We start from the raw sequence: 72089 nt of genomic DNA, 5'->3' as shown, positions 1-72089 counted from the left end.
CAGCAGCAATAACATCAGAAACAATAACAGCATCAGCAGCAATAACATCAGAAACAATAACAGCATCAGCAGCAATAACATCAGAAGCAATAACAGCAGCAGCAGAAATAACATCAGAAACAATAACAGCAGCAGCAGCAATAACATCAGAAACAATAACAGCAGCAGCAGCAATAACATCAGAAACAATAACAGCAGCAGCAATAACATCAGAAGCAATAACAGCAGCAGAAGAAATAACATCAGAAACAATAACAGCATCAGCAGCAATAACATCAGAAGCAATAACAGCAGCAGCAGCAATAACATCAGAAACAATAACAGCAGCAGCAGCAATAACATCAGAAGCAATAACAGCAGCAGCAGAAATAACATCAGAAACAATAACAGCAGCAGCAGCAATAACATCAGAAGCAATAACAGCAGCAGCAGAAATAACATCAGAAACAATAACAGCAGCAGCAGCAATAACATCAGAAACAATAACAGCAGCAGCAGAAATAACATCAGAAACAATAACAGCAGCAGCAGAAATAACAGCAGAAACAATAACAGCAGCATCAGCAGCAATAACATCAGAAACAATAACAGCAGCAGCAGCAATAACATCAGAAGCAATAACAGCAGCAGCAGCAATAACATCAGAAACAATAACAGCAGCAGCAGCAATAACATCAGAAGCAATAACAGCAGCAGCAGCAATAACATCAGAAGCAATAATAGCAGCAGCAGCAATAACATCAGAAACAATAACAGCATCAGCAGCAATAACATCAGAAACAATAACAGCATCAGCAGCAATAACATCAGAAACAATAACAGCAGCAGCAGCAATAACATCAGAAACAATAACAGCATCAGCAGCAATAACATCAGAAACAATAACAGCATCAGCAGCAATAATATCAGAAGCAATAACAGCAGCAGCAGCAATAACATCAGAAACAATAACAGCAGCAGCAGCAATAACATCAGAAACAATAACAGCAGCAGCAGAAATAACAGCAGAAACAATAACAGCAGCATCAGCAGCAATAACATCAGAAACAATAACAGCAGCAGCAGCAATAACATCAGAAGCAATAACAGCAGCAGAAGAAATAACATCAGAAACAATAACAGCATCAGCAGCAATAACATCAGAAACAATAACAGCATCAGCAGCAATAACATCAGAAACAATAACAGCAGCAGCAGAAATAACATCAGAAACAATAACAGCAGCAGCAGAAATAACAGCATCAGCAGCAATAACATCAGAAACAATAATAGCAGCAGCAATAACAGCATCAGCAGCAATAATAGCAGCAGCAATAACAGCATCAGCAGCAATAATAGCAGCAGCAATAACAGCAGAAACAATAACAGCAGCAGCAGAAATAACAGCAGAAACAATAACATCAGAAGCAACAGCAGCAGCAGCAATAACATCAGCAGCAGAGGCAATAACAGAAGCAACAGAAGCAGCAGAAGCAATAGAAGCAGCAGCAATAACAGCATCAGCAGCAGCAGCGTAGCAGATCTGTTCCATCAAGACCAAACATATCAACATTGTCATATACATTACCATGCCAAACACTCAAGAGAGTTGTCATGACAGAACTGTATTTCAATGTAATCTCATTGCCCTCTAGGAAAAACAATTAGATATACATATTATATATACTCTTAAAAAAAGGTTCTTTATTGCCATCAATTATTCCATGAAGAACCTTTAACATCCACAGAACTTTTCCATTCTGCAAAAGCTTCTTTATAGAGGTTCTTTATAAAAAGGTTCTTTAGATTTTGAATGTTCTTCAAACTAAGAAAGAATGGTTCTATGAAGAACTTTCCACTAAAAGATTCTTCAGGGAACTAAAAACTGTTCTTCAATGGTAACACTGAAAAAAACAATGCTTTTTGAAACCTTTCTTTTTAGGAGTGTATTAACAAAATCTCATTTGTCATTTATTTTCCTCAGAGATGAGCAGCGACTGAATACATTAACAGTTAACGAGAACTGTCTGAGGACAGATTAAAGGATCTGATTGGCTGAATATGAGAGGTCAGTGTCTTCTCCAGCAACTACACACACACACACACACACGTGCATATGCAAAAACAGGAACTTTCTCTTATGCAAACATTATGTATTAATGCTCAAAGTTGCGTTACTAAAAAGAGTCTCCCTGCTCTAATGCAGTATATATGTTCCGTCTCTTGCCGTGTTTCCTGCATTTTTCATCAAAAGCTTGAGCAGCTGAAAGTCGTGTGAGTCTTTCCAGCGCAGAAATCTCGCAGTGAGTCCCTGCTGTCGCGCTTCTAAAGTTGCTTAGTAACTGAGGAAGTGAAGCTTTGTACGACTGCTCACTGTGAGCATATGCTGTGCACACACACACACACACACACACACACACACACACACACACACACACACACACACGGGGGAAAGTGTGTGTTGATAGTCTTAATTATCCAACTGATTGTAGTAATTAATGACTTGGACTGAGAGTGGAGACAGACATTAATAAAGACAATCAGACAATCAATCACATCATTATGTGTGTGTGCATATTGAGACGTGTCATAAATCAGTATTAAATTATATAGGAGCAGTTTCTCTGAAGTCTGTATATATGGGCTGTGTTCCAAAATCTAGTGAGCTGTCTACATAGACAGCTTAGATTTCTGAAGGATCATGTGACACTGAAGACTGGAGTAATGATGCTGAAAATTCAGCTTTGATCACAGGAATAAATTATATTTTACTATATTCACATAGAAAAAAATTTTTTGCATTGTAATAATATTTCACAATATTACTTTATCATAACCAGTAATAACATGAAATTCACACACCACACATATAAATAAAAACATCTGAATTTGAATGGTAGTTTATATATTACTTGTACTTAAGTATACAGTATATTAATTAATATATATTTTACTGTATATGTGAGTATGCACTATAACCATTATGATTATTTAATAGAACATAGAACTTGTTATGTGCATTATAATTCATAAAGAATGCCTTATACATTCTTTATAGAATGTTACCAGTTATTCCTGATGACATCATCTGACAACACTTGTCTAGGTTGGTTACCATGGCGATTAAGCAAAGAAACTTTTTAGTCCCTTCACCACAAACTTCCTGTCACGACTTTCGTCCCTAACTACAGTAACATCCACAACCACGCAGTCACGAATCAACCCTAAACCAACCTCTAAATGAAGTTTTCATACATGTTCTGTAATTGAGACTGCTGAAAATAGCTGATGTTTTCCTCCTCGTCTCATCGCACGAAAGAACAAGCAGGAGTTTTAGTCAGAGTTGAACAGATTTACTGCTCACATGAAGCTCCTGAAAGACTCCACTCCAGCGGATCGACTTTAGTTGCTAAACTACACGATGCAGCACACAAATATCAGAAGTCCATTTTTTAATCAGCTGCAACAGTTTTCTATTGATTTTTCGCTGTACATAATGAAATCTATTTATAATCAACATTTCCATCAACTCAGTCCACCATCTTTAATGGGTTTTTTTTTCACTGAGCATGTTGCAATGCATTCTTATCTGCAAAGGTTACATACGAGAGGTTATATATATATATATATATATATATATATATATATATATATATATATATTTTTTTTTTTAAATGATTAATTATATATATATATATATATATATATATATATATATATATATATATATATATATATATATATATATACACAAACCTGATTACAAAAAAGTTGAGACACTGTACAAATTGTGAATAAAAACAGAATGCAATGATGTGGAAGTTTCAAATTTCAATATTTTATTCAGAATACAACATAGATGACATATCAAATGATTAAACTGAGAAAATGTATCATTTTAAGGGAAAAATAAGTTGATTTTAAATTTCATAGCATCAACACATCTCAAAAAAGTTGGGACAAGGCCATGTTTACCACTGTGTGGCATCCCCTCTTCTTTTTATAACAGTCTGCAAACGTCTGGGGACTGAGGAGACAAGTTTAGGAATCTCAGTTTAGGAATCTCAGTTTAGTTTAGGAAGCTCAAGTTTAGGAATAGGAATGTTGTCCCATTCTTGTCTAATACAGGCTTCTAGTTGCTCAACTGTCTTAGGTCTTCTTTGTCGCATCTTCCTCTTTATGATGCACCAAATGTTTTCTATGGGTGAAAGATCTGGCTGCAGGCTGGCCATTTCAGTACCCAGATCCTTCTTCTACGCAGCCATGATGTTGTAATTGATGCAGTATGTGGTCTGGCATTGTCATGTTGGAAAATGCAAGGTCTTCCCTGAAAGAGACGATGTCTGGATGGGAGCATTTGTTGTTCTAGAACTTGGATATACCTTTCAGCATTGATGGTGCCTTTCCAGATGTGTAAGCTGCCCATGCCACACGCACTCATGCAACCCCATACCATCAGAGATGCAGGCTTCTGAACTGAGTGCTGATAACAACTTGGGTTGTCCTCGTCCTCTTTAGTCCGGATGACATGGCGTCCCAGTTTTCCAAAAAGAACTTCAAATTTTGATTCGTCTGACCACAGAACAGTTTTCCACTTTGCCACAGTTCATTTTAAATGAGCTTTGGCCCAGAGAAAACGCCTGCGCTTCTGGATCATGTGTAGATATGGCTTCTTTTTTGACCTATAGAGTTTTAGCCGGCAACAGCGAATGGCACGGTGGATTGTGTTCACCGACAATGTTTTCTGGAAGTCTTCCTGAGCCCATGTTGTGATCTCCATTACAGTAGCATTCCTGTATGTGATGCAGTGCCGTCTAAGGGCCGAAGATCACGGGCATCCAGTATGGTTTTCCGGCCTTGACCCTTACGCACAGAGATTGTTCCAGATTCTCTGAATCTTTGGATGATATTATGCATTGTAGATGATGATAACGACAAACTCTTTGCAATTTTTCTCTCAAAAACTCCTTTCTGATATTGCTCCACTATTTTTGGCCGCAGCATTGGGGGAATTGGTGATCCTCTGCCCATCTTGACTTCTGAGAGACACTGCCACTCTGAGAGGCTCTTTTTATACCCAATCATGTTGCCAATTGACCTAAATAAGTTGCAAATTGGTCCTCCAGCTGTTCCTTATATGTACATTTAACTTTTCCGGCCTCTTATTGCTACCTGTCCCAACTTTTTTGGAATGTGTAGCTCTCATGAAATATTTGGCATGACATTTCAAAATGTCTCACTTTCAAAATTTGATATGTTATCTATATTCTATTGTGAATAAAATATAAGGTTAAAATTGTTTTTTTGGAATCGGGTTTGTATATTTATTCATTTATTTATAATCTATATTTTATATGTATTATCTAATACAAATAACTATATATATATATATATATATATATATATATATATATATATATATATATATATATATATATATATATATATATATATACCATAATAATTATTTTATAATTCATAATCTAATAATTATGTTTTGTTATTAATAATTTAACATTCACATATAATTTATATATTTAATATAATACAAATAGCTATGCATAATATTCATATATATATATATATATATATATATATATAAAACATAATAATTTAATAATTAATAATTTAAAAATAATTTAATAATTTAATAGTATATGTACTATTTATATATAATTTATATCTATATATGTATATTTTAAATTATGTATATATAATATACAGCATATATAATTCACAAATTATATATTTATATAAAATTATATTTAATTTAAAATGTGTGTATATATATAATTTATATTTTAGATATTATTTTGTTATAAATATGTTTATATAATAATATAGTATATATAACATAATAATTATTTAATAATTAATAATTTAACAATTAAATGTGTATGTACTGTTTATGTATATCATTTATATTTTATATAGATTATTTAATATAAATAATTATACATAATTTGCACTATTAATAATTATATATTTGCATAAAATTACATTTTAATTTAAAATGTGTATATAATTCGTATTTTATTTCGTTTTATTTGATGTTTTTAATTTTTAGATATTATATATTATTTAAAATGTATGTATGCATGTATGTATTATAATATATAATAATAATAATATATTATTATCAAGTATTATATACTTGAATTTCATTTTATTATTTGTTTGTAAAGACAGTGGAGGGCATGTAAGACATCCTGTGAAATGCTGTAGTCGAGTACAGATATGATGTTTGGAGAAATGAATGTGAATGGAAGTGATTTCACTATTGCAGCAGTGTAATAAAAATAGTGTGCTTATGTTGCCTAGGCAGGCAGCTCTCTAGGGATTGTAATAAAGCCGCTGTCTTTGACTTCTCGTCTATATGAAAGTGTGTCGCGCTCCGTCTCCCTCGCTGTGAGGAATTAACAGGAACTGCTCTCTGTTCCATAAGATTGTGATCAGTACGGTTCATTTTGTCCTTTCATCTTCTGAGAGAGGAGATCTTGTCGGGCAGATGTCGAGCCACGGCTCTGATAAGGGAAAGTGTGTGTGATACGAGCGAGCTGGTTTGCATTAGAGCTCAGACAGATGTGAGCGAGCACACGGACAGGAACATCCCGCTGGAGTTTGTGTTTACTGGAGGAATTGAAGAGACAGAATCACGGCACATATGTAGGTGAAGTAAATGTCAGGGAAAACAAGAGCCGTGTGTGTGTGTGTGTGTGTGTGTGTGTCCGAATGTCCCTGTAAAAATAGTAAATCCTACTTTGTCATTCCAAGAGGGAAAAACAGTTTCATATGGAGACTTTGTGGATCAGCTTTTATCTGTCGGTCCTTCAGAGTTAAAGAAGGTCATGACCCTGAGACCACTGCTGCTGTGTGCGTCACTCTCACATCCTCAGACACACACACACACACACACACACATGTGCCAATGGGCTTTTAGCACCTTTCTTAGAATACATGTGTGTTCATACACTCACACACACATCGCATGAGGCACAGAAATAGACAGAGAGACGGAGATGTCATCTTGATTTAATTTGTAACATTTGTAGATGTTTTCTTCACTTTTAAATCAAATAAAAATATATTTAGTCTATATAAACATATATTTACATACACGACAAGTCACAAACTCATCGGTCAAGCTAAAGGTGTTTACATGCAGAGTGAAATAAGGATAATGGCTAAAATCAGGTCAGGATTAATTAGAGAACGTGTTTCCCTGACCTTACACACCGTCAGTATCAGAGACACATGTGAACGGTTAATGCTCACATACACGCCTTCACATGATTAGATTTAATAACACGACAACGTGTGAGTTCAACGAAACACCTTCAGCTGGATCTTTTACCAGAACCATTACTGCAGTGCTGCTTTGCACATGAACACCTTTCACAGCGTTCTGACAGGATTGTTCAGTGTGCAGAACGTGAGCATCTACATCTACATCAAAACATGACCATTTTAAAATTTAATGTATACACTTTTTTCTTGCTTTGATGTTCTATATGTTGTTCGTGACCACCTAACAACAGAACACCGTAACAATCACCTAGCAACACCCAGAACACCTTAGCAACCACCTAAACACCTCGGCAATCACCTAGCAACATCAGAACTCCTTAGCAACCTCCTAACAACATAAAGAACACCGTAACAAGCACCTAACAACACCAAGAACACCTTAGTAACCATCTAGCAAACACCCAGAACACCTAAGCAACTACCTTAACACCTCATCAACCACCTAGCAATGTCAGAACCCCTTTGCAAGCACATAACAACATACAGAACACCGTAAGAAACTACCTAGCAACTCCCAGAACACCTTAGCAACCATTTAGTAAACACCCAGAACACCTTAGCAACCACCTAAACACCACAGCAACCACCTAACAACATACAGAACACCTTAACCAACAAGCAACACCTTAGCAACCATTTAGCAACATCAGAACCCCTCAGCAACCACCCAGTATCATACAGAACAACCACCTAGCAACTCCTTAGTAACCATTTAGTAAACACCCAGAACACCTTAGCAACCACCTAAACACCTTAATAACCCCCTAGCAACTATCTAGCAAACACTTAGAACACCTTAACAACCACATAAACACCTCAGCATTCACCTAACAACATCAGAACCCCTTAGCATCCACCTAACATCATACAGAACACCTTACCAACCACCTAGCAACACCCAGAACACCTTAGTAAACACCTAAACACCTCAGCAACAACCTAACAATGTAAGAACCCCTTAGTGATCACCTAATAACATACAAAACACCTTAACAACCACCTAGTAACATCCAGAACACCTTAGCAACCATCTAACAAACACCCTGTACACCTTAGCAACTACATAAACACATCAGCAACCACCTACATTGCAACACCCAAAACACCTTAGCAACAACATAAACACCTTGGCAACCACCTAGCAACATAAGGACCCCTTAGCAACCACCTACCATCATACAGAACACCTTAACAACCACCTAGCAACTCCCAGAACACCTTAGTAACCATTTAGTAAACAGCCAGAAAACCTTAGCAACCACCTAAATACCTTAATAACCACCTAGCAATGTAAGAACCCCTTAGTGATCACCTAATAACATACAGAACACCTTAACACCTAACACCCAAAACACCTTAGCAACATAAAAAAAAACACCTTGGCAATCCCCTAGCAACATCAGGACCCCTTAGCAACTACCTAACAACACACAGAACACCTTAACAACCACTTAAACACTTCAGCATCCACCTAACAACATCAGAACCCCTTAGCAACCACCTAATACCATACAGAACACCTTAATAACCACATTGCAACACCCAAAACACCTTAGTAAACACCTAAACACCTCAGAAACCACCTAATACTGTAAGAAACCCTTAGTGACCACCTAACAACATACAGAACACCTTAACAACCAGCTAGTAACACCCAGAATACCTTAGCAACCATCTAGTAAACACCCGGAACACCTTAGTAAGTACCTAAACACTGCAGCAACCACCTAGCAACATCAGAACCCCTTAGCAACCACCTAATAACATACAGCACACCTTAACAACCTCCTAGCAACACCTTAGCAACCATATAACAAACACCCAGAACACCTTAGCAACAACCAAGCAATATCCTGATGTTGTTTAGGCTCCTTCAGTGACATTTTTTCATCTGTTTTATTGTCCACCAGGTGAAAATGGTGCATCTGATGGTGTGTCAGTAAACACCTCTTCAATCATTTTATGTCTGGGTTAGAGATATGAGTTCTAGTAAGAGTGATGTTTGCAAACGAACAAATGCCACATGATTTGTCAGTTTTAATTGGTTGCCTGGAAATAATCATCATGGAATGATATTATGTTTGGAATTTATACTCATGAATATTAAATTCTCGGCTCAGTAATCCCAATTTTGGCTCATTAGCGTGTCGGTTTCTCACTGTGTGAAACAACGATGTCTAATATCTGCTCAAATAAATCAAGAGAAGGGAGGGAGGGTGTTTATTGTGTCTAATTTGTATTCTCATCTCATATGTGTGTCATGCTTCTGAACACACACTCACAATATTCCTATAAGACTTAGTAGCCAGCGTTCAAGCGTCGTCACACACAATGAGAAACTGCATTTCAGTAGCTCACTGAACACCCTCACTAATGCGTCCGCTGCAGCCGCACAGGAGACATACACGCATGCTAAAGAGGAGAGAACAGGGAACAAGAGAAGTGAAATGGAGGGGAATCCATCTTTTTTAAAGTCTAATGTGAGATGAAAGTGTGTGACCGTCCGCGGTCTCGCTCTTTAAAGTGCTTTTCCACGTCCAGCGGCAGCAACACATGCATTTTGATGGATGGCCTCGTTCAAGGTTCAAATTCTGTGAATAAAGACTATAAGAAGAAGGCTGGAACGGGACTAACACTCCTTCAACCCGGCCTCTTCTCTTTTATTCTGTCTGTTCTCCTCTGCCTGTTAGATCAGGTGGACGTGTGAGACTGACCTGAGTTCTGTATCTCATGGTCTGATTGTTTCGGTTCTTGAAGGGTGTGAATCGCCTATCAAGCGATGTGATGCTTTTGCTTGTTTCCCAAATCGTCTTTTTTTTTTAAATAGATGATACAAATATTACATTGGCATGTGCAAAATGTATTAATATAATACATTGTATATATATTATATAATGAATGTGTGTGTGTATGTAGGTAGACCGCTTGCAGTGGTTTGTTTCTGGGTGTCAGACTGTATCAAGCCTCTCAGCTCGAGGCCGTTGACCCCGTTGAGCCCAGTGACCTACTAACTGACTTACATTTCTCTGTAGCATGACTGTAGCTGTTTTCACATACTGTAGCTTTTCCAGGAACAAGGGTTTTGTTCCAACAACTTGCTGTGCGACTAAATGTTATTGCTGTCACATAGTGTTGTACACGCAGCCTCACAACCAAACACCCTTTCCAAGAATGTCCTCTTTATATAAATTTATGTTAGCAACCACCAATCAAACCTCCAGGGCCAGTTGCATGAACTAGTATTACCAGTTAGCAGGTAGTTAGGAGGAATCAGTCTTACTTTTCAGTATCAAATTAGACCAATCTATGCTTTTACAGCATGTTATGAACCGTCTTAAAGAAAAAAAGTGGATGACTAACTTGAAAGGCTAGTCTTAGCAGATCATTCATTAATCACATCCATCTAACTTTGTATCTGCACACAAATAGTAAATCATGACACACACTCTTTTATTTTAATATTTCCCACATTTGTATTGGACCAGAAGAAGGAGAGAGAGACAGAGATAGAGGACTTTCATAGAAACCTTACAGCTATAATGCATTAGAAATATCTGCTCACTGCATTAAAAATACAGCCCTGTCAGCATGTAGCTTTACATTAACACAGAAAAGCCATCCATCGCCCTGCCTTTTTATCTAAAACAGCCTAATGTTTCAGTCTAATGGGGAACTGGCAAAGAGTCACATGCATAAATAAAGAACGAGAGATAAACACAGAGAGAATGTTTTTATTGCTCACAGGTTTCTCATTCGAAGCTTGGATGAGTTTTCTCCAAAACCTCCTCAGGAGAAATAAAAAGGCTGAAATTATTCTCCATTTTATTGTCATTGTTGTCTAGGAAACATATCTGAGATATTGAAGAGATCTCGTTAGAGATCTATGGCGAGAGAGATATCAATGTATAAAATATTACAGGACAAAAATCCTTACTTCAGAACGCGTCATGCTAATTTCTATGTGCTTTATCTAATTAGTCGTTACAGAACATTAAACATCTGAGCCTGAAGGATTTATGAATTTCTTCACTGTATTACAGGATTTAGAATCTAAATAATGACACACACACTGTCTCTCACACACACACACACAGCGCGTCACGGCGATGTAATTAGTAGCATTTGCAGAATGAGCTGATTATGTTAAACGGTGTTTAATGCTTTGGATGGAATGATTGCGTCTCCAGTAATTATGGTCAAACGGTTTATTACTGAACATTACTGTCTCTCTCTCTCACACACACAAACACACTGTGAAACTGAGGAGAGCAAACAGTTCATCAGGGGATAAAAACACTAAACAGAATTTAGATGTATTAATATATATATATATATATATATATATATATATATATATATATATATATATATATATATATAATACGCATAAAAAAAAAAATGAACAGGTTTGCATTTTGACATTTTTAAATAAACAGTTTTTGTGCTTACATTCATTCTCTCTCTGGCACTTCGAATAAAACAGGCTGTTTGTGTTGCTGCACTTTGAATCCAGTATGCAAATGAGCTCTGTTATGATTGGCTAACTGCTGTGTACAAGTACAGAATGCAACAGTTCGGTTCCGTAAGCAAAAACTTATTCATTTTCTCCATAAGGAAAATTATTTTTAACAATAACTTCTTAATGATAAAATCTTTAAAGACAGCTTTGCTATGAGCTACGAGGTTGTTAATCAATAGTATTTGCTTCAGTTGAAGCCGTCAGTCCACATTATTTCAGCTTATTTTTAAAATAATTGTGTTTAATAACATAATTCAGGGTGAAAAACTACATTGCCCATGATGCTGTACAGAAATTCCACCAATCAGAGAGGCAAAAAAGCGACACGCTCCAAAAGTAGCTCTTTAGCTCCGCCCACTCCCATGACGTAATTGAGTCAAAATACTGAAATGTTTGTGTATATATGCATATTTTGCAATAAACTTAAAATATATTGTTTCTATACACATAATTAACATTTCTAAATGAGTAGTTTTATATTTCTCCTTTGTTTTTAACTCGATTATGCTGTTCTCAATGTTTCACTGGATTGGGCTCAAAATCCCCCACAGATCATTTATTATAGCTTGTCAAATTTGAGCAAAAACACGCCGTTTTTGTGTGTGTCCCTTTAAATGCAAATGAGCTGCTGCTCCAGAAGAGGGCGGAGCTTTAACAGCTCAACAACAACAAAGCAGGAGAATCTCACGCAGCCAAAAAGATGAAAATATGCTCAAAATACTGAAATGTTTGCGTATATGTGCATATTTTGCAATAAACTTAAAATATACTGTTTCTAATCAACATTTCTAAATGAGTAGTATTATATTTCTCCATCATTTTTAACTCGATTAAGCTGCTCTCAATGCTTCATGGGATTGTAGTTCTTTCCCTCACTAAAGATGTTAAGTTCACAGTCTTGTATTTTTGTCTGATTTTCAAAAAATGTTTTGCTTCCAATCAAAGATTGTAGTTTTGTGATTGACATTGGAGCTGATTGGTTTGGTTCATGGCTTATAATGCTTTAACAAAGACTATTTTAAAATCCCTATGGGAGAAATAAATGAAAAAAAAATCTGTCTATCTACCATTTAAAGATTAGAAGCAGAACAATACAATGTATTTATGATGCGATGCAATCTGAAACCCTGGTGCGACTCTAGTCTTGTGTGTTTGATAACGTTGGGTGTATTTTGTCAAGTGCTCCTCCAGATCTCTCGTGCTCAGTGTGTAAAGAGCAGTGAACACTCTGTAGGGACCCTGTGTATCTGAACGCAACTTCTTTTCTCTCTGTTCTTCCCTCCATCCGTACAAAGAGAGAGAGAGAGAAGGAGGCGGGGCAGTTCGAGGCTTTCTGCAGTAGGACGCTCTCTGAATAAAGAACAGATCTCTCTCTCACACACCGACGTGTATCCTATTGTAGCGCAGTGTGTGTGTGTGTGTGTGTTGGTCTGAGCGCAGAGACTCCGTCTGCATTCAGAGGGACTCTTTATCTGTCTTCTTAATTCAGTTAGAGTACAGCGCACAAACTCGTTACACACTCTGCTTTAATTAACTGAAGCAGATAAGAGACTGAGCGCGCGAGCATTGTTCCACAGTTTTGTTCTGTCATCTCTCCGAAGTTTGTGTGATAAAGATCATTCATCCACTGATTCTTCGGCACAACAAAAGATGAGAAAAGCCTCACGCAGACACAAACACACACAGACAGATCAAAGCGCTGATGCTTTCTGATGCTGCAGGGTTTTGAAGGAAATCCACTGTCACAGGATTCCCTCTACTTCCTCATCATATTTCCTTTAATCTTATTGTACAGTATGTCAAATTATCCCCTTTTTTTGTTACATTTGATGAATAATGGGGATTTATATGGGGAAAATGGGGACATTTTTATGGGGAAATGGGATTTATATTTTCGGACAGTTTCAGCTGTAAAACCATGCATTACAGTGATTTTACCATAGTTAAAAAAATGTGGTCAATTAAATTACAGTTAAATGTGGTCAATTAAATTACAGTAAAATGTGGTAAAATGTGGTCAATTAAATTACAGTAAAATTAAATTAAAATAAAAAAATAACATTAAAAATTCAATTCAATTCAATTACAGTAAAATATAGTCTTTAATTACTTTTTGCTTTAATAAAACTACTACCGTAGGAAAGAGATAAAAACAACACTATTTTGATCATTTTATTGTTTTTAAAATGTCCAATATATCGACACCTGTGAATATCACAACTTTTGAATTCTATATTAATGTATATACTATACTATATTGTTATAAATAATATAGCATAGCATATTACTATATTATTATTAATAATAATATATGATTATATTTTTAATATATAGTGTATTATTAATATAGAGTTTTATTAACTATTTATTACACACTGGTGTTTTTTAATCATTTTGCTTTCGCTGCCATTTTATCAGTGTTATTTTAGTATTGTTTATATAATATTATATTTTTATTAATATTTTGAATTGGATTTCATTTTAGTTGATTTTTTTTAGCAATTTTGTTATGTGCTTTTATTATTTTCATAATTTTTCATAACTTTATAGATAAAAGATGTTGCCTTGGCAACTAACTGAAATTATTTTATTTTATTTCAGATTTATTTCAATTAACAAAAATATTTTGAATAGTTTTAGCTTTAGATTTAGTTAATGAAAACAACACTGCGTTATAAGTCACGAGAGGTCATAAGTCACAGAGGTTTGTTTAATTAATAATTAGAAATTTAACAAAATATGTCTCTAATAAGCTGCAAATCATCCATAATGAATCTACCTGGAGATGAAAGAGATATAATAATCTATTCCATATCACCAGGAGCCAAAAACAGATACATTAACACATACATCGTCTGTGTTATTCGAGAGGTGTTGGTTGAAAACTGCGAGAGATGAAGAGAAGAGTTATGTGAGAATTAGTGTGTGTTGATTTCTGTCAAAAGGCTTTTTGTTGTTCCTCTTCCTGGAACAGTGTTCTATAGTAAGTTCATTACTGTAAATGAAACTTGATTGTTTGTTTTCTTAACTTGAATCAAACCCAAAAGAAACATTCCTTTAATGACAGCTGTATTATAGTGTATGGGTGGTATAAACTGGTTGATATTCAGCAAGCATACAGCGTCTGAGGACGGTTCTGACTGATGAGTTGTGATTTGTGCGGTGGATTTCATCAGGAAAAGGCCTGAACTCTTTTGACACTGAAGCTCTTTGTTATGGTGTTTAAACTTCTGCAATGGCATCATCTCTGTTATAAAACCTAGTGAATGTAGAGCTCTAATATTTATAAAAATACACAGCATGCACAAATAGAAGGTTAAAATATAGCTGCGAGCACCAGTTATCGGGGTTCAAGCGCTTTTAAGTCCTTTAAGCAAATGCATAAAAAGGTATTATGTTTTATTTTGCAAGCAAATAACCACTTAGACCATTTACAGCCAATACAGGCAATTTACCATTGGAAATACATGGTTTTTAAAGCTTATTAACAGTTATCGGGGTTGAGCCAAAATCCTAGGACTAGTTTGCCAAAGTTGATTTTTGAAATCTCTAATATTTAACGAATGATTTGGTGGACAGCGGTGGTCCTAGAAGCAAAGTTGCTCGGAATGAGGAGTTTTACCATGTGGTACGAATGTCGTGGACGTGTGCGTAACACACGACCCTTTTACGTATGTGAAAAATGCAAAGGCGCCCCTGGTGGCCAATTTCTTTTGAATTTATCACAGGACTGTAGGGCCGTGAGTCAAACAGGCCCAGTGAGTTTCGTTCCAATCGTTTTGTCGATAAAATTTCTCAAATGTCGACACAATATTTTTCTGTTTATTTTTAGCGCATAAATTCTATGTCGATACTTCAAATGTCAAAAAACTGGTTTGGAAACACGTTTTGTCGAGAAAAAGGGCTTTAACGCAAATAAATTTGGTGTCACATGACAGAATTGGCCTATAGCATGCAGCGTCCGCGTTCGTGGTGTTGCTCCCGTTAAAGCACCGTTTCTCTGAACTGTTTTCATGATCAGCTGCTAACGTGCATGACAAATGAAAATCAACATGACACTTGTAAATAAAATAATTTTAAAAGTGCAATTTATTAATAGGCTATAGACTTTTATCTCAAATAAATTAGGAAAATAAAGTGGTTGGACAAATAGAAGCTCTAACGTGACAATAAGCCTCAGTTTAGCTAATGCGGGCAATTAAAAAAAAGTTAAATACGCAAATAAAATGTTGAGGCTGCATCTGTCTCTAATAAAAAAATCTAAGCGATTTTTTTTTTTTTTCTTTGAATGATCTGCTTTGGATGCGTTCTCGGACGCATCAAACCGCGACTGGCTTGACTGCATGTTCAAGGCGTTAAAGATTGTTGCAATATGCAAAGACTTAATATTTCACTGTACCAGTCTTTTTATGGAGCCTACATGTTTTTTGCATACCGGACAAATGAACTGCTCTGTGTCCAAACCTTTTCTTCTTTAAATAAAGTCCTGTCAGACGAGCTGCTCGACTTCACCGTCATCTTCTTATATTTCATATTTAATAACATTATATGTGAAAATAAGCAGTAGCCTACTGGCGAATTTCATTCAGTCTCATTACTCTGTATATTTTACAAATATTTTAGATGCAAAATATAGCTACGAATTTGCGATATACACAAAATTCTGTATGGAAATGGCTCAAGAGCAGATTTTTTTAGTGATATAAGAAAACATTTGCAACTAGACATGCCGATATTCGGTAATGCGATATATCACAATAATGAATATGCACGATATTGTTATCATGGGCACTTCAAAATACCGTAAATAATCATTTATTACCCATTATTAACATTTTTATAATGCATTTAAGAATACATTCCCCATAAACCGTATAAAATGCACAACACCGCTGTATTCTGCGTCAAAGGGACACGCACTTAGATGTAAACAAGCCCAACATTCATGAGAAACACATGGCGGAACGAGTGAAGGAGACGAGCTGAATGAAAGTGCACGTTCACTCTCTGACAGCAGAGGGCGCTGATGGAACAGCAGCAATGCAGCGGTTACCCCGGAAACCCCGCAAACAAAGCAACACAAATAATTTTGTGTATTGTATTATTTTATTTTTAACATTCAGAGTTCTTTTTGTTATTACAAAAAGAGTTCTTAAACCTGTTATACTATGACAACACTTTTTTTTTTGCAACTTATTTCAATATCATGATAATACCGTATAACGTGCTAAAAGCTTCAACAATTAATCACAACATGAAAATTTGATACCATCACATGCCTATTTGCGACAATAGTTTTTTTTTTTTTTTTTGGATGACGTCATCACGCACACCATTTTATTGTTAAAAGGCCAATTGGATAGCCTTACAAATATTTTAGATGCAATTCTGTATGGAAATTGCTCAAGAGCAGATTTTTTTAGTGATATAAGAAAATATTTGCAACTAGACGTGCCGATATTCAGTAATGCGATATATCACAATAATGAATATGCATGATATTGTTATCGTGGGCACTTAAAAATACCGTAAATAATAATTTATTACCCATTATTATGCATGATGACGTCATCCAAAAAAAAAAGTATTGTCACAAATAGGTCATTTTCATGTTGCGATTATTTTGTTTAAGCTTTTAGCACGTTATAAGGTATTATCACGATATTGAACTCAAGATGGCAAATTTCGCAAATTTTTTTTGCGCATATTTGCTTTGTCGATAACAAAACATCACAAAAACTGGATGGAAGCTTAGCTATAGACAGTTGTGGCACCTCAGACGGAGACAATGCATGCCAATTTTCAAGTATAGACATTTTCAAGTTTTTTCCCTGTTATAGCGCCACCATGTGCCCAGTTTCCGCATCCTTTTTCACGCGACCACAGAATGAGCTCATATAGGTGTGCTGAGTTTGGTGAAAATTTCTCATTCTGTTCATGTGTTATAGCCATTTTAGTAAAAGCATCTCTGCCCACTTTGAAAGTTTTGGTGAATTGTGAATCAACTTTTTTTGATAATTATTGACAAGCAGACTCTGGAGAATCTCGCTGCACTGGTTTGGTTTCGATCGGGTCAAAAGCTTAGGACTAGTTCACAAAACTATGTTTTTCAGATAATCCAAAATACCTGAAAATTCTGCCACAACGACCAGTGAATCCGAATAATTTTCGTACTTTTCACCACTGTAGCGCCCCCGTCAGGCCAAACTTTGCTGACGCTTCAAGTCTCTACGACTAACAGTTTGGTCTGCCCAAAGTATTCATCTTTGTACATGTATAATTTTTCATGTCATCCAGGATGGATATCTTCACAGAGCTCGTCGCAATGCATTCTGGGATTGCCTTCTGCATTGGAGAAATATGATGCTGCTTTAACATCTGCTGATAAGAATGCATCTTAGAAGGCAGCATGGCGTCACCGTCTACCTTTCGGAACAGCCTTTGCATTTTAATTGCACCTACAAAAGATGTCTAGGTAGGCAACTCACTGTGTGCAAGTGTGTGTAATGGATAGAAAGGGAAGCTGGACACACTTTAGCAGAACAGAGACGGACCTTCAAGGTCACTGCACCAACACACACTGTTGTGCTCTTCTGCTTTCTCTCTCCAACACACACACACACACACACACACACACACACACAGGCGGATAGCTATAGGTTTCCCCCCTCTTTAACCAAAGTCCTGTCAGACTTTTTTAAGCTAATTATGCTTTAACCAAACGCATTGTGTCCAGTCATAAAGATTTTGTTAATTACGAGCCAGTTTAAATGATGGACTGATGAATTATCTAATTAAGGCTGCAGAGCGACAGTGTATGGGTTAAAGTACCTAGTCAGCATTTTTCCCGCCATCTGGCAGGAACACAGGTGAGATCTGATTAAATAAAGCTAATGTGATAACCACACACACACACACACACACACACACACACACACACACACACAATGAGCGTTTAGGTCTTATTATTCATGTTAATCTAATCGAGTTTGGTTACTGTTGAGGGAATTTCTAAACACACTCACTGTCTGACATGTATTTATCGCCCATCAGGACGTCATAAACCATACAAATCCACTCAATGGTCTCAATCAATAACACACACACACACACACACACACACACACACACACACACGTGTCTGAGTGCCTTCAAATGAGGTCCGAGCTCTCACCTTCCCGCCGTTTGTCAGATTTATCTCGCGGGAGATGCGACTCCATAAACGCGGGAAAGAATTACGCCCCACCGCTGCGGTAAAGGACTGATATTTATCCGCGTGCGTGTGTGTGCGCGCGCGCGCGCTGCTGGTGAGCTTAGTTATCAAACCTCACATTAATATGACACCGCACCTCAGCCTGATCATAAATCACACGGAGAAAATGATCTTGATATAGCATTGATAGGAAGATAAAGTGAATGTGCACGCGCAGCTCTTGGGTCTGCAGTGCATGCAGTATGTTTTCTTTAATCGCTGTTTATAATGCAACAAAAGAGTAGGGTTAGGTCAGAAACATGCAAACTGTTGCGCTAATAAACCTCAGTGCTCAAGGGGGCGATAGAGATTCCTTCAAACGTCTGTCATCAATCCAGATGTGCTGTCCAGATGTGTGTGTGTATATAAATAGTACAATATTAATATTTTTAATAATATAATAACATGTCATTATTACTTGATTTCCAGGTCATTATTAATTTATTTTTATATTATTTTTATAATATAATCTCATATGCCATAATTACATGGTTTCCAAGTAATTATTAATTTATTTTTATATTATTATTATTATTTTTTTATAATCTCTAATTTCCTGATGGCTTCATTTCCAAGTAATGAATAATATATTATTTATTTTTTATAATATAATATTATATTTCATAATTACTTGGTTTTCAAATAATTATTAAAATATTTTCAAATTATTTTTATGTAATCTCTAATTTTACTTAATTTCCAAGTAATGAATAATATATTTTATGATACTTGTTTTTATAATGTAATTTCATGTATAATTTATAATTCATAATTCATTTCATATAATTTCATAATTAATTTCCAAGTAATTATTAATATATTTTATTTTTATAATATAATCTCTAATTTCCTATTATTTCATTTCTAAGCAATGAATAATATATTTTTGTTATTTATTTTTATAATATAATCCAAAATTTCACAATTACTTCATATCCACGTAACTAATATATTTTGTATTATTTTTTATTTTCATAATAGAATTTATTATTTCATAATTATTTAATTTTCAGGTAATTATTCATTTATTTTTATATTATTTTTATAATATAATCTCATATGTCATAATTACATGGTTTCCAAGTAATTATTAATTTATTTTTATATTATTTTTTATAATCTCTAATTTCCTAATTGCTTCATTTCCAAGTAATGAATAATTTATTTTTGCTATTTATTTTTTATAATATAAAATTATATTTCATAATTACTTGGTTTTCAAATAATTAAATAATTTTCATATTATTTTAATACTTTCAGGTAATTATTAATATATTTTATATTATTTTATGATATAATCTCTCATTTTCTAATTACTTAATTTCCAAATAATTATATATTTTATGTTATTTGTTTTTATAATATAATCTCTAATTTCCTATTATTTCATTTCCAAGTAATGAATATATTTTTGTTATTTATTTTTATAATATAATCCAAAATTTCACAATTACTTCATATCCAATAACCAACAAAAAAATTTATATTTTCATAATAGAATTTCATATTTCAAAATTAATTCATTTTCAGGTAATTATGAATATATTTTATATTATTTTATAATATAATCTCTAATTTCCTAATTACTTCATTTCCAAATAATTATTGCAATATGTTGTATTATTTATATATTTGTATAATATAATTTCATATTTCATAATGACTTGATTTCCATGTAATGATTAATACATTTTTTTTACAGTATATTAATATTATATACTGTAGTATACTAATGGTATGCTAATATTTTTGTATTATTTATTTTTAAAGTATAATCTCGTATTTCAATTACTTTCCAAGTCAACAGGTCATAAGATAATTCTGAGTGCACAGACATTTAAGCCAATCAGTTGAGCCGTAAATGTCATGTGACATTAGAATGATCATCAGCATGAGCAGCCTGTTGTTTAAAGCTGCAGTGTGATTTTGTCTGTTTTTGACTTTCTGAAGAATGAAACACTGTGACACTTTCAGAACACTGATCTGTTTGTTTGAGCAGCTTCTGACTCAACCAATGGCAAGAGTTTGGGGGCGGGACTATCAGTTTGTCTAACCAGTGCAAGACAGGGGGCGGGATAGAAGAGGAGACACAAGTGTAATTTACTTCAGTAGTAGTGCATAAATTTCCCACTTCACCTGTAATTGCCTGGCTAAAGGCTTTGAGAGCTTTAACCACTGCACCACACAGGAAATAATTACAGACCAGACTGATCATGTGACTTCTGAGTGCTGCCATAAAACCTTCCACATACGGCATGTTAAAAGAGAAGGAACTCGTTTAAAGAAATGGCTGGAATCACTCTACAATCTTGTGTGTGTGAATGTCACAAAAACATGATATTTTTGACACCAAAAAAGACCAAATAAAACACACACACACACACACACACACACACACAAATGAAGCCTTTAAAGTATTATAACATAATTTTCATGACAATGAAGCTGTTGTGTGTGTGATGTTGCTCTTCATCAACAGTAAGCGCCGCTCAGTCTTTCTCTCTGTGTCCGTGAGTTTGCAGTTGTTCAATGCCACACTGGGCGTCTTTGTCACCCGCCGTCTTTGATTATGATGTCGCCCCTGAGGAATCCCATGGAATGTGGCGGAATGCTGTGGGAATCCAGGAATCATTCCAGAATGTCTGAGCATTAACTCTTTCAGGACAATAGAGAGAGGGAGAGGATGTTAGAACTAAATTTAAGCATTTTATTTTATGAAAAATATTTTAAACACGTTAGAAGTTCTTGCACATGCATAACTCACCACCACAAAGCTAATGGTTGCCAGGGCGTTACTATGCAATTCTGAATGGTATTACAGTATGCATGTTGCATGGGTGTTCAAATTGGTTGATATGCCATTGCAAAGTGGTTGCTAGGGTGTTCTGAGTGGTTTTAAGTGCATTGCCAGGTGCAATGCCATGGTGTTGCTAAGGTGTTTTAGATGCACTGCTATGCAATCACACAAATGTCCTGATTGTTAGGGTGTTCTGAGTAGTTTTCAGAGCATTGCTTAGTGGTTGCCAGGGTGTTGCTATAATGTTACTACGGTGTTCTGAGTGATTTCCAGTGTATTGCTTAGTGGTTGCCAGGGTGTTGCTATGATGTTGCTAGGGTGTTCTGAGTGGTTTACAGAGCATTTCGGGTTGCCAGGGTGTTGCTAGAGAGTTATTAGGTGCATTGCTGTGGAGGTACTGAAACTTTCTGGTTGCTAGGGTAATCTGAGTGGTTGCCATGGTGTTGCTAAGGTGTTTTAGATGCACTGCTATGCGGTCACACAAATGTCCTGATTGTTAGGGTGTTCTGAGTAGTTTTCAGAGCATTGCTTAGTGGTTGCCAGGGTGTTGCTATGATGTTGCTAGAGAGTTCTCAGCTGCATTGCTATGCGGTCACTAAAATGTTATGGTTGCTAGGGTGTTCTGAGTAGTTTTCAGAGCATTGCTTAGTGGTTGCCAGGGTGTTGCTATAATGTTGCTACGGTGTTCTGAGTGATTTCCAGTGTATTGCTTAGTGGTTGCCAGGGTGTTGCTATGATGTTGCTAGGGTGTTCTGAGTGGTTTACAGAGCATTTTGGGTTGCCAGGGTGTTGCTAGAGAGTTATTAGGTGCATTGCTGTGGAGGTACTGAAACTTTCTGGTTGCTAGGGTAATCTGAGTGGTTGCCATGGTGTTGCTAAGGTGTTTTAGATGCACTGCTATGCGGTCACACAAATGTCCTGATTGTTAGGGTGTTCTGAGTAGTTTTCAGAGCATTGCTTAGTGGTTGCCAGGGTGTTGCTATGATGTTGCTAGAGAGTTCTCAGCTGCATTGCTATGCGGTCACTAAAATGTTATGGTTGCTAGGGTGTTCTGAGTAGTTTTCAGAGCATTGCTTAGTGGTTGCCAGGGTGTTGCTATAATGTTGCTACGGTGTTCTGAGTGATTTCCAGTGTATTGCTTAGTGGTTGCCAGGGTGTTGCTATGATGTTGCTAGGGTGTTCTGAGTGGTTTACAGAGCATTTCGGGTTGCCAGGGTGTTGCTAGAGAGTTATTAGGTGCATTGCTGTGGAGGTACTGAAACTTTCTGGTTGCTAGGGTAATCTGAGTGGTTGCCATGGTGTTGCTAAGGTGTTTTAGATGCACTGCTATGCGGTCACACAAATGTCCTGATTGTTAGGGTGTTCTGAGTAGTTTTCAGAGCATTGCTTAGTGGTTGCCAGGGTGTTGCTATGATGTTGCTAGAGAGTTCTTAGCTGCATTGCTATGCGGTCACTAAAATGTTATGGTTGCTAGGGTGTTCTGAGTGGTTTTCAGTGCATTGCTTAGTGGTAGCCAGGGGGTTGCTATGATATTGCTAGGGTGTTCTGAATGGTTTTCAGTGTATTGCTCAGTGGTTGCCAGGGTGTTGTTATGATGTTCTAGGGTGTTCTGAGTGGTTTGCAGAGCATTTCTTAGTGGTTGCTAAGGTGTTGCTATAGAGTTCTTAGGTGCATTGCTATGCAGGTACTGAAACTGGTTGCTAGGGTGAGCTGAGTGGTAGCCAGGGTGTTTCTAAGTTGTTTGTAAGGGGTTCTTCTGTGCATTGCTATCCGGTTACTAAAATGTTCTGGTTGTTAGTGAGCTCTGAGAGGTTTTCAGAGCATTGCTTAGTGGTTGCCAGGGTGTTGATATAATGTTGCTAAGGTGTTTTTAGGTGCATTGCTATTCAGTTACTAAAATGTTCTGGTTGCTAAGATGTTCTGAGAGGTTTTCAGAGCATTGCTTAGTGGTTTCCAAGGTGTTGCTAAGGTGTTTTTAGGTGCATTGCTATGCGATTACTAAAATGTTCTGGTTGCTAAGATGTTCTGAGTGGTTTTCAAAACGTTGCCAAGGTTTTGCTATGATGTTGCTTGAAAGTTCTGGGAGGATTTCACAGCATTACTTAGTGGTTGCCAGGGTGTTGCTAGGATTTTGCTAAGGTGTTTCTAGGTGCATTGCTATGCGGTTACTTAAATGTTCTGGTTGCTAGGGTGTTTTCAGTGGTTGCTAGGCTCAAGTAAAAAGAGACATGATTTGAGAATCATTCATGTCTGCAACAAAAACACTGGGACGATTAATACTTAGTGATGGAACTGTAAGTCTGTGCAAACACCACACAAAATTACACATGCAACTCTTAGATAAAACACTCATTTAATGTGTTGTCTGTTAGTGTAGCCGTGCAATCGTGCGTTTAGCGCAAAGGGAGAATATAAACAGGCTGTTTCCTGTACAAACACATTTAGGTAAACACATAGTGTATATATTTGTGTGTGTGTGTGTGTGTGTGTGTCTGTGTGAGAAACACAAAGACATGAAGATAAACATCAGGATGTACGCTAGAGTTTCTGTGTCAACACTGTGTACACTGGCCCGGGTTACCAACAACACCTCTCTCACACACACACACACACGCACACGCACACACACACACAGCGTCCCTCAGGAGGTAAATCAGGACACACCCTCCGTCAGCTGAGGTCAGGACAGGACCGGGTCAGATAAAGCGGGCACAGTCTGGATCAGACCAGCTTTCTTACTCTCACTCAGGCCTAGACCTGAATTCTGTTTTTTCTCCACACTTGGCAGAAATGCATGTGAGAACCTGTCAAGTCCTTTACCCTCGTTATTATGCGTGCATGATATAATCTCTTTTGTCCTCCTGAAATCTATACTGGGATTCAGATTAAATGTTTAAACATTGACACTTTATGAATCCAAACTGTCTAATCTAATGATAATGCTGCCATTGTTTTATTTATTAGTAAGATACATGTCAATTATATGAGTTTTATGCTTTATGGGAATGTTTACAGGACCATAACATTGACATTTTGTGCATTGGGGGTCCCCCTGTAGTCAATCATTTTATCCAGGCTTAAAACTCATCTTTGATCACCACAATGACATATTTAAAAGTTTTTTGCTGTGAAAAAAAATTATTCATGCCTTAAAATAACTTGAATGTAACTCTACACCCTTGCCTCATTTAATATGCCTGGATCAATGAATATGCAAATTAGCCCCGCCTCCACTCACTCACACGAGCTCAGAGATCCACTCAGTCAACTTACTGAGGTAAACCCTGCACAATGGTATTGCTCTTTACAACGTCGGACACATAACGGTAATTAATATGATTAGCCTTTAGCTTGACTTCGTTATCAAACAGCTAATAATGTGTTTTTAATGTTACACAAACATGTTCCTGTTTGCCATGTCAGAATCAGACAGCTGTCTTCTAACAATCAGTATCCTTAAAAACACTTTGAACAACTCAGAACATCAGTGGAGAAAGGCATACAGTTCATCACAACATCATAATATACATCATACACCTGCCATATTGCTAAATCTACACACTAGTTAGCTGTTAATGATATGCTAAAGCCTGCCGGCACGTTGATGTGATTGGTTACAAGGTAGTTTGTGATGTCAGAAACACCAGCGATTTCAAACCAAGGTTTTTTTCACTGCAGTTTTAAGGAGAAAATACTCAGCAACAGTGTTGGGGGTAATGCATTACAAGTAATTTGACTTATGTAATCAGATTACATTTTCAAGTAACTAGTAAAGTAACGCATTCATAGTAATTTGACTTATGTAATCAGATTACATTTTCAAGTAACTAGTAAAGTAATGCATTAATAGTAATTTGACTTATGTAATCAGATTACATTTTCAAGTAACTAGTAAAGTAACGCATTACTTTTTCAATTTACAACAAAATATCTAAGTTACTTTTTCAAATAAGTAACGCAAGTTACTTTTTCACATTTATTGACTGACCCATGTTGAGAGAAATAAAATGCAGAGGTGTTGTGTGCGCTGTGTGAACATGATGGTTATTGTAGTTTTAGACTAAATGTGAACATGCATTTACTCTTCTCACTTGCACGAAAACATTCAGTATTCCTCAAAATGAATAAAAACAGTGAAATGCAATCTCAGAATTTTTGCAAACCTGCAATAATTAACTATATTAAATTACACAAATATACTTTATGTATTTAATCTCAGTTATTAACCAATGTCTTTGCTGCTGACTTTCAATATACCTAATTCAACCATACTAATAAGCAAAAAATACTTTAGATTAGATTTAGAAATAAGAACTAGAACTTCCTTATTCTGTATCCTATTCTATTCAGCTGAAAGGTTTTTTTGAGCTGCGCCCTCTACTGTACAGGTGTAAATATGCTTTTCCTTCAGCCTGATGCTTATTCATTTCACTTTTGGTGTGAAAGGACCTTTTTGCCAAAAATATAACTATTTTGTTGTTATTAAAAAACAAGCAAGCCAAGCTCCAGTGAGGAAAAGTAACGCAAAAGTAATGTAACGGATTACTTTTCATAAAAAAGTAACGAAGTAATGCAATTAGTTAATGTTTTAGGGAGTAATGCAATATTGTAATGCATTACTTTTAAAAGTAAATTTCCCCAACACTGCTCAGCAATGGTTCTGACATATGAATTTGCACATGGTTTGTCTTAAAGCATATTTAAAACACCACATAGACATATAAACAACATTAAAAACTTGATTTTCACCAGAGGGGGACTTTAGCAACCACAGCCCATAATTCATATCCCAGAGAGCGGAAATGTCCTCATCAGATAAGGGCTTCCGTCAAGGTGCAATTGTTCCTCGGGAAGCCCTTAAAAGTATGCAAAAAAAGCACTATATTTCTCTGCATTATACTTTGTATTGCAACACATGTTTTAGAAACGTTTTGAAAGCCGATCATGTCATGGCCTGCAGTTTGCAAGTGTGAATCCCATGCGTTTGTTTCTCCTCAGGGAAAGTCCTCAAAACTTTCCTCGCGGCGAAACAAACAGGAAAAGAGTGGCAGCGTTACGCACCGAGGGAAAGCATTCCACCAAACAGTCAGTAAAACGCGCCCCACGGGCGTTATTTCCTCGTCCTGACTGGATGAAGGGGGTCCAGCCCTCCTGGGCTTCCTTTCTTTCTCCTTCCATCTCTCAGCAGCTCGATCAGCCGATCTTTCAGCAGGAGTTTGATGTGTGAACTCTGGGAGTCCATCAGCACCGCGCGCGTTATTGTTGACCACTTTTCCAACAGGACACTCTTCGCGCGTCCTCGAGTTTCAGTGAATGTTCAAGGAATGGAAAGTACTCTGCTGGAATTATAAGCTCGAGGTCAAACGGGACAGAAGCAGATAAAGTTGAAGTCTTTGGATTCCGTGGCTTGGTTTATATGAACCTGTTCTCTGGATCCGTGGACGCGCTGCGCAGCGGTGGAAACTCCGGGATCATGGATCAGCGGACGGTTCGGTTCCAAATCATGTGGCTGCTCGTGTGCTCCCTCATCGCGGTGCTGAGCGGTGAACATTACCCCACACAGGCCCAGGTGATGTCCTCCAAAGCGCTGAGGGCTGCAAACACACGCAGCAATGGTGAGTTTTGTGACCCCAAAAGTATTAGGAACGTCTGCGTGTCACAAAGCAAGTGTCATCTGAGCTCAAATGCTGTCATTTTTGAAGTGTTTTTGGTGCATGTATGAAGTCGGGTTCCCACAGGTGTCTTAGTTAGCAGGTGTAGTTGATCACATTAACGCACACAGTGGCGTTTGCCTTTGTTTTTAACGCTAAATCGATCTTTTTCTCGTTTATAACCATGCATAACTCTGTTTGCCGAATGTTTCACTTATATAAAATGCTTGTGCTGTCTGTCTTTACAATATGACACGTGTGATTTGTTATCTAATCAATGCAATAACTATAGTGTCTGCTGATATACTCCGACAAGTGCCATTAGTTCAGCTCGGATGGCTCTTGCTTTGATGTTTTGTGATCTTCTCACGAATGGTATTCAGACATTTTTGAGTGCTGTAAGAGTTCAGATGCTTCCTGTGGTCACTGTGGATGTGAATGTTACTCAGTTTGAGTTTGTGTTGTGATCAGCTCGAGCTTGTTTGGACAGGTTTACAGCTCTCTGATCTTCTCACGCCTGATTTCAGCAGCTTTGTTCCTCTCTGCACTGATATAACCTGTAAATCTGAACCTGTTCTTGTATTTCTGGAGCTCAAACAGTCGAGCATGATGCAAGGTCATGTGTTCGATTCCCAGGGAATGAGTGAACTTATCGAAATGTGTAGCTTGAATGCAGTGTAAATCGGTTTTGATATTGGTTTGACATTGATTTATACAAACTCATCAATAATGTGATGATGTTAAATACTTCAGACACTTTTGAGGTCAGCTGTGTGTGTGTGTGTGTGTGTGTGTGTGTGTGTGTGTGTGTGTGTGTGTGTGTGTGTGTGTGTGTGTGTGTGTGTGTGTGTGTGTGTGTTCAACATGTGCCTTGGCACCTGTAATGAATGTCTGAATGTCCTCTGGGAATGTTAGGGTAGTTGATAAATAGGCCACCATGGATTTTTCAAACATTAAGATCTTTACTATTTGGAACCTTTTGGAATTTTGAATTTATTTTGGAATCTTTGAATCTATTTTTAGTCATTCATGGTTCATTTAAAAGTCTTGCAGTGCGACGGGTGAATTATTTCAAACATAAATATTCATTTTAGTCTCTGAATCAGTGTTAGATACTGTTATTATAAGTTTTTTTAATGTAATTTTTATTTTTGTATTTTCCATATTTATCTTAATTTTAGTTCATGTTTTAGTGATTTTTGTTTTTTTTTGTCATTTTTATTAGTGTTTTTTTTTAAGTATGTTTATAGTTTTTTTTTTAAATTTTTTTATTAACTTTACACTCTAAAAAATGCTGGGTTAAAAACAACCCAAGTTGGGTTGAAAATGGACAAACCCAGCAGTTGGGTTAAATGTTTGCCCAACCTGTTGGGTAGTTTTATTTAACCCAACTATTGTTTGAAAATGACTATATGGCTTACTTAAAATGAATCTTAAATGAAATTAAAATGTTCATTTATTAAACATATTAATAAATGTTAATTTTCAAGATATTTTGGGTTCATTTTAATTAAGCAATACTGTAATTTTTAAACAATAGTTGAGTTAAGTAAAACTACCCAGCAGGTTGGGCAAACATTTAACCCAACTGCTGGGTTAAAACAACCCAATCGCTGGGTTTGTCCATTTTCAACCCAACTTGGGTTGTTTTTAACCCAGCATTTTTCAGTGGTATAAAGTACCCGAAAACCATACTTGAGTAAAAGTATAGATATCTTGCCAGAAAATGACTTTGGTAGAAGTTAAAGTTGCTGTTTAGAATGTTAAAGTATGTGATATTTTTTGTACTTAAGTATGAAAAGTATTTTTTTGATATTAAATGTACTTAAGTATTGAAAGTAAAAGTACAAGTAAATGTAAAATACAAAAGGAGCAAAAAAATATTAAAAATTGTTCTATACACAGTTTGAGAAGCAAGATTGTGTTCAGTTTTAACCCTCTTACATTTTGTTTCTTTAAATTGGCTAAAGGTTTATTGTAATTTTTATACATAAAAAATACTAATATATTAATTATACATTGATTCGTTCATGTTAATTTATAGTGCATTATAACTAGTGCAAGAGACAACTTTAAAATGTTAAAATGTAAATGATGAAATTAAAAATGAACAATACTTTTATTAACCTTATTTAATGTTATCAAATGTACTCTTATTGTAAAATGTTACTATTTCATATAAATCCAAACAGTCATTCTTAAAAATTACTATCTTTACACACAAAGGCATAGCATGGGTCTATTATAATATAATATAATATAATGTGTATAATATAATATAATATAATATAATGTAATGTGTACTTTCACACATTATTTGGCTCTATTTTAGAAAAATTGATGATTATCTAATCAAAATATGTGTTACAGTACCGATAAAAACTGAAATTGAATAGGCTACATTTCTGATTTGTTAAGCTTCTGTCGATGTATGAGAATACAGTTTAAATATGCAACTTCGCCGGATAATGAATGCATAACAGCGAACAAATAGTTATAAACTAATGCAAATGAATGGTAACAATCTTGACATTAAACAGTTGGTGTTTTTTTTTTTTTTTTTTTTTTGTCACATTGTTTTAACCGCTTGAGGTTACTACTAATGTCAGCCTCGACGACAAACATACTGTTCTCCACATAATGTACTGTACTGTAGTGTACATTGTATAACATACCGTTTTGCTGTCCGTTTTAAATCGTTTTGAAGTGACCCGCTCTGTGCAGCGCGCAGCCTCACATCACGTGTCAAAAGAAACCATACGAGGCATCAGTGATAGTTTTTATTTCGCCTCTAGAGGACGCTCTCGTAAAGTCTCGTAATCTCACTTCTCAGCTTCTCCAGCAACAGACGCAACCCGGAAAATGAAATCAACCGTGGTTGTGCGGCACTTGTTTGCACATGCTTGCTTGCAATCTGTGTTCTTCCGACTTTATTTTGTAGTAAGTAACGAAAATGCTTTGTGAAAATGTATCGGAGTAAAAGTATATAATTTATTTAGGAAATGTAGTGGAGTAAAAGTAAAAGTTGACAGAAATATAAAAACTCAAGTAAAATACAGATTCTCCCAAAAAATACTTAAGTACTGTAGCGAAGTATTATTACTTCGTTACATTACACCACTGGCATTTTTTAGAGTGTAGTTTTAGATATTTTAGTAAATTAAGTTAAACTAAATGGAAATGAGATGTTGCTCCAGCAACTAGCTGAAATGTAATAAGATTAAATTATTATTATTTTTTATATATATTTTATTTCATTTGTCAATATTTATTTTATTTCAAATATGGTTTATGGTTTGTGTGTGTGTGTGTGTGTGTGTGTGTATATGTACAACTATATTTGTGTGAATAAGACCAGTTTGAGTTTTAGACCATGAGTGAGGATAAAGTGAGGACTTTTTGGCCATTCCTCACTTTCTGAGAGCCTTTAAAGGCCTGTTTGAGGGTCAAAGTTTGGTTTTGAAGATCAGGTTATAATGGGGTTAAGGGTTGGTTTAGGGTAAGGGTTCGGGTTAGGCATTTAGTTAAGTTAGCACTAAGTTCAGAATACTCCAAACATTTGAGGAAACGTATTACCTCAACATTTAAGTTAACTAACTTATTTTTTTTAAGTTAGAACTTAATTTGTTTTGTGACAAGTGGGGCGGGGCCGAGAGCCATGGAAGTGGAGCAAGGCCAGTGTGGTGCACAGGTGTCTCTCACTAACAATCACATCGCTGGCATTGCTTCGCTCCCACAGTTCTCAGCCTCGCCCCACTCAAGTACATATAGTTAATTTACATAAACATCACATTCAGATCTTGGTTAAATGTTAGTTAGCAAAAAACACATGCTATTATAACTATCAAAGAGACTGTCAATATATATACTTGCATGTATGTAATCAAACAACATACAGTATATGTGGTCTTAAAAGTTTTGCAGCCCATCCTCAACCTAACCGCAGGCTCTGCTCTTCACCAGAATGGTAACCCTGCAAAACTAGCATAACGGAACCCCATAACACAACATTAAACACTAACTTATGTCTCCCTATGCAAAAACACACAAAATAACACTTAATTTCAACATTAAGACAGTCAGATGCAAAGCATGCTGGGAATTAGAAATCTGCTGCAACTCAACTCAATCATATTAAGTTCAACTTGCTACAGTGAAATTTTGAGTTCACACAACTTTTTTTCTGTCAAGTACAATGAACTTTTAGTATTATTTGAGTGAAACTAATTAATTTCACTGTTCAGTTTTACAGCGCACTTGTCACCATGACCAACTCTTCTAAATTAGCATAACAAAACATTAATCACTACTAAATCTCCCTTTCCATTAATCTTGCACAAAAAACATTATATAACACTTGATTTTAGTTTTTCCTTTTCCTTTCGAGTGCCATGGGCAAAACACTTTAGTTTACTTGAAATATGTCAGTGCTGTGAACTCAAAAGTAAAAGAAAGTTTTAAATACTCATAACAGTTAATTTAACTGAACTAATTTGTTTAATTTAAGTTTGTCCTACTCAAACGAATTAAGTATTTTGAGAATTAGGGTTTACAGTGAGTAAGGAGATAGAGATGTGTCCGTGAATGTCCTCACAAAGACAGATGTGCAAGAATGAGTGTAAATATAATTATTTTAGGGCAGTGAGTCACAGGGTGTCCCGGACCCACACCCAGCCATCAGTGTTGAGGAATCTGGTGTGGGATTCCCCACAACACACACACACACACACACTGAGTTTGTGTGTTTTTATATTGACAAAAATGGACTTGAATCTTAAATGTTTGAAGGTGTTTCCATCTAGTCGTTTGTGAGCGGCAGCCTGTTTCTGCTTCAGAAAGTGAGACGCATTCTGCCATTTTTATACACAAACAGGAAGATGCATCTTTACTCAGCGATTTGTTTTTGTCTGTGCATCTCACACACTGTCTGCTAGTATCATCTGTGTGTGTGAGTGTGTGCTGATCAGCAGCGGTTCATGTCTCAGGTTTGGCATGTTTCAGCAGTGGGTGTTTCATCTCCATTAGCTCAGTGTTTCCCTCATGAAGTCAGACATCTGTGAGCTGCTTCTCTGTGTGACGACACGCGTCTGATTCCCATTATATCTGTGATTTTAAAGCATGCACATGACTTTATGGATTCTTATCCTAGAAACAATGGTGTCATGAGTGTATGTATACACATTTATCAGGAAAAATAGATCAAACTCTTCCATACTTCCCATATTTCCTACATACTCCAAACTGTCTGCTTCAGCACTTTATTTGCCAAAAATAAAAATGCAGTGTATTGCTGTAAAGGAATTGTTGTTTCCATTTGAGTAAAATTTTAAAGGTGCACTGTAAAACTCAATAAGTTCAGAATACTCAAAACATTTGAGGAAACTTATTACCTCAAAACATTTAAGTTAACTAACTTATTTTTTTTAAGTTAGTAGAACTTAATTTTTTTGTGACAAGTGGGGCGGGGCCGAGAGCCATGGAAGTGGAGCAATGCTAGTGTGGTGCACAGGTGTCTCTCATTAACAATCACATCACTGGCATTCCTTCGCTCCCACAGTTCTCAGCCTCGCCCTACTCAAGTACATATAGTTAATTTACATAAACATCACATTCAAATCTTGGTTAAATGTTAGTTAGCAAAAAACACATGCTATTATAATTATCAAAAAGACTGTCAATATATACTTGCATGTACATAATAAAAACAACATACAGTATATGTGGTCTTAAAAGTTTTGCAGCCCATCCTCAACCTAACCACACGGTCTACTCTTCACCAGAATGGTAACCCTACAAAACTAACATAACAGAACCCCATAACACAACATTAAACACTAACTTATGTCTCCCTATGTTAATCTTATGCAAAAACACACAAAATAACACTTTATTTCAACATTTAGACAGTCTGATGCAAAGCATGCTGGGAATTAGAAATCTGCTGCAACTAAAACAGTTTAGTTTACTTGAAATATGTCAGTGCTGTGAACTCAAAAGTAAAAGAAAGTTTTAAATACTCATAACTGTTAATTTAACTGAACTAATTTGTTTAATTTAAGTTTGTCCTACTCAAACGAATTAAGTATTTTGAGCATTAGGGTTTACAGTGTGGATTAAATTGTTAGTTTAATTAAAATGGTAAGTTTTATAAATTAATTTGATTACCAGTTTTTGATGATGGATTTATATTAAATCATAAAATTTCAGAAAAATTTCAAACAGAATTTGTGGGAAAGTAAATTGGAATTTGTGAAAAAATTTAAAACGTTTTCTAAGGGCCCTTATATGGATAAAACTGTATTAAAATAATAATTTAAGTTGTATTAATTAATTTAATTACCACAGTTTTTGGTGGTAAATCTGTATAAAATGGTAAAAACAGAATCTAGAAAAATTAAAACATAATTTCTATTAAAATAAAATGGAATTTGTGACAAAATTAGTCCCTAATATTGTTAAAAGTTTAAAAACAATATTAGGGACTTAAATCAAAATATTAAAGTTTTCTGAATTCAATTGATTACCTTTTTTTTTTCAATAAATCTGTGTAAAATCGTAAAAGAGAATCTTGAAAAATTAAAACAATTTTTTTTCATAGGGCCCTAATATTGTTAAATGTTTATTAAGTTATTATTAAATTAATTCAGTTACTAAAATGGTAAATTTTTATGAATTAATTTAATCACCACAGTTTTTGTTGGTAAATATACTGGATATTTAATTATAAAACGCAGAATGCTGAAAAAAATGAAAACAAGTAAATAAAATGGAATTTGTAAAAATAATAATACATTTCATGAGGCCCTATTTTTTTAACATTTTAATAAATTTAATTAAATTAATACATTTAATAATGTAATAAATCAATAATAATTTATTAAATTGTTAAAGTTTGATCAATTCAATTCATTAGACATGATTTTTGATGATTAAAACTTAAAGTAGAATCCAGACAGAAAACACAAAATTTGGGAAATTGAAGTGAAAATTAAGTGAATAAAACAGATTTTATAGATCCCTACTAAGTTGTGTTTTATTGCAGTCAAGAAGAAAACCATCCATTATTATTCCCATTTATTGCAGGGGCAGTTGCTCAATGTTTGCTTCATCATTGCCTTTTTAATCAGTCAAATGCAATTTAACTAAAACACAAGGGGTCAAGGTTTAGGTGTGTGTGTGTGAATGACACGAAGCACAGAAAGTGGCCATATAAAGAGAGATCAGATGACAGAACAGATGTGTTTAGTGGATGTGAGTGTGTTCAGTATCTTGTGTTAATGAGAGCTGGCTGGAGTGTTGAAGGCTGCAGTTGAAATCTAATTGATTTACTTCCTCACAAGTGATGCCCTAGATTGTGTGTGTGTCTGTGTGTGTGTGTGTGTCTTTTGTCAACACTCTCCAGATACTAATAAGAAGGATCTGATCAGGGATGCAAAATAATACAGACACATACGCTTCATTATCTCAGTTAAACATGTGCTCGCTGCACCAGAGGCTTGTTTCCTGCCTCTTGTCACATGTTTTTATTTTTGAACTATATGTTTGTACTGTTCAACATCATTGTGAGGAATAATATCAGCCAGTTAAACTCTTTCCTTTGCCAAATCCTCCCAGGAACATACGGCGCTTTGTGTTCGGCATAATATAATTAATGCAGGAAAGTGAAAACATTTTACAAAGTGATTCAAAGTCAGTAACAAACTCAGTACAATGATATAGCTTATTTAAAAAAAGTCAACAGACTTAAGAACAGCAAAATAACAATCATGTACTCGAAACTAATAAAAAGGTATTGCATAAATGTACTGTTTTGTTAAATCAATAATTATTTTCGTAATGCTTAAGCCCTTTGATTCTCATTACCATAATTAAAAAATTTACTTAATTTTCAAGTACATTGCATTCTGTTCAGTGCAGAAATGCATTTCTCTTTATTATTTTTGTAATTTTACCATAAACATTTGTATGAAAACTTGTTTCCATGACTAAATAAAAAAATACAAAAGATAACTGTGACGCTCACAATTCTGACGTTTTTTTCTCACAGTTGCTAATTATAAAGTCAGAATTGTGAGATATAAAGTCCGAATCGCGTCATATAAAATCAGAATCGCGGGATATAAAGTCAGGATTGCATGATATAAAGTCAGGATTGCGAGAATTATAAAGTCAGGATTGCGAGAATTATAAAGTCAGGATTGCGAGAATTATAAAGTCAGGATTGCGAGAATTATAAAGTCAGGATTGCGAGAATTATAAAGTCAGGATTGCGAGAATTATAAAGTCAGGATTGCGAGAATTATAAAGTCAGGATTGCGAGAATTATAAAGTCAGGATTGCGAGAATTATAAAGTCAGGATTGCGAGAATTATAAAGTCAGGATTGCGAGAATTATAAAGTCAGGATTGCGAGAATTATAAAGTCAGGATTGCGAGAATTATAAAGTCAGGATTGCGAGAATTATAAAGTCAGGATTGCGAGAATTATAAAGTCAGGATTGCGAGAATTATAAAGTCAGGATTGCGAGAATTATAAGGTCAGGATTGCGAGAATTATAAGGTCAGGATTGCGAGAATTATAAGGTCAGGATTGCGAGAATTATAAGGTCAGGATTGCGAGAATTATAAGGTCAGGATTGCGAGAATTATAAGGTCAGGATTGCGAGAATTATAAGGTCAGGATTGCGAGAATTATAAGGTCAGGATTGCGAGAATTATAAGGTCAGGATTGCGAGAATTATAAGGTCAGGATTGCGAGAATTATAAGGTCAGGATTGCGAGAATTATAAGGTCAGGATTGCGAGAATTATAAGGTCAGGATTGCGAGAATTATAAGGTCAGGATTGCGAGAATTATAAGGTCAGGATTGCGAGAATTATAAGGTCAGGATTGCGAGAATTATAAGGTCAGGATTGCGAGAATTATAAGGTCAGGATTGCGAGAATTATAAGGTCAGGATTGCGAGAATTATAAGGTCAGGATTGCGAGAATTATAAGGTCAGGATTGCGAGAATTATAAGGTCAGGATTGCGAGAATTATAAGGTCAGGATTGCGAGAATTATAAGGTCAGGATTGCGAGAATTATAAGGTCAGGATTGCGAGAATTATAAGGTCAGGATTGCGAGAATTATAAGGTCAGGATTGCGAGAATTATAAGGTCAGGATTGCGAGAATTATAAGGTCAGGATTGCGAGAATTATAAGGTCAGGATTGCGAGAATTATAAGGTCAGGATTGCGAGAATTATAAGGTCAGGATTGCGAGAATTATAAGGTCAGGATTGCGAGAATTATAAGGTCAGGATTGCGAGAATTATAAGGTCAGGATTGCGAGAATTATAAGGTCAGGATTGCGAGAATTATAAGGTCAGGATTGCGAGAATTATAAGGTCAGGATTGCGAGAATTATAAGGTCAGGATTGCGAGAATTATAAGGTCAGGATTGCGAGAATTATAAGGTCAGGATTGCGAGAATTATAAGGTCAGGATTGCGAGAATTATAAGGTCAGGATTGCGAGAATTATAAGGTCAGGATTGCGAGAATTATAAGGTCAGGATTGCGAGAATTATAAGGTCAGGATTGCGAGAATTATAAGGTCAGGATTGCGAGAATTATAAGGTCAGGATTGCGAGAATTATAAGGTCAGGATTGCGAGAATTATAAGGTCAGGATTGCGAGAATTATAAGGTCAGGATTGCGAGAATTATAAGGTCAGGATTGCGAGAATTATAAGGTCAGGATTGCGAGAATTATAAGGTCAGGATTGCGAGAATTATAAGGTCAGGATTGCGAGAATTATAAGGTCAGGATTGCGAGAATTATAAGGTCAGGATTGCGAGAATTATAAGGTCAGGATTGCGAGAATTATAAGGTCAGGATTGCGAGAATTATAAGGTCAGGATTGCGAGAATTATAAGGTCAGGATTGCGAGAATTATAAAGTCGCAATTCTGACTTTTTCTTGCAATTGCGAGTTTTTACTGTGTCTTTTATTGTGAGATAAAGTTGCAATTACCTTTTTATTTTTTATTTCATAGCAGAAACAAGCTTGGGGTGAAATGTGTTTGATTCCATGAAAATAGTCAGATTTAGCTTTGCATGTAGTAATGTCTCATCATAAAATATATTTTTAAATAGAATGTACTGGTTCTGCAGTCACGAGTCTGTTAATGATGTCGTTCAACTGTTCTGTTTAATCTCCACAGTAAATTCTAATGGAACATTTGGTTGCCATGGGTACAAGAACAAAAGTTCCAATATAATATTAGTACATTAATATGCTGAGATGATTGTGCTGATATAACATGTGTTTAGTGTGACTCTAGATGTCCAGGAATAGATTCTGCTTTGGGTTCCAACTGTGTAACAGTTTCAGCGTGATCTCTCACTCAAGCACAGAGCAGCACGCGAGGTGAGAGAAACGAGAAATACATGCGCACACACACACTCTCATCGTCTCATCCTCAGGGTGGGAGTCAGAATGTGTCTTGATGCTTCTCTAAGTTCAGCTGAAACCGTCTGACAGCAGGGTCACACCGATGCGTCATAAAGTTTTATGCCTCTGTTTGACCTCTGACCTCTATCTGTCAATAGAAACACATGCTTTCTGAACTCCTGTCCTAGGAAATTCTTCATGTCTTACAATGGATTTAACTGTAGAGGAATGTGCGGGGTGTATTTCACCCCAAGATCAAAAGGAAGAAATAAAAAAGTTACATAATTAAAATGGTCCTGAAATAGCCATTTTCTTTATGAAAAAAATGTTAATTTATTTGTGAATTAAAAAAAAAATAAAATTCAATTAATTAATTTATGTACTTTTTTTTTAAATTTGTTTTAATATAATATATTTAATATAATATAAAATATAAATAATTTTTTTTTATTTCAATAATACTAAAATGTGAAATATGACCTGGGCATGTTTTTACTGAATCAGCCCATGTTTAATAAAAAATATATATTTTGCATAATTTTAATGGTCCTGAAATAGTCATTTTGTTTATTAAAAAAAATATATTTATTTTATTTATTTATTTTTTATTTGTTTAATTTATTTTTACAATTAAGTAAATAAATTAATTGTATTAATTTATATATTTATTTATTTGTTTGTTTGCTTGCTCCTTTTTTTTTTTTTTTTTTATAAAGACTTGGGTTTTTATTAAATAAGCATTAAATACATTTTGCAAAATTTTAGTGGTCCTGAAATAATCATTTTGTTTATGAAAAATACTTATTTAATTATTTTTTATTTATTTTTAAATTATATTAAATTTGTTATACATTAATTAATTATTAATTGTTTGTTTGTTTGTTTGTTTAGCTAAGACCTGGATATGTTTTTATTGAATCAACCCATAAGTAAAGGTGGAAGAATAACATTTTTGTTCATTCCCGGCTTTTACAGCCGATTGTTTAATCTGGTTCACCTCTGGAAACTGATGTACTGATGTAATATTGAGGGAAAGAAAGACAGAGACAGAAGGTGTGAATTTTTCATGAACTGGACAGCTGTAAAATTTACTGTTTAGTTCTTGTTGAAATGTCTGTTGAACGGTGAGAATTTTTCTTTCCAGCATATTCTCATTTCGCACTCATGAATAGGCTTTTTATGTTTTCCCTACAACCACAGTCATGTTATTGATTGAATGTTTTTTAATGGAACAATTTATTTGTGATAAACCCGCCCCTAAAAGGCACATTAAAACGCAGTGACCTGTGATTGATTACTTTACATGTCAATCAGACAGTCTCTTTCTAAGTGGGCGGCTCTTGACCAGAAAAATACACACACACAGACACACACACACAGACATTATTCAGGATCTCACACACAAATGCTCACACATGAATGCATGTCTAGATTTGTTGTCATTTTTCTCCGTTTATCAGCGAAGTAGAAATGTGTCTGTACAAATCACTTCAACGGGCTGTTATGCACACGCACATTTTTACATGCTGTGTCATGAGATTAGTATATTATTTATTCAACTATAATAAAAGACACATTTATCACAGACCAAATTCTTTTGACTAAATTCCAAGGCAGAGTTGAAATATATCTTGAAAGGGAAGGTAACCCCATAATTCACTGCAACAAGCTCAGTAAAAGCAATCCATCCACGATAACTTGGGCAGACAGAGAGCTAGAGAGATTATTAAATATACTTGTAAAGAGAATCCTTAAGCCAATCAGAAGTAAATTGGGTTATTGTCCTGAAGAGAATCTGAAGTGAATTCAGATCACTTCCCAAAGAGCATTTTCCCCAAGAGAATCCAAAGTGAATTTGGTTCTTTTCCTGAAGAGAATACAAGGTGAATTCAGATCACTTCCCAAAGAGCATTTTCCGAAAACAGAATCAGAAGTGAATTTGGTTCTTTTCCTGAAAAGAATACAAAATTAATTCAGATCACTTCCCAAAGAGCATTTTCCCCAGGAGAATCAAAAGTGAATTCTGTTCTTTTCCCCAAGAGAGTCAGAAGTTAATTGAGTTATTGTCCTGAAGAGAATCAGAAGTGAATTCACATCACTTGCCAAAGAGCCTTTTGCCCAAGAAAATCAAAAATGAACCCTGTACTTTTTCCTGAAGAGAATCGGAAGTGAATTGGGTTATTGTCTTGAAGAGAATCAGAAGTGAATTTAGATCACTTCTCAAAGAGCATTTTCCCCAAGAGAATCCAAAGTGGATTTGGTTCTTTTCCTGAAGAGAATACAAGGTGAATTCAGATCACTTCCAAAATGGCATCAAAAGTAAATTCATGCTTCCTGAACAGAATTAAAAGTGAATTAAGTTAGAACAGAATAAAAGCAAACTCAATTCACTTCTGGATAGGAAGAGGATCTAAAGAGACTTGTTTTTCTGAATAAATAAATAAATAGACAACCAAGTGAATTGGGTTAGTTTACTGAAAAGAATAAGAAAAGAATTCAGATAACTTCCCAAACAGTAAATTTAGTTCGCTTTGGATTTGAGAAGAATCAAAAGTGATTTCAGTTCTTTATCTAAACCCCCACCACCACAACCCCCCCCCCCACACACACACACACAAAAAAAAACCCAATGGAAATTAGAAGGGGAAACCATTCCGAACAACAATTTGCTAATTTACAATATACTTAACAAAGAGCATCATAAGTAATTTCAGTTCACTTCCTATAAATAACATTTTTTGTGGATTTAATCTGAAGCAAATTTGATTGCTCTGGATCAAAAGTGGTTGTTTTCCTCAAGAGAATTTATGCTTATTAGATTGTTAATTGTGCGTTCTAAATCAATCACTCACAAGGTTCAGTTTCCATTGGGATTCTGTCTTAGAAGTGTGTACTGTAGGCAGTAGACAGCGAGGAAGCTCACTAAGTTTTGGAACATAACCTACTTTATTCTGTCATGGGCGTTTACTCTGATGTATTTAGCTCTTTACAATCGGACAACAGCTCAAACTGTAACACAGCAAACTTTAAGAGCTTTTACAACTGTGTGTGTGTGTGATGAGTGTGTATTTACAGTGTGTATTTGTTCTCAGAAAGTTGAAGCAAACTGGTGTTAAGGAAGTACAATGTGTGTGTGTGCGTGTGTGAGAGAGAGAGATTGTGTAAATGAGGCTGTTAACGCTCAAAGCTGCTAGACTGTCTGTCAGTATCACACTTATAGAAGTGATACAAGCGAGTAGTGTGTGTGTGTGTGTGTGTGTGAGAGAGAGAGATACAGCGGCCTTATTCCTGTGTGTGTTAAGTTCATTTAAAAGCTCATTGGTCAGCAGGTTGTCATGGTGATGGATGGTGGCCCTGTTCCTGCAGTATAGCCATAATCACAAGTGTTTGCTGCATGCATGGATCAGTAATCACTATGTGTGTGTGTGTGTGTGTGTGTGTGTGTGTGTGTGTGTGTGTGTGTGTGTGTGTGTGTGTGTGTGTGTGTGTGTGTGAATGCTATGGTGGTCATGATTCAAGGAGCTTTTGGAAATGAAAACATCATCGTGGCTGCATCATTTTGACATTGGATCAGGTCATCGCTTTTGATTAGTGCATCATGAATTCTTTAGCTTTCTTTAAAACGATCCAATGTGCTCATTGGTCTAATTTAAAGATTCATGAACTGTCACATTGAATGATCTTTGTTTTCCTGTTGCATAACTTCTGCTATTTTTAATATTTTACCTTTTGTGGGCTAAAAGCGTGGCTGTCTGTTTCTGTAGACCTGTCGTCCCCCTTTTCTGTCTTACTTCTCTTGTGTTTCTTACGCTTGTATGTGTTCTGTCAGAGATTCTGTGGTTCATTTCAACTCAGTTCAGATATTAGGATCAAAATCCAACAGTGAATTCTGTTGTTTTCCTGAAGAGATTCTGAAGGGATTTCAGTTTAATCCGATGTCAATTCAGTTTACCTTTCTGAAGAGTCAAAAGAGAATCAGAAGTGAATTCAGATCACCTCTCAAAAGTATTTTTCCCAAGAAAATCAAAAGTGAACTCTGTTCTTTTCCTAAAGAGAATCAGAAGTGAATTGGGTTCTTGTCCTAAAGAGAATAAAAAGTGAATTCAGATCACTTCCCAAAGAGCCTTTTCCCCAAGAGAATCAAAAGTGAACTGTGTTCTTTTCCTGAAAATAATCAAAAGTGAATTCTGTTCTTTTCCTGAAGAGAATCAGAAGTGAATTCAGATTCACTTCCCAAGGAGCATTTTCCCCAAGAAAATCAAAAGTGAATTAGGTTATTTTCCTGAAGAGAATACGAAGTGAATTCACTTCCAAAATACCATCAAAAGTAAATTCACATTGCTTCCTGAACAGAATTAAAAGTGAATTAAGTTAGAAGAGAATCAAAGCAAACTCAGTTCGCTTATGGATCTGAAGTGAATTGGGTTAGTTTACTGAGAAGAATCAGAAATGAATTCAGATAACTTCCCAAAGAGTAAATTCAGTTCACTAGTGAATAATTTTTTTTGTGAATACAATCAGATTATGAAAACAGATTTTGATTGTATTATATTACAATCAGAGAATCAAAAGTGATTTCAGTTCTTTGTCTAAAGAAAAAAACAAGGAAATTAGAAGGGAAACCGGGTTACTTTCCTGAAGAGAATCAGAAGTGAATTCAGATCACTTCCCACATTGCATCATAAGTAAATACAGTTAACTTCCTGAACGTTTCTGTTTTTTGTATGTGTGAATCTCAAGCTTTCGATCAAAAGTGGTTCTTTTCCTCAAGAATATGGAGTTAGTCTATTTTCCTGAAGAGAATTAGACTTATTTTCTGAGCGAATTTATCCTGTTCTCCAAACTGAACTGGGATGAACTGAAATGGAACAGATTCTGACCTTTGTATGTGTTGTATTTGTTTATATCTGTGTGTGTTTGTTTGTCTCCGAGAGTAAACGCACTAACCTGTCCAAGTTGTGACCAGTAACAGACAGCAATCGCCTCACAGACTTGTACCGGAAGGAAGAGGTCATAATGGTCAAGACCGGAGGTCACGTCCAGAGCCCGCGCTTCCCCAGCTCATACCCTCGCAACCTGCTGTTGTCATGGAAACTGCTCTCGCCTGTTCACACACGAATCCTGCTGGAATTCGACACTCAGTTTGGACTGGAAGAGGCGGAGAATGGAGTCTGCAGGTGAGGGCGGAGCTTCGGACTGATGAGTTCACGAATACTTAATTAGATTTAAATGTTTTAAGTGGAGGCGGAGCCTGCAGGTGAGGGCGGAGCTTCAGACTGATGAGTTCATGAATACTTAATTAGATCTAAACATTTTAAGTGGAGGCGGAGAATGGAGCCTGCAGTTGAGGGTGGAGCTTTGGACTGAGTTCATGAATACTTAATTAGATCTAAATGTTTTAAGTGGAGGCGGAGCCTGCAGGTGAGGGCGGAGCTTCAGACTGATGAGTTCATGAATACTTAATTAGATCTAAACATTTTAAGTGAAGGCAGAGAATGGAGCCTGCAGGTAAAGGCGGAGCTTCGGAATGGATGAGTACATGAATAATGAATTTTAAGGGGTGTTGAGAAAGTGTCACATTGACTCTTTGGGTTGGTCTAGATGGTAAATATTTAAGTTTAACAAGCTTTAACAATTTAACCTAAAGCCCTAGCTCTCAAATCTGATTAATTCATAGGATCGTTGATCCTGGATGTGGTTAAATCATGTTGTGACATGTGGTAGAGAATAACAGGGTTAGTTCTTAAATTCCGGTGGTTTTCATTCTGCAACTAGAAATAATGGCCTGAAGAGTTAAAACATGATATGAATATTTAATGAGCAGAAAGCCAATCGGAGTGAGTATCTGACCACAGCGTGTGTGGAGTGAGTCTCGGGTTACGAGTTTGTCCTTGAGGTTAGAGGGTTTTACTGTGGATCTGATACTTTACAAAGACCCCCGGGATATCAGGACTAAAAATAAAGCAGGAAAAAACTGAGATGAGAGATGAAGTGAATTTGGAGGATGAGAAAGGGACAAGAAGTCAAAGAGAGGAAAGAAACTAAGAATATGAAAAGAATAGAAATTAATAAGAAAATTAAAAAAAAAATAAAAAAAAAAATTATACATTTCATTGTCATCACATTTCCAATCAGTGCACTAGGAATAAGACTATTAAAAATCATTTTCTTTAATTGAAATAAAGCCAATATAAATAATTAAAATTTAAAACTTGAATTTTATATATATAGTGAGAAAAGAGCTGATGCTGTTCAGTTAGTTGCCAAGGCTACATTTAAAAAAAATAAATAAATAAATAAATAAATAAAAAAATAAAATATATATATATATATATATAATATATATATATATATATATATATATATATATATATATATATATATATATATATATATATATATATATATATATATATATATTTATTTTTTTTATTTTTTTAAATGTAGCCTTGGCAACTAACTGAACAGCATCAGCTCTTTTCTCACAGTGTCTGAAATGGTTTGTTCAAAGATCCGGTCTTTCTGAGTGCCTGCTCTGCTCTGATTGGTCAGATGATCCAGGCTGTTGTGATTGGTGGACCGCTTACACTGCGTGTCGGGAACCAAATGCCCATTACTATATCTGTACTTCAGCTCTTCCTCAGCACTCTTCAGGCCTCAGCTACAACTACAGAATCGATTCTTTCTATTATGAGACAATAGCTTTATTTCTTGTGCACTTTGATCTTTAAAATTTTGCAGAACTTTTTAAACGGCTCTATTACACACTACATGAAAGCGAATATTCAAAAAAAGCACTTTAAAAAAAACAAAAAACTGAAAAACAACTGCAGACATGTTAGAATAGATGTATATCCTTGATGTACTGACAGGTGTGTGTGTGTGTGTGTGTTTTGCAGGTATGATTATGTGGAAGTGGAGGATATTTCAGAAACCAGCACAATCATCTGGGGCCGCTGGTGCGGTCAAAGATCTCCATCACGGATCACATCCAAAACAAACCTCATCAAAATCACCTTCAAATCGGATGATTACTTCGTAGCAAAACCAGGATTCAGAATCTGCTATTCACTGTTGGTGAGTGTCTGTTTAACCTCCCGTGTGAACATTTGCATCACACGTTAAATCATGTGTTTTCGTTTTAAATGCACTACTGTTCAAAAGTTTGGGGTCAATAAGATTTTTATGATAGAAATTAATACTTTTATTCAGCAAGGGTGCTTTAAATTGATCAAAAGTGACAGTAAAAACATTTATAATGTTACAAAAGATTCTATTTCAAACTTTCTAGTCATCAAAGAATCCTGAAAAATCAAATGTATCATGGTTTCCACAAAAATGACATCAGAAATGTTTCTTGAACATCAGATCATCATATCAGAATGATTTCTGAAGGATCATGTGACACTGAAAACTGAAAATTCAGCTTTGATCACAGGAATAAATTACATTTTAACATATATTCACATAGAAAACAGGTATTTTAAACTGTAAAAATATTTCAAAATTTTTACTGTTTTTACTTTTGATCAAATAAATGCAGCTTTCTTTCAAAATCATTAAATAATCTTTTGAATGGTAGTGTATATTAAATTTTTTTTTGTACTCAATATACTGTAGCATGGCCTCCAGTGTCTTGTTGCTTTAAATAAAAATATTACACAAAAAACGAATTAACTTAATTTTATTAAGTGCCTTCCTAGTGGATCTAGTAGTGTCATGTAAACTAAAGTTAATCGTTGGGCTGGATTTATATCAGATGTATTTACTGTGTCTGTTGTGCAAAGCGGATCCTAGTGGATGGTGGAATGATAGCAGATGGATGGAGAAATATTTTACACCATTCATTGGGACTGAAGCCATCCTGCTTTACGACTGCCTCATGGCTTTTTCTCCACACAGGCCAAATCGGCAATAATGTGGTGCTAGCTGCTTGCGTAAATATGCAATATGTTTTCTGTGTCTGTAAAACTGCAAATTTGTACATTTCAATTTGAGCTCATACTGGGAAACAGAATTAAATCAGACACCTGCAGTCCTGCACTGGACATAAACAAGATGAATAAAGCAACAAAAACACCTAAGTATTTGACAATTAAAATTAACAATTGACAATTAAAGTGAAGTTTTGAAGTAGAAAACCTGAAATAGTATTTTCTTGCTCCAATAATCTTAGTTTTTTGCCTTGAAGTCTCTTCGTACCTGAAATGCTCTTTTACCTCAGATGAACTCAGAAAAGTGTGGCTTAATTAAGATGTCTGTCTCTGAGGCAGAATAACAGAGAGGCTGTATAAACAAAGAGAGAGACGACAGAGAGAAATGAGGTGTGAGCCGCACTGTTGGGTGTGAACGTGTGAGTTTTACTGCGGTAAAAACACTGATGTAATGTGAAGAGATCTGATAGTTTAGTTCTGTTTCTTTATCACACGCACATGGAGAAGGTCTATAACGAGAAATGACAGCTAACAGCGTGTTTTGTCATTGTTCTTGTTAAGCTCGCGCTCGTTAAGGCCCTTGGTGTCGGTTAATGACACAAACAGATGTGGAGAGTTTTTCTGCAGGGAAGATGATGTGCTTGTTTCTCGAAACGTCGTTTGATGTGCTCGTAAAATACGGTGGGTTTTCTTTGGGGATTAGCGGATGTTTGTAAATCATAATTGTGCCTTTTTGTTCAAGATCTTTAATTGTAATTAGAGAGCTTTCCTTGAATGTTTAGGATGTGCATCTTTGATGTTCTTTGTCGTAAACTAATGATTTTAGGTCTTATGTTTGTTTATTTCTATTCTGTTGAAGGCATGTTGACCTCAATTGAGAACATTATAGCCATGAAATGAATTCAGTATCCATGTGATCCATGTAATAATTCACTAATCTAATTCACTTATTTCATTTTACTGTATAAAAGTGATATTTTACATTTAGAAATTGAACCTAAAGTTACATTTTTAGCTTCAGTGATATAATGAGTAATGCACTGACATATTTATGAGTATGCAGCGGGAAATAATGATGCTTTAACATTGCAATGGCAATAGTTTATTAATTAAACTATTGCCATAAAACGTCACATAATTAGCATTAGAATATGATCATTTTTACACAAATGTTCTGCTCACCATCAAAAATACACTAAAAACCATTTTATTGTAGTTTAAAATTACTGTTTTCTATTTAAATATATTTCAATAAAGCAATAAGCCCCAACAAACCATGATTTACAGTGAATTTATATTCAATATATAATTTAAACATAAATTATCTGTAAACCACGTCTTCACGGGGCTTATTGCTTGTATAAAACAGTTGCCAAATAATACAAATAACTTTTTAAAGCCAAAAAAATGTATTAATGCAACTTTAATGAAGTAAAATCATTTAAAACCTTCTTTCCGCTGGAAAAAATAGTCCCTGACAGTGAACAGCAACAGAAGTTACATTATTACGCCATTAGATGGCGGCAAAGACTGTCTTTATGAGTGAGTCACTCAGTCAAAGACTTTTATATTGAAATTTGTTGTGAACAAATGACAAATGCTTTGACTAGTGCCATCAGTGTCAGCAGGGCACGGGAAATCCCATTAACTGTTAAAAGGACAAGATATCGCAGCAGACATTCAAATGGATTTTTATTAGGAACACAGGACTGACTGAAGGAAGATGCTAAATCTGAATGCAGGTCATCTGAATGCACCTGATATCTCTCATGATTAGAGCATTTAGAAACATTCATGAGACAGTTGTCAGATTTCATTGGTAATTTCAAATATGAAATTTAATTTGTTTCAAAGATGGCCGCCGAGTGAAATGACTTGTCTTAAAGGGACTTTGGTCAATAGCTGTGTTTTATCAATCAGAATCAAGGACTGGAACTTACCATTTTATAAAATGCAATTTATTCATGTGTTGCTCTAAAATTGTGCATTCAGCCTGCATCTGTCTTTTATGCATTGTTTGCTATGATAATGTTATTTTTCTCCTCTCACATGGTCATGGTTGTCAGTGGAAGTCATTTCAGAGGTGGAGCAAGTTATTAAATTTTGATGAAAGATTATTCAGAAAAACATGCACTGATGAATAAGACCAGGAACATATGAAGACAGTAAATGGAGTGGCTTCTGACTCCACCGCGTCTTTAACCGTCGCTGAACCCTGCAGCTGCTGCACTTCAGGTTCAGGGGTGGCAGTTTGTTCGACCTGGATCCGTCGTGTGTAATTCCCTGAATCTGCGGTATTCCTGACATTTCCACATTCCCGCTCTGCTCCGGACATCTCTGCTGAACACGAGCAGAAGGTCTCGCTGTGCGTGCGTGTGTATGTGTGTGTGTGTGTGTGAGACATCAGAGGCCCATACAGACGTTATCTCTGATGGGAAACATCATCATAACAGACCGCCCACGACCTCTGACCTCCTTCTATTGTTTGCATTGCCACAGGAGCAGATTTATGTAACAAGAGTGGCAGTGCAGGGAAGTGTGTGTGTGTGTGTGTTCACAGCATATGGAGATTTTAAAGTAAAGGTTAAAATGTAAACAGAGGAAAAATAGAGAACAAGTCAGTCTTCAGACTACGGTTATTATGCTTTTGCATGTTTATTTTAATACTTTTCTCAAATTGCTTAATTCGCTTACAGTTTTTTATTTCACTTTTTTATTTCACTTTTATACCCCCCCCAGCAAGAGGGTTAAATACACTATATTGCCAAAGTTTTGAGACGCCTGCCTTTACGTGCACATGAACTTCAATGACATCCCATTCTTAATCCGTAGGGTTTAATATGAAGTTGCCCCACACTTTGCAGCTACAACAGCTTCAACTCTTCTGGGAAGGCTTTCCACAAGGATTAGGAGTGTGTTTATGGGTTTTTTTGACCATTCATCTAGAAGCACATTAGTGAGGTCAGGCAGTGATGTTGGCGAGAAGGCCTGGCTCACAGTCTCCGCTCTAATTCATCCCAAAGGTGTTCTATCGGGTTGAGGTCAGGACTCTGTGCAGGCCAGTCAAGTTCCTCCACACCAAACTCGCTCATCCATGTCTTTATGGACCTTGCTTTGTACACTGGTGCGCAGTCATGGTGGATCATCCCCAAACTCTTCCCACAAAGTTGGGAGCATGAAAATGTCCAAAATTTCTTGGGATGCTGAAGCATTAAGAGTTCCTTTCTATGGAACTAAGGGTTCAAGCCCTGAAAAACAACCCCACACCATAATCCCCCTCCTCCAAACTTTACACTCGGCACAATGCAGTCAGGCAAGTACTGTTCTCCTGGCAACTGCCAAACCCAGACTCAACCATCAGATCGCCAGACAGAGAAGCGTGATTGGTCACTCCAGAGAACACGTCTCCACTGCTCTAGAGTCCAGTGACGGTGTGCTTTACACCACTGCATCCGACGCTTTGCATTGCACTTGATGTAAGGCTTGGATCCACAAAATATCAAATTATTTTTTTAATGAAGTGATACTCTAAATAAGCGACTAAAACTGCCAGTAGGTGGCAGTAAATGTCTAAATTGAGTCATTCATTTATTCGATTCATTCAAACGGCTGATTCATTCAGGAATGAAGTAAACAGGTGTGTTCGACTTGCGTTGCTGTGCAGAACAATTTGTGTAGGACGTCAAAGTGCCGCGAGAACGATTAGAGCATGTGTCTGGTCTCTAGCTGCTCTCATGGTACTTTGATGTCATACACTGATGCACAGCGTCGCTTCAAGTCGAACACACCTGGGTTGCTTTTAAGTCCAATTTTTAATGCCCTTCCCTCGCTAACTTCCCTTTGTCTCATTCACTCGGATATACGTCATTGCTTACGTTGCATGATTGCCCAGTACTGGCAAAATGTTGCATGTTGCACTGTGGGATATGCCTGAAGTGAACATATTGAGTAGACTTGCTCCCTTGGTCAAAATCAAAGAGTCGAGGTCCAAATGCACTTCCCTCACCCACCAAGTTTAAGTTTAGTTTTGTTTTGAACACACTCTGTATATTCTGTCCATCTCCCTCTCTTCATTATTGGTGTGTAGCAGTGGACTTGAATTGATGGTCTTGTTAATTCGGGTTGTATAATGTTCACCTTTAGTGTTGACGTTTACCGCTGGTTTTAAATGTCAGCGCTGTGATGTCTGTAGCTCCGCCCCCTCAGCTGGTGACATCATGAGTGATGGATCTAATCTGAGCGTTGGCTGAATGTGCTGCTGCATGTCAAGAGTGTTTGAAGACAGGATTTATCAGAGCAGATAATGACTTTCCCAGAGTTCCCCCAGCACTGATGCTGAATGAATACGCAAATTTGTGTATGAAAATTAATGAAACTGAAAACAAAAGTTTGAATTCTGTTTTTCAGGACAGCTCACCTCTTGCATCTCTGACCAACTGGGAAGCAGTTACAGTGACGTCAGTAAGTGTTACTAACTCAATAGGTTATGTTTAGCATTATTGTAATTCACAAAGTTTTTACAGAATTTTCTTCAGTGAATCTCAGATGTTTAGCAGGATGTTGATGCTGCTCTTTGGTGCAGAGAGTCAGTGCTTTACATCCGTCATCTCACGTCTGTGTCCCTCTAGGATCTGGGGGGGATTTCTGGGACGGACACCCCGCTGTCTGCGGCCGCGCTGGACAGCGACATCGCCAGCGTCAGCACGGTGGAAGAGTTACTGAGACACCTGAACCCGTTCACCTGGCAGGAGGACCTGGAGCAACTGTACACACAGACACACTACTACAGACCACGAGCTTACCACACCGACCGCAAACACAAGCGTGAGTCTCACACACACACACACTGAAAATGTCAAACACATTGTCAGATAACTTCATAAATCTAATTTTGAAAACAAAATTTGAATATATAGATTTGGAGTGAATTAGATGGTCCTGAGAAATTAAGTATTGTTCCATCATGGTCCATAAATTAAAGTGAATCTATTTTATATAATTTATGATTAATTGATTTGTTTATTGATTTAGAGTAAATTAAAAGATTCTGGGAAATGAAGTATTCTTCCGTCTTGGTCCATGAATTAAAGTTCATTTATTTTATCTTTAAACATCATTAATTTATTGATTTAGAGTAAAATTAGAGGATTCTAGGAAACTATATATTAGGGCTGGGCGATATATAGCATGTGATTGTCACGCGCATTTCGTCAGTAAAGCCAGTTCCCTGATTACCACGAAATCACCATCATTTAATAGACAGAGCTGTAGTTCACTGACAAACCACGCGATATCACGTTCATTATCGAAGATCAATTGCCTTGCGATTTCCCGGTAATCAGGGAACCGGCTTTACTGACGAAATGCGTGTGACAATCGCATGCGATATATCGCCCAGCCCTACTATATATACGCACACACACACACACACACACACACACACACACATATATATAATACATTATTATTGAAATATTACTTAAAATAAAGCAGTAATATACATTTTCTTTAATTCATTTGAATTCTACGGTCTTAAATTCAAATGAATTTAAAGGTGCCCTAGAACTATTTTTTAAAAGATGTAATATTAGTCTAAGGTGTCCCCTGAATGTGTCTGTGAAGTTTCAGCTCAAAATACCCCATAGATTTTTTTTAAATTCATTTTTTTAACTGCCTATTTTGGGGCATCATTATAAATGAGCCGATTCAGGGCTACTGGCCCTTTAATTCTCCTGCTCCACGCCCCAAGAGCTCGCGCTTGCCTTGAACAGTGCATAAACAAAGTTTACACAGCTAATATAATCCTCAAAATGGATCTTTACAAAGTGTTCGTCATGCATGCGTCAGATTATGTGAGTATTGTATACTGTTATATTGTTTACATTTGATTCTGAATGAATTTGAGGCTGTGCTCCGTGGCTAACGGCTAATGCTACACTGTTGGAGAGATTTATAAAGAATGAAGTTGTGTTTATGAATTATACAGACTGCAAGTGTTTAAAAATGAAAATAGCGACGGCTCTTATTTCCGTGAATACAGTAAGAAACTATGGTAACTTTAACCACATTTAACAGTACATTAGCATCATGATAACGAAACATTTAGAAAGACAATTTACAAATATCACTAAAAATTTCATGTAATCATGGATCATGTCAGTTATTATTGCTCCATCTGCCATTTTTCGCTATTGTTCTTGCTTACCTAGTCTGATGATTCAGCTGTGCACAGATCCAGACGTTTATACTGGCTGCTCTTGTCTAATGCCTTGAACATGAGCTGGCATATGCAAATATTGGGGGCGTACATATTAATGATCCTGACTGTTACGTAACAGTCAGTGTTATGTTGAGATTCGCCTGTTATTCGGAGGTCTTTTAAACAAATGTGATTTATATAAGAAGGAAACAATGGAGTTTGAGACTCACTGTATGTCATTTCCATGTACTGAACTCTTGTTATTCAACTATGCCAAGATAAATTAAATTCTTAATTATAGGGCACCTTTAAAATAAAACAGTAATATACATTTTCTTTAATTCATTTGAATTCTACTGTCTTAAATTCAAATGAATTTAAGGGGGAACTATTATGCTAATTGTTTCAAGAAATCTCTGGTGTCTCCAGAATGTGTCTGTGAAGTGTCAGCTCAAAATACCCCACAGATCATTTATTATATTATGTTATAAATGCCCATTTTTGAGTGGAAGGAAAAACATGCTGTTTTCATGTATGCATCTTTAAATGCAAATGAGATGCTGCTCCCCGCCCCCTTTCCAGAAGAGGGCGGAGCCTCGGATACTCTGACAAACACTAACAAAGCATGTGCACAGAAAGCTGTCTGTCAGACGGCGCGTCATGTGAGTATTAAACTAAGTTCTCTTTTACGTCTTATTGCTCTTAAACTGTCAAAAACACACAAAGTTCACTTAAACTCAGTTAGTTATGTCTGTGAACATAAACAGCAGGGAAAGAAATCACATGTATATTAGATACTGTATGTGTGTATTAAAGTGACAGCAGCATAATATACAGTATCTACTGCTGTTAATATGAACCAAACGACAAAAGAAAAACAGAAAATCACTCGCTGCTCCAGACTGAATAACTTTAGTAGCTTTAATAAGAATACTTTTCTTACTTGAATGCTGCTGTTAAATGATCTGGTGAGGAGACAAACATGGCGGACTGTGTACAGCTCACTCAGGGGAGGAGCTAAGCTAATAGGGCGGAGTCAATCATCAGTCATGGGTGGGGCTTCTGAAATCTGTATCCGCTCCAATTGAGTTATAATTATAAAAGCATTCACAATTCAGTTCTGTATGGCACACACACACACAGAGACAGGCGCCGTTAACCATTCACTGAGTTTTTATGAGGCAGACGGAGGTGATTTCCTCCCGTCTCTTCATTTATACCTCCCTTCCTCTCTGTCCATCCAGAACAGATTGTGATTATGTGAGTCATAAGTGAGGAAAAAAATCCAAAACAGCACACTGGAATGTTGTTCACAACGTAGACACCCACACCCACACACACACACACACACACACACACAATGACCTTGCAGCCCTGACAAAGTTAAAACATTGTAGGTTTCGAGTAACTTTGCCAAGAGGAAAGTATGTGTGTTATGGTACTCGTTTTCACTACTGCACAAAGTATTCATCACGATGTAGTTTTCTATGGTTTAGCAGTCCGTAAACTCATCCATCTCTGTCTCTTCTCAGTTGATCTCGACCGTCTCTACGATGACGTGAAGCAGTACAGCTGCACTCCGCGCAATTTCTCAGTGAATCTCCGCGAGGAGCTGAAGGTGACCAACGCCGTGTTTTTCCCACGATGCCTCCTGGTGCAGCGCTGCGGGGGAAACTGCGCCTGCGGCACCGACAACTGGAACTCCTGCAGCTGCAGCGCCGGAAAAACCGTGAAGAAACTACACGAGGTATCCCACAATGCACTGTTCGATAAATAAACGGGTTTCCCCAAACACTCCCTCCATCTGCCATTGGCCAGTCAAAAATATAGTGCCGCCCCCAAACTCACTTCATTGGTTGAGTCCAGTGGTGCACGAAGAAGTCCTTTATAGCACTTTATACAATAGAAATTGTTTCACAGCATCAACAGGAAAGTAACAGAATCAGTAATGCAAACTTCATCAAATATGAAACTGATTCAAATTCTGCAAGATGATAGTTTCATTATGTTGATTCAGTTCAATAAATCGCTCCATCATGCGTGTGTGCGCTCGAGCTCTGGAGACATCGCGGTTCTTGCTTATTCTGAATCAGATATGAAGACTCACACTGACTGGACCAGTGTTGACTCAAGTCAGATTCACAAATGAATCTTTCAGTGCGATTCACAAACCGATTCAACAGAATCAAGAATCTCGTTCACGAATCGGACATTGAGAGGGGTGACGATTCCTTTAGTTCAAAATATTGTGGGACAATATGTTTTTATGAGTAAAAAGTACAATATTATGCTTTGAAATGTAAAGTAAACATTTCCCAAAATATGAATACTTGGTAGCACTTAATTTTACAGTGTCCTTATTATAGTAATAACATTAAATTATGCATAATTACATGCAACTAAATCTAAAACAAGTCCTAATCCTAGTTTATATTAATTACATGTTGTTAGTTAATATGACTCTAAACACCTAAAATAAAGTGTAACCAAATACTCTAAAAAGAAGTACAGATACTGGAGAGTATAGTAAAGTCAAAATACTACTCAGGTGTTAACATGTCAGGCTGCTCAAACCGACTGTTTTACTCTTCAACGTGAAGTTTTGAGCTCTCGCTTCTGTTTGTACTGCAGTATGATAGAAATGACACGTCTACTGCTGCAGGCATGAAATGTTGAAGTGTGTCAAAAGTGGCGTTAGGTTTTTCTGTGGAGTTTGAGCAAGTAAAGTGTGTGTTCCTCTCTGTCCTTATCAGCTCCAAACACACACACACACACTGAATACTGTACAATGTGTGCTGAATCTCGTGTATCTCTCCAGCCAGTTGCTTTCTATTATCCTATAGCTCACACACACACACACACACACACTTTATTTTTCCCTGACTGTCTTCACTTTTTTTTTGTCGTCTGCTGCTGTTTTCCTCTGATCAGTTGTGACCAACGTGACATTTGTTGTTCTGAGAGATTATCAGCAAATGACACATGAAATCCACCGAGACACGCAGCAGTGTTTCATCTGAACTGATGACAGCAGTGAAGTGTGCCGTCTGTCTGTCTCTCTGTCCATCTGTACTGTCTGTCTGTTTATATAATATCATATAAAACATCATTTCTATTCGAATTAGAATATTGATTCAATAGCGTCGCAGGATTGTTGGATATCAAAAAGAAAAGTGATTGCATGACAGTTTGTGTATGAAAACCCGAATAATATCTGCTGCACATCAGCTATTTTGTTTTAACTCTATTAGCTTAATACATTGTAAACAAATTATTAAAGGGGACCTATTATGCCCCTTTTCACAAGATGTAATATCAGTCTCTGGTGTCTCCAGAATGTGAAGTTTCAGCTCAAAATCCCCCACAGATCATTCATTATAGCTTGTTAAATTTGAGCAAAAACACGCCGTTTTTGTGTGTGTCCCTTTAAATGCAAATGAGCTGCTGCTCCAGAAGAGGGCGGAGCTTAAACAGCTCAACAACAACAAAGCTGGAGAATCTCACGCAGCCAAAATGAGGATTGTCAGTAACGGTGTTCAGCCTTACATTGTTCAAACCGGATTTTGAACTCTTCCTCTTCTCTAAAGCAGCCCAACATGGCCCCGCCCCCTTTGTTGTGTGTTCTCGGGGGCGGGGTTTATGTAAATTTTAGGGTTTCTGATGTCACTAACCCAGGAAGAAGCTCATTGTAGTCCTTAAACAGTGATTTCTGTAAAAGAAAATATCTCTCTTTGCACTGAACTTTGAGCATCATAACTTTGCAGATGTTGTTTATGATCAAACAGCAACATTACACACTAACTAAAGTTAAAAAAGTCAAATCATAATCAACCACCCCTTTAACACAATCAGACACAGAGACTTTAATAAAATTTCAACCTGAACTCAGTCTGACCCAGTTTAGTGTTGATGATCTGAGTGAAGCCTCATGGGATATTCGAGGAGTTCTGGGTGTTGTAGTTGCTGTAAACACAGGCTGACATCAGCATGACCCGGTGATTGACAGCTGTCACAGAGCTGTCAGGAAACGTTCACTGTGCTGCTGTCGTGTAGAATAACAGACTGTTACCCACGGCAACATCTGCTAAATGTGATTGGCTCCGGCTGTCAGTGCTGACTAATGCGAGGCCACCACAACTACACACACACACACACACGATATATGAGCTTCAGTACAGAACATAAGAGACATCCGGAGGTTAAAGGTCAAGGACAGATATCGATTGGTAAGCAAATCAATGAAGACAAATCGAACAATAAATCTCTTTTATTTCCTGCCGTGATCAAACTTACAAACATCGAGGCTCCAGAAACACCTGCATCAGTTTGGTTTAGTTATTTTTGATAAGGAATAAATATTGTGGCAACATTATATAAAATGGCTGTAGTTTGCAGCACGTGTTGCCTCATATTAATGAATTATTTATGCCACAAAATAATGTTGATGACCATAGATTTTTTTTTTACTTACCCTTTTTATTGAGTTTGAATATATATATTTAATGTTAATATTTAAAGGGCAAAGAGCCTATTGTAATTGTTAGCATTCTTCTTCTTATTCTTCTTTTGCTCTGGAAGTCTCTGGCAGCCCATAGAACCGCTTGTGGGAAAATGATCAAATTTGGCACACTGACAGAGGACAGTCTGAACTGTCACCATAGCAAATTCAGAGTCTCTAACTCAATCTCTCTAGCACCACCACCTGTCCAAATTTGTACTCATGTTTATGCTTATGACTTTTGAACCATAAGGGCTAGAAACAATTTTTTTTTAAATTTTTGTCTGATTCCTTGGCGATTCGAAATGTCTTCATTTTTCGTCATAACTTTTCCAACATTTCGAATTCCTTATAGATGAGTTGTCCGATTTTTGTGAAAATTGAATTACATCATCCTCAGACAATGCCGGCAAAAAGTTATGGAATTCAAATCGATGAGTTGCTCATAACTTCTGAATAATTTGCCCAAAAATAATAAAAGTTTGATTTGGAGCAACATGCCAATCCAATGATATCCAGTTTTCCATGTCTGCCATTTTGTGCGTTGGCCATTTTAAATTTTGTAGAAAAATTCTGTAGTTTACGAAGCGCCACCTAGTGGTGAATACTTTTACATGCTTATAACTTCGGATGTGGTTGACTTATTTTCATGGGAGTCCTCTCTTAGACTCCCGAATCCTTGCCGAGTCCAACGATACCAAACATGCTAGGTTTCACCTTATGGTTTGTGTTTTAGCATTTAAACAACTTTCGCAAATATCTTCGAAACAGATATTCTGATCGAGATGAAACCACGGTAGGAAAATCGGAAACATAGGTTGTTGGCTATATTTTAATGTCTAATTGTCAATTTTGATAGTGGCAAAAAAAAAAGCAATCAAAGTTGTGCAGGGTAATTTTTTTTTATGTCCTCATATATATAATGTCTATAACTCCTAAACAAAATAAGATATTTTCACCAAATTTGACGCACTTATGTATGGCATGCAGGAAAAATAGTAGGCTAAATTGTGCGCATAATTTACTATTTTGTTCCCTCGATTTACTAAAACGTGTTTGTAACGAAATAGTAAATAGTGCGCACGTTTTAGTATATCGAGGGAACGAAATAGTAAATCTTGCACACGTTTTAGTAAATCTAGGGAACAAAATAGTAAATCATGAACACGTTTTAGTAAATCTAGGGAACAAAATAGTAAATCATGAACACGTTTTAGTAAATCTAGGGAACAAAATAGTAAATCATGCACACGTTTTAGTAAATCTAGGGAACAAAATAGTAAATCGCGCGCACGTTTTAGTAAATCGAGGGAACGAAATAGGAAATCATGCGCACGTTTTAGTATATCGAGGGAACGAAATAGTAAATTGTGCGCACGTTTTAGTAAATCAAGGGAACAAAATAGTAAATCATGAACACGTTTTAGTAAATCTAGGGAACAAAATAGTAAATCGTGCACACGTTTTAGTAAATCGAGGGAACAAAATAGTAAATCATGTTCACGTTTTAGTAAATCGAGGGAACGAAATAGGAAATCATGCGCACGTTTTAGTATATCGAGGGAACGAAATAGTAAATTGTGCGCACGTTTTAGTAAATCTAGGGAACAAAATAGTAAATCATGAACACGTTTTAGTAAATCTAGGGAACAAAATAGTAAATCGTGCACACGTTTTAGTAAATCGAGGGAACAAAATAGTAAATCATGTTCACGTTTTAGTAAATCGAGGGAACGAAATAGGAAATCATGCGCCCGTTTTAGTATATCGAGGGAACGAAATAGTAAATTGTGCGCACGTTTTAGTAAATCAAGGGAACAATATAGTAAATCGCGCGCACGTTTTAGTAAATCAAGGGAACGAAATAGTAAATCGCGCGCACGTTTTAGTAAATCAAGGGAACGAAATAGTAAATCGCGCGCAAGTTTTAGTAAATCAAGGGAACGAAATAGTAAATCGCGCGCACGTTTTAGTAAATCAAGGGAACGAAATAGTAAATTGTGTGCACGATTTTTTTTTTTTTCTTGCATGTCATGTGCGGGGCTTCGTACTTGTGTATGGCCGCACTCGGAGGACACAAAAAAAATTGACAGGATTGTGCCTCTTGGTGGCGCTATAATAGAACAAAACATGAAACTGTCACTAACTGCAATTACAGTATTATGATGTAAATTGCTATATTTTAAGAATGCATTGGTGTATCATTACGAAACTCAGTATGTGCCATCAGTACCATAACCTGAAGGTACTCAAAAAGTTTCAAGACAGCCTCACCTTGTGGTCAAAAATTATAATGAAATTTAAAAAAAAAAAAAAAAAAAATAGCTAATAGCTTTTGATTAATTAAGCCTATTGTCATGAACCGATTTTTAACACATTCAATTCAGATCCTCTTCAGACTGTGCCGACAAAAAAATTATGGATTTTGTGTCCCGAGATGAAACCGTTTTTGCATCGCTCCGCAACAAATGCCAAAATGACTCTGAGGCTGTATCTCTGCAATGCTTTGGCATTTTGGCACCAAACTTTGCATGTGTCTTTGTCACCTCACTCTGAGCTCACCACATCAATTTGGTCACAGTGCCACCTATTGGTTTAAATTCATAAACCATTAAATCAAATTATTAGTGACTGGATTTGATTTTTCAGTTATTTTACATAAAATTATCTTAATATGTCTTTAATTGCTCATTGTTGCAGTCAGTCTGATGTTCCCAGATTACCCCCCTAATTGCTGCTTGCAGCTATATTTTTATTATAATTATTTTATATATATATATATTTATTTATTTTTGTATGTTCTGCTTCTATATTTGATTTTTAAATATAGCTGTTGTAGTTTAAAAAAAGATCTGTAAATATTTCAATATGTGTGTGTTGTCGTCAGGTGCTGAAGTTTTCCCCGGGTGCGAGTTTCTACAAGAAGAAAACACACGCTCGCTGGGTTCTGGAGGAGATTTACCTGCAGCATCATGAGAGATGTGACTGTGTGTGTCAGTCCAGACCGCCGCGATGAACACACGGTCACTGCACTCCATTCTGACGTATATCTTCAGGTCATGCCTCCATCTAAACACAAACCCTTTTGATAACATAAGACACACACAGCGTTGGGAGACTTTGATATATGTAGCTTTCTGTTTCTGTTTTATTCATGATGTTAAATGTTATTGTGTCCAGTAAAGTTCTCGCCAATGGAATGTAAATGAATATTAATGAGGCTTTTGCTCTCTGAGACCAATCAGAAGTCAGAGCTCCCTGAGGGGGCGGTTCCTCCTCCAATCTGATCTAATCCCGTGTTATTTATTAAAAGAAATGTCTTTGTCTTTTTATAACTGTGATCATGCTGTCGCATGTGGGTTTAGTGTTCATATTCTCTTTGTTGTCTGATCAAAGGTCTTATTGAAGTGAATCTCATAAAAACATGTCCAGTTCACCCTAAAATGTAAAGAAAGATAAATAAAGAAGCCTTGTTTTAGGTCTGATTTTAGGGTCTGATGATTCTGTGAATTTGTTGAGATAATTATGAATTAATAAAATACTGAGCTATAACTATGAGAAAGTTCCTCATTAGCATGATAAGGTAAGTCATTATTATGAGAAATTCTGAGACAGTTTCTCAGTTTTGAGTAGTAAAATTTAGGGGGTGTGGGGGAATATATGACTCATAATGATGTGAAACCGATAATGAAATAAATATAAAATAACTTTCTCATTATGAAATGTTTTCTCAGAATAATGGCATCAATGCAATTAATGTAATAAAGTAATTTCAAGAACGTTTCTCAATATGTTAAATCATTTTTACGGGAATGATTCTCAATACATATTAGAAAGTTGCTCATATTTATGATCGTCATTATTATGTGTAATTTTCTTATGTCATTATTATGATTTAGAGAATTATTTTATTTACTCAGCAGACACAGAAACATTACTGTATTTTTTGACATTTTTATTCTCAAGTTCTCATTACTCAATATTTTTACTGCAGCAGGAACAAAAAATTAGCAATTTAATTTGATTATTTAACTCAGCATGATGTCAGTACATAAATATTACCATTATGTATTAATATTTTCTAATTTAATCTTTTTTACATCCCAGCATTTTTTCCCTGATAGTACAATTTAAGATTTATCTTAATGATCCTGCAAAGTCTAGCAAAATATTTGTATTTATTTTTGGTGTGAAATATCACCTGGACATGTTCTTGTCGGATATCATATGAAAACTCACGCAAATGAAAACACACATGACATGGTCTGTTGATGTTACATCAGCCAACAAAAGCACTTACACACAAACACAAACTATTATAATTGTCTTGCATAGCCTATTTATTCAGAGGTGTGGACAGATGACATGATGTTCTCCGTCTTTTCTCTCGTGTGCGATGATCCGCTTCAGTGGCGGTCCCGGACTCTCCTTTATCTCCCTGTAAATCTGCGGGGTTCCTGTTTCCTGATCGGGCTTTAATTTACCGGCGGCGCGGCCCTGCGGGACTCGTTCATTCTGCTGTGGTTCAGCGGGAGCGCCGCGCCGCAGGGACGGATGTTGACAGTGTGGATTTAGCCTTTAATTACGAGGCTTTTAAAGCGCTTTTATTAAACTTCAAGACACGCAAAATGAAACCAATGATTCTCTCTCCTCTCTGAAAAGCAGTCTGTGGAGTGGAGTACGTTTTACGCCATTAATTCTGCCAGATAAGTGTCGAATATGTTGTCTGTAATCAGCCAGACCAGTTTTCCACATGTATTGTGTCATAAAAAGCACCAAAATAAACGAACTCTGTCATGTTTACCATGGTTGTGTTTGTCTCTTTGATATGTAGAATAAGGCTTCTTAAAAAAACAGCAACAAAAGTTTATGGCAATTTCAGAGAGGGCGAGAGGCTAGCAGTAGCAAGCTAGCCAGGGTTGCCAGATTTTCACAACAAAACCCACCCAATTGCTCCTCAAAACTAGCCCAATTGCATTTCAGGGGGGTCCCACGGTAAAAATCGCTTTCCAGGAGGCAAAATTTGCATTTTTGTCGCGGCTCCCCTGGTAAAATTCGCATTCCAGGGGCTAAATATCACGTTATTTTGGGTCGATTCAACCCGCGAACATGAAAAACAACCCGCGGCAACAGTGTAAAAGTAGCCCAATTCCGCGGGAAAAACGCAGACAACACTGAAGCTAGCTTTGAAAACCTGAGATCCAACCCTCTCTTCACATTGCCTTTTAAAGCCACGCCTCCTCCAAAACACATGAACGCGCATAACTAGAGCAGATTCTGAAAAGTGTCGCGAGACGAGAGTTAAATTACCTCATGTCTCACAATGAACGTAACTTACAGAGCTCTAACTTGTACCTCCTGACTACTGCAGATTAGTTTCATGTTGACAGTGTTGACACAGAAACGTATAAATCCAGAACAGCCCTGTGAACGTCACAGGTTGCGTCTCATAATTGACCCTTTGCCGGGAGTTTGATTGACAAGCGATCTAACCAATCATAACGCCGAATCGCCATTTTGTCTGATAAAGCAGTCAGGAGTTAGAAGATTAACCTCGGTGGACTTGAACTTGAAAAATTTGGGGGTAAAAATGTTGTTCCGGGGGGTAAAATTTGCGCTTTTGGCGTTGTTCCCCTGGTAAAATTAGCATTCCAGGGGTTAAGTATTGTAGTGATGGCCGATTTCGAAACACTGCTTCATGAAGCTTGATTCAGAGCGTGTATCAAACTACCAAAGTCACGTGATTTTAGTAAACGAGGCTTCATCACGTCATTACTGTTTTGAAACAGTTCGAAATTTCAATGGTTCACCAACAGGGGGCGATGATAAAGTGAGCTCATGAATCATGCAGATTCACTGAGAACTATTGAACAAGTGTCTAGGGCTTTACCCTATGGTTTTACCTGATCTCCGATCAGTTTTATACAGTTGTACATGTTTTAATTATACATTAGAATAATTAAAATGAATAATGGTAGTTATTAATCTCTTATTGGCCTGTTTAGCTTGAGCCATGGAACAGAGAAACAAGCCTTTAAAATTGATAAAAGAACACAAAGTATTAAGACACTCTATATTTAATCTTATTAGATGATTAGTTAATTCCATTTAATTGATTTTACTTTAAATAAAACTTTTGCAATACATTTGTTAAAGTGTATTTTTAATGCATGTTTTGCCTGAGTTTTGTTGCATTTGCACTGCTCTGACCACTAGGGGTCACCGTGGAGACAGGTGTCAGATTGTTTCGAAGCCTCGAATCATAACGGCACATTTGATTCAGCTGCTTCAGTGTTTCATGAAGCCTCGATCTGCCCATCACTAAAGTATTGTTATCTGGGGTCGCTTCAACCCATGGACATGAAAAACAACAACCGCGGCAACGGTGTTAAAGTAGCCCAATTCCACGGGAAAACTGGCGGAGGTATGGAAATACATACGTTGACAGGCAGGTACGACATTATATCATTGCATTCAGTCCTTCAGTCAATTAATTTTTTGGTCCTGAGACTTCCACAGAAGATTTAGACCACTTCTAATATTTATAGCTATCAGGATGTGAAGAGAGCTTCAACAAAGCGTTTATGAAAAAAAAAATTGCTTACCCTACCTTTAACTTGCGTTCGTTATCACGGAGCAGAACGATTGCGAGCGCCACCACACAGCCGTAATGAGTGAGAAACGAATTTTTCTTTGAGTCCTAAATTCCGAGATGGGCCATGGCGTGAGAAAACACGGTGGTAAACGGAGTTAAATGGCAATAAACTAGCTAAGTTGCATGTACAAAATATCAAACTATTATGCAATACATAACTATTCACCTTTATCAATTAAATAAAAACCTGCCAAAACACACCTGATGCAGTCTTTATTCATAGTTTTGTAGCAGTACACTCAAGTTATTTTATTGAACTTGACCAATGTTATTTTAGTATCGATTATAGTTTTTGTGAAGATTTTATTTAATTTTTTCATTTTCATTTTAGTCCAATCTTTGTCATTTTTAAAAACGTATTTTATAAAAACACACCTTTGTTCCACTTGATCTTCACAACCCCTCACCCAGACAGACTCACTCCCCACTGAGAATTATCTTTTTCTTTTATCATTTTGCTTCTCTCATACACTTCAAAGACACTTGAGAGACGGTGCCTGCTAAGAAACAAGAAACAGACATGCAGTCCTATAGAAATGCAATTCTCTCCACTAATTCATTGACAGCTCTGTCTTTTTATATTGTATAGTGTTATGCATGCCTGATGATAGTTAACGTAGCCCCATCAAAACCATCATCGTTTAATGACTCACACTTTGGTGGACATCGTCTCATAGAATGCAGTCTATGTTTGTTATATTTATTAGACTATAAATAGACAAACTTTCGGCTTACTCCAAAGGAATTTTCCCTCTTGAGAATTGCACCTTTCTCATTGGTCAAAACTCAAAGGTGTGACCTCTGTGGAACTTAAAAGGCGACACAAAGTTCCCTCCTCTCGCTCTGAGTGTTCCCGACTGCTGTCCGTGTGAGACCTCACCTGACCAGAGCCTCATCAGTCATCAATCAGTTCGTTGTCATTTCTTTATTCAACCCAGAATTGCAACTTCAGCACCCTCGGACCGAACCATCAAGAATTAATTTCTCCGGACTTTAACGTACCATCAGTACAGATGGAGTTTCCGTCAAATATCGGTCATTAAAGCAGGTATCTAGGCAGCTGAACTAAATGATCAAGACATAGAAACGCAGTAAAGCATACAATATTAAAAGGAAAACGTAACTATCCATGAAACACTGTTTATAACAAACTCCACAGATGTTATGTTAGTAATGCATAACGAGTAGTTCATCCACCTAGAACAAATTAGTACAGAATAATTAACATAAGTTAAAACCTCATGCTTGCCCACTGATTTCCATTACTGTAAACAGTCTATATTATTTTCTGTGGTAATAAACACATCTCACATGTTGATGTATTGAACTTTAAGGAATTCTTCCAGGAATTCATTAGAACAAACTTGTGCATCTGCTAATGAGTATAAAAGCAGCTTTTTTGACGCGCAGGTTTTTCATCATCACAGCTCCGAGACACGAGAAGATGAGGGAAATTAGACTGTAAGCGTTTCTTTGGTTGCCGCAGACAGATGGAGAAAATGAGGTCAGGTGTGGGTGGAAGTGAAAGTCAGGTGACCTTTGACCTCTCAAGGGAACGCAGCGGGGGTGGAGACTGTCACATCACGGCTGCACGCTGCCACTCACACATTAAACTTTCATCTAAGACAGAAGAGCAGGTCGCCTCTCGGAGTTCTTAGATTTGAACTCTAATTCCCCGTGAAACTGTGTGCGCGGCGAGTTTTCACCGGTTTACATCATTGTGTGTGTGAGCCAGAGAAAATGTGTGGTAGATTTCATCAGCGTTGCATCAATGTTGAAAATAACCAGAGATGGAGCGATAAAATGGCGAGTAAAGTGATGACACACTCACATCAGGCCCTGAGAGTGTGTGTCTCACGAGAGACATTAAACACACACACTGAACGAGAATCTGAGAGACGCTTAAGCTTCAGAATTCATTAAATCATCATGAAACAGCAATTTTCTTCTGTAATATGACATATTTACAGGATGCAAGATATGCAAAGAGAAAAATCTAAAAATAATGACTTCAATTAAATTAAATAGTATATTTTTATACATTATGCTCATATTTATGCACTAATATCATGCTGATTTAAATAATAACAATAAACATTGCATTGTGGTTTATTTCCTAAGTGCATGTTATAGATCTTATCACAAACAATTCATGTTTCGTTTTCATTTTTAAATGTTTTGACCTTGTAATTTTTAAATTAAAATTACAATGAAAACGACAGACTTCATTTTGGTGATGTAAGCAGGACTTCTCCAATCATTTTAGTCTGCTCAAACCCCACCCCCAAATTGAGTGCCACGCCCACATCTTAACATCCAATCAACAACTGATGCATGAAAGCAAGTCTCCGCCCAACATTTTTTCTTTTTCGCTAATTTGTTACACTCAGGTGTGTCACTATACAGAAGGAACGATCTGTCGCTACTTACGTTTCATTGCGATTTTAAAAATAAAGGTTCCAAAAGGGGGGTTTCGCATTTTTGGTTTTCGCATTTCATAAAAGAGCATTTTTTCTTAAGGTGTGTTCACATTTAATGTTCAGTGTTTGGTGAATTTTCGCGGGTTGAAACGCAGATTCGATAAGAATTCATGCAATTGGGAATTCAAAAGATTTTGCAATATAATTATATCATAAATATAAAATATTTAAAATAGAAATAATAAAACATTAAAAATTTAAAACAGTCTAGCATTACATGAGCGGAGACACACACAGTTAATTTTACTCATCTTTCCATCTGTTTGTGTCTTTCTCTGTTGATTTCTCCGTTTGACGTCTCATTTCTCATTTTCTTTCCATCTGTGATTGTTACATAAAGATCCTGCAGCAAAACATCCCAGGAATAATTCACTCCCAAATGACAGTTCTAATCATTTTCTCACTGTCATGTCATTTTAAACCTGTAGGACGTTCTATGAGAAACACGGATGGAGATGTTTAGCTTCCAATTCACTATGAAAAAGAGCAGCGTGAACATTCAGATAAATATGTTCTTTTGTGCTCCATGGAAAAAAGAAAGCCATTTGGGTTTGTAACCACGTGATGGTGAGTAAATGATCGTTTTTGGCAGATTTATTTCTCTAAACCGAGCTAAAGACACGCTCATCCTCACACTCCTCCAGAAGCGCTGTGGTGTCTGTGGTGTATTATAATGGGAGCTGCTCCGGGCGTCTGCTGACAGACAGCCATGAGAAAAATTAACTATGACAGGAAGAGGGAAATTAATGAAGAAAATCAATCAAAATCACCGCATACACACACACAGTTGCCCCGCAGGTCTCGGGTTTCCTAACGCACGGCATTCCTCTGTTCTGTTTCCTGTTTTGCAGTGTGTGTGAGAGAAAGAGACGGTCACCTGCTCTCATAAATTACACACACACCCCAAACACACACATATTTAGGTTGAAGTCCAAGTATCAGACAATCACAAACTTAAAAGTACAAAATACAAACCTTTTTGTTATTTACATTTACCCCCAAACTACTTTTTTTTTTTTACGTTTACCCCCGAACTACCATGTTTTTTACATTTACACTGGAACTACCTTTTTTTTACGTTTATCCTTGAACTACCATGTTTTTTACATTTACACTGGAACTACCATGTTTTTTTTACTTTTAACTGGAACTACCTTTTTTTTACATTTACACTGGAACTACCATGTTTTTTTTACTTTTAACTGGAACTACCTTTTTTTTACATTTACACTGGAACTACCATGTTTTTTTACATTTACCCTCGAACTACCATGTTTTTTACATTTACACTGGAACTACCATTTTTTTTACATTTACCCTTGAACTACCATGTTTTTTTACATTTTCACTGGAACTACCATGTTTTTTTTACTTTTAACTGGAACTACCTTTTTTTTTTCGTTTACCTTCGAGCTACCATGTTTTTTACATTTTCACTGGAACTGCCATGTTTTTTACATTTACCCTCGAATTACCATGTTTTTTTACATTTACACTGGAACTACCTTTTTTTACGTTTACCCTCGAACTACCATGTTTTTTACATTTACACTGGAACTACCACGTTTTTTGCATTTTCACTGGAACTACCATGTTTTTTTACATTTTCACTGGAACTACCACGTTTTTTGCATTTTCACTGGAACTACCATGTTTTTTTACATTTTCACTGGAACTACCTTTTTTTTTACATTTACCCTCGAACTACCCTTTTTTTTACATTTTCACTGGAACTACCTTTTTTTTACATTTACCCTCGAACTACCCTTTTTTTTACATTTACACTGGAACTACCTTTTTTTTTACATTTACCCTCGAACTACCCTTTTTTTTACATTTTCACTGGAACTACCTTTTTTTTACATTTACCCTCGAACTACCCTTTTTTTTACATTTTCACTGGAACTACCTTTTTTTTTTACATTTACCCTCGAACTACCCTTTTTTTTACATTTTCACTGGAACTACCTTTTTTTTTTACATTTACCCTCGAACTACCCTTTTTTTTACATTTACACTGGAACTACCATGTTTTTTTTACATTTACCCTTGAACTACCATGTTTTTTTACATTTACACTGGAACTACCATGTTTTTTTTACATTTACCCTCGAACTACCATGTTTTTTTACATTTTCACTGGAACTACCTTTTTTTTTTCGTTTACCTTCGAGCTACCATGTTTTTTACATTTTCACTGGAACTGCCATGTTTTTTTTACATTTACCCTTGAATTACCATGTTTTTTTACATTTACACTGGAACTACCTTTTTTTACGTTTACCCTCGAACTACAATGTTTTTTACATTTACACTGGAACTACCACGTTTTTTGCATTTTCACTGGAACTACCATGTTTTTTTACATTTTCACTGGAACTACCTTTTTTTTTTACATTTACCCTCAAACTACCCTTTTTTTTACATTTTCACTGGAACTACCTTTTTTTTTACATTTACCCTCGATCTACCATGTTTTTTACATTTTCACTGGAACTGCCATGTTTTTTACATTTTCACTGGAACTACCTTTTTTTTTACATTTACCCTCGATCTACCATGTTTTTTACATTTTCACTGGAACTACCTTTTTTTACGCTTACCATCGAACTACCATGTTTTTTACATTTTCACTGGAACTACCATGTTTTTTACATTTTCACTGGAACTACCTTTTTTTTACGTTTACCCTCGAACTACCATGTTTTTTACATTTACACTAGAACTGCCATGTTTTTTTACATTTTCACTGGAACTACCATGTTTTTTTACATTTACACTGGAACTACCTTTTTTTACGCTTACCATCGAACTACCATGTTTTTTACATTTTCACTGGAACTACCATGTTTTTTACATTTTCACTGGAACTACCTTTTTTTTACGTTTACCCTCGAACTACCATGTTTTTTACATTTACACTAGAACTGCCATGTTTTTTTACATTTTCACTGGAACTACCATGTTTTTTTACATTTTCACTGGAACTACCTTTTTTTTTTACATTTATCCTCGAACTACCATGCTTTTTTTTTTACATTTTAACTGGAACTACCTTTTTTTTACGTTTACCCTCGATCTACCATGTTTTTTACATTTTCACTGGAACTACCATGTTTTTTTACATTTACACTGGAACTACCTTTTTTTACGCTTACCATCGAACTACCATGTTTTTTACATTTTCACTGGAACTACCATGTTTTTTACATTTTCACTGGAACTACCATGTTTTTTTACATTTACCCTCGAACTACCATGCTTTTTTTTTACATTTTAACTGGAACTACCTTTTTTTTACGTTTACCCTCGATCTACCATGTTATTTACATTTTCACTGGAACTACCATGTTTTTTTACATTTACACTGGAACTACCTTTTTTTACGCTTACCATCGAACTACCATGTTTTTTACATTTTCACTGGAACTACCATGTTTTTTACATTTTCACTGGAACTACCATGTTTTTTTACATTTACACTGGAACTACCTTTTTTTTTTACGCTTACCATCAAACTACCATGTTTTTTACATTTTCACTGGAACTACCATGTTTTTTACATTTTCACTGGAACTACCATGTTTTTTACATTTTCACTGGAACTACCATGTTTTTTTACATTTTCACTGGAACTACCATGTTTTTTTACATTTTCACTGGAACTACCTTTTTTTACGCTTACCATCGAACTACCATGTTTTTTACATTTTCACTGGAACTACCTTTTTTTACGTTTACCCTCAAACTACCATGTTTTTTACATTTACACTAGAACTGCCATGTTTTTTTACATTTTCACTGGAACTACCATGTTTTTTTACATTTTCACTGGAACTACCTTTTTTTTTTACATTTACCCTCGAACTACCCTTTTTTTTTTTACATTTTCACTGGAACTACCTTTTTTTTTACATTTACCCTCAAACTACCATGCTTTTTTTTACATTTACACTGGAACTGCCATGTTTTTTTTACATGTACACTGGAACTACCTTTTTTTTTACATTTACCCTCAAACTACCATGCTTTTTTTTACATTTACCCTCGAACTACCATGTTTTTTTTACATTTTCACAGGAACTGCCATGTTTTTTTTTTACATTTACCCTTGAACTACCATGTTTTTTACATTTTCACTGGAACTACCTTGTTTTTTTTTTCCACTTACCATGTTAATAACATGTTTTTGTTACCATGGAAATACCATATATTTTTGTACATTTACCATGGTAACACCATGTTTTGTCATTTACAGCACCATCATATAATCATGTTTTTTTGACATTATAGTAATACCCTGCTATCGCCAAAGAACCATCATTGTACCATGGTATTTTTAATGATTTTTTTTTACTACTGTCCAGTTACAGGTGGACGCTGTTGCTGTGTGTATGAGAGGATTAAAGGTCAGCATTTTGATTTATGTTGCAGTTCAGATTTAAAATTGCACATAACCACCAGAATTCCGTATTCACACACAAGCACACACACTGACCTTTGATGTGCGGATAAAAAGCCTCTCCATCTGAAAAGTCAAGAAGCTCCAAAACTCTGAATGTGTGTTTGTGAAAAGCCTCCAGCAAAAGGGCAACTAATCAGATCGCACGACTCACCCTCAAGAAAAGAGACACGGAAACAGGATAATGTCAGTCTAAATGAGTGTGTGCGTGTGTGTGGTCTGACGTCACGGTGACTAGACACACACACACCCCTCAACACACTGCAGACCTCATATAAAACAGCAGTACTGTGATTCAGTGATGGTATCAGATGGTAAAAACCATGGTACTGTGTGATCGCCAGATTTTAAATACTACATTAGTATTTAAATCTGATGTTAACTTACAAAAAAGTCCCAAAAAGGATAATAGTATGTCCAAAAAATATGGTATTAGTACAGTACATGCCCCAAAAACACAAAAATAGCATGGTACTGTTTTTTGCACCATGTGAAAGTCCTAGAGAAGTGACGCTCAGGAATGAATGAGGATGTTTCTGTTCCTCTGTAAAGGAAAAGGGAGGATCAGAGGAGAAACATTTACCAGCATCTGCATCCTGATCAAAGGTCACGCATCATACCTGCTGCTGTACTGATCAACCCAGAGGGCAGGTGGCCTCTATAACATGAGTGTGGGTCAAAGGTCGACATTGGAACCTGCCGACGTTCAGACAAAATGACAGATGAAAGCTGCATACTGCACAGGACGAACTACATACTCACTACTGCTGTTCTGAACAAGTATGTTAAACAGTTTGTAAAAATAAAGGTTTCAATCAGTAGTACATTATGTTACACAGCTATCACATGAACTGCTTATTATATGAGAAATAATTATTTTACATTTAAACGCCTTAATTTTTGTCAGCTTGATCAAATGAGTTAAGCAAGAGATTTTGCTGTGATATTAAAGTATTAAACATGCACTGAAATTGAATGGAGAGAAAGAGAAGGATCTTGATGAAAAACTCTTTTATTTGATCATATAAATATCTGCATCAAGACTGAATAAAACTACAGTCTTACAGCAGCTTTAATGCAGCTATCGTGACATAAACACCCCCATACGAAGCCAAAGACTACTACAAAACATGTAGTGTGATGAGAAAAAGACTATAATATCTGTGTGTAGATCGCTCACAATGATTGTGGAAACGTCTCAGTGTGTGTGTGTGTGTGTGTTACTGCTGTTTGAGGAAGAGTGCCGCTCCGCTCTGGATCCATGTGTCATGATCTCCTGCACACGGCAGCTGCACGTTTGTCACCACACACAGACGCTCGGCGCTGCTGTACACGGGCAGAGAGATGCACTCGTCCGGAGAATAACTTCCCACAGCGCTCTGAAACACACACACTCTCTCTATAATCTTCAGCCAACATTGGAAACATCAAAGAAATGTAACTATTACACAGCTCTCTGGAATACTTCATTCTGATTGATTATTTTTCAAGTGCTATTAAACCATTCAAGCATGATAAGACACAAAAAAGAACTTAAATCTGTACTAGAGCGTTGTCTGTGTGACAGAGTCAGTCATTCACGTGCACAGAATGCCGCTTCAGAAAGTGCGCCGGCCGCAATAGAGATCTCTTTCATGACAAAAACACATAAAAGTATGCCAAAATGCCCATTTTGTCAGGTATCCTCATAAGCACAGTCTTTAATTAGTTAAATAATGTCTTAAATGACCATAAAGAGTTGTGAGGACACAAAGTGAGCTCTTAAAGTGACAGCAGCCTAATAAACCTTCTGCTGTCTGTCATTAATGTTAATCAAAGAACAAAATACAAAGAGAAAATCATTCACTGAGTAACTTTTGTAGCTTTAATAAGGATTCATCTATATTTAATTTATGCAGTGAAGACTGTGAAGTGTTTGTTAA

The 72089-nt window shown here is 36.2% G+C and overlaps 2 protein-coding genes across 5 annotated transcripts in view; one reads left to right on the top strand and one right to left on the bottom strand.

Annotated features, from left to right (window-relative positions):
- The first annotated feature begins 25855 nt into the window (after nt 1–25855).
- On the top strand, nt 25856–61432 carry pdgfd (platelet derived growth factor d). 3 transcript variants are annotated; one of them, XM_067366157.1, is made up of 7 exons: nt 25856–27470; nt 42930–43116; nt 44839–45016; nt 50281–50334; nt 50502–50697; nt 53605–53819; nt 59458–61432. In XM_067366157.1, the coding sequence occupies exons 1-7, from the start codon at nt 27272–27274 to the stop codon at nt 59584–59586; spliced, it is 1158 nt and encodes a 385-aa protein (XP_067222258.1). In that variant the 5' UTR covers nt 25856–27271; the 3' UTR covers nt 59587–61432. The 3 variants fall into 3 exon arrangements, with proteins under 3 accessions (XP_067222258.1, XP_067222257.1, XP_067222256.1); XM_067366156.1 differs by having other exon boundaries at nt 42912–43116; XM_067366155.1 differs by having other exon boundaries at nt 42906–43116.
- Nucleotides 61433–70916: 9484 nt separating this feature from the next.
- Nucleotides 70917–72089, bottom strand: part of dync2h1 (dynein cytoplasmic 2 heavy chain 1) — a 119479-nt gene continuing 118306 nt past the window's right edge. The window contains exon 90 of one of the 2 annotated variants that reach the window (XM_067365099.1): nt 70917–71573. In XM_067365099.1, coding sequence (XP_067221200.1) covers nt 71388–71573 — 186 coding nt within the window. In that variant the 3' untranslated portion in view covers nt 70917–71387. The remainder of the gene's footprint in view (nt 71574–72089) is intronic. The other variant, XM_067365100.1, reaches the window with a different exon arrangement.

The sequence above is a fragment of the Chanodichthys erythropterus genome, chromosome 17, assembly GCF_024489055.1.
Source record: "Chanodichthys erythropterus isolate Z2021 chromosome 17, ASM2448905v1, whole genome shotgun sequence".
Classification (NCBI taxonomy): Eukaryota; Metazoa; Chordata; class Actinopteri; order Cypriniformes; family Xenocyprididae; genus Chanodichthys; species Chanodichthys erythropterus.
Note: the sequence above shows the minus strand (reverse complement) of the source record. Positions and strands in the feature narration are given on the sequence as shown.

What these genes read in the sequence shown, in the direction of transcription:
- pdgfd (XM_067366155.1), top strand. Translation starts at nt 27,272, where the DNA reads ATGAACCTGTTCTCTGGATCCGTGGACGCGCTGCGCAGCGGTGGAAAC. An exon ending in TGCAAACACACGCAGCAATG is followed by an intron (nt 27,471 to 42,905) that starts GTGAGTTTTGTG and finishes AGTTGTGACCAG; the next exon opens with TAACAGACAGCAATCGCCTC. An exon ending in AAGCAGTTACAGTGACGTCA is followed by an intron (nt 50,335 to 50,501) that starts GTAAGTGTTACT and finishes GTGTCCCTCTAG; the next exon opens with GATCTGGGGGGGATTTCTGG.